The 62,903-nt window shown below is 40.5% G+C and overlaps 3 protein-coding genes across 7 annotated transcripts; all 3 read left to right on the plus strand.

Annotated features, from left to right (window-relative positions):
• Nucleotides 1-1,739: 1,739 nt before the first annotated feature.
• On the plus strand, nucleotides 1,740-8,770 carry ctsk (cathepsin K). Its single transcript, XM_010868690.4, has 8 exons — nucleotides 1,740-1,858; nucleotides 4,079-4,205; nucleotides 4,976-5,098; nucleotides 6,034-6,186; nucleotides 6,727-6,945; nucleotides 7,635-7,800; nucleotides 7,937-8,045; nucleotides 8,167-8,770. The coding sequence occupies exons 2-8, from the start codon at nucleotides 4,080-4,082 to the stop codon at nucleotides 8,264-8,266; spliced, it is 996 nt and encodes a 331-aa protein (XP_010866992.1). The 5' UTR covers nucleotides 1,740-1,858; nucleotide 4,079; the 3' UTR covers nucleotides 8,267-8,770.
• A 9,632-nt stretch (nucleotides 8,771-18,402) lies between these two features.
• On the plus strand, nucleotides 18,403-50,838 carry LOC114829684 (cathepsin S-like). 4 transcript variants are annotated; one of them, XM_034288758.1, is made up of 10 exons: nucleotides 18,403-18,462; nucleotides 18,559-18,625; nucleotides 19,537-19,664; nucleotides 21,497-21,619; nucleotides 21,993-22,145; nucleotides 23,295-23,519; nucleotides 24,153-24,318; nucleotides 30,392-30,494; nucleotides 30,899-31,349; nucleotides 50,565-50,838. In XM_034288758.1, exons 3-9 carry the CDS (start codon nucleotides 19,539-19,541, stop codon nucleotides 30,996-30,998), a joined length of 996 nt encoding a protein of 331 aa, XP_034144649.1. In that variant the 5' UTR covers nucleotides 18,403-18,462; nucleotides 18,559-18,625; nucleotides 19,537-19,538; the 3' UTR covers nucleotides 30,999-31,349; nucleotides 50,565-50,838. The 4 variants fall into 4 exon arrangements, with proteins under 4 accessions (XP_034144649.1, XP_034144650.1, XP_034144647.1 ...); XM_034288757.1 differs by lacking the exons at nucleotides 18,403-18,462; nucleotides 18,559-18,625 and adding exons at nucleotides 18,641-18,696; nucleotides 19,242-19,309; XM_034288759.1 differs by lacking the exon at nucleotides 18,403-18,462 and having other exon boundaries at nucleotides 18,488-18,625.
• On the plus strand, nucleotides 38,930-50,557 carry LOC105031251 (cathepsin S-like). Of its 2 annotated transcripts, XM_029115432.2 has the most exons (9): nucleotides 38,930-38,947; nucleotides 39,044-39,110; nucleotides 40,154-40,281; nucleotides 43,093-43,215; nucleotides 43,616-43,768; nucleotides 44,918-45,142; nucleotides 45,551-45,716; nucleotides 49,645-49,747; nucleotides 50,152-50,557. In XM_029115432.2, the coding sequence occupies exons 3-9, from the start codon at nucleotides 40,156-40,158 to the stop codon at nucleotides 50,249-50,251; spliced, it is 996 nt and encodes a 331-aa protein (XP_028971265.1). In that variant the 5' UTR covers nucleotides 38,930-38,947; nucleotides 39,044-39,110; nucleotides 40,154-40,155; the 3' UTR covers nucleotides 50,252-50,557. The 2 variants fall into 2 exon arrangements, with proteins under 2 accessions (XP_028971265.1, XP_028971264.1); XM_029115431.2 differs by lacking the exon at nucleotides 38,930-38,947 and having other exon boundaries at nucleotides 39,105-39,181.
• Nucleotides 50,839-62,903: the final 12,065 nt, after the last annotated feature.

A 62,903-nucleotide genomic window follows, 5' to 3' on the forward strand; every position in this document is an offset into this window, starting at 1 on the left:
GGTTGTGTTTGGACCCTAGCAAGAGTAGCCATTGTGTTTGCTGCTATAATTGGGGATCCCAATAAAATACCAAACAAAATGTTGTAGGAAGAGCTGGCCAATCACTGGTTTACTCACCTGTGTGTCTTCGTAAAAATATCAAGTAACCCCCCCAACACACGTGCATGTACACACACACACATCATCATCATGTTCTTACATTGGCTGATCGATAGAGACAGCCCTAGTCTAATTATCTAGATTGACGGACTATATTAATCAGCCTGATGTAGTTTTATTGAGTCTTGAAGGAGCTTAGCTGAGTCTTATTCCCCCGGTCAGTGAGTTCTGAAGGTGCCAAGGACTGATACTCTGTTGCCCCAGTTTACACCAGAGATCAAGCTGGCTGCTTTTTTACATGACAAGGTGTGAGTAATCAACATGCAGCTCAATGGGCTGTTCTCAGATCACAGGATTGGTTTTATTTTAGAGGACCATGTAGTCATGTCTGACTGTATTTACCTAAACATCATGAGACAGTCTTCTTACAGATGCAGTCCTGACACATTGGTTCAAAACCACCGGGGGTTGACTAACATAGGGAAGTAGGAGACGCTCAAAGAACAGAGCACAATAAGGGAGGAAATATCTAGACATTGTTGGCTTTCGCTACAGGCAATATGCGATATTCTATAGGGTATTCTGTATTGACATTTTTCTGGCCCTATTTAATCTAACAAACGTTGCAGTATTTACACGGAAGCTCTTTTTCCCATGGTCAAATTCATTTACACACTTGTCTTGAGTACTGAATAAATCCTCAGAAATGCAATTACTATCCCTGGCATGTACAGGTGTGTTCACTTTTCAAACTGAAATGTGCAGGTATGGGATGAATATTGTAAACCCTCCATGGGTTTGATTCCCACAGCGGTGAGTATGGAAATCGTGCAGCTGGGAAATGTACACAGTCACTTCTGTAAGGCACTCTGGATGACAATGTTTGCTGAATGACATACATTCAAATGTTTGAATCTTAAAGGTCTTAATCCTGATTTTAGACAATGGTTCTAAGTAAATGTCCATAATAATCCAAATGATATATCTTCAACCACCAAATATCACCCACCACCACTCTAACAATCAATCAATCAATGTATTTTATAAATCTCTTTTTATATCAGCAGTTGTCAGTGTTTTTACAGATAGCCTGCCAGAAACCCCAAAGAGCAAGCAACAGTTGTTTCTTTTTTGTTGTTGCACTAAACCATTCTGAATGTTCTAAGGACAATTACTGACAATCATTAAAAATACAAAATCTCAATAATAATAATAATATATATACAGCTCCAGAAAAAATTGAGACCACTGCATCCAAAAAAGTTGAAAAGGAACATTTTGAGCGAGGAAAAGAGGCTTTCAATTTGCAGTGGTCTCTTAATTTTAACCCTTCTGTTTCTCACTCAGAACCTTCCTTTCAACTTTTTTGGAAAGGAAAGAAAAAGGTGTAGTGATCTCTTATTTTTTTCCGGAGCTGTATATATATATATTTTATAAGGTCCTTATAAACCAAATCAGACAAAGCCAATTCAATATTAATGTTCAGAATGAGAAATACAAGCCCATCACAATGTACTTTCAAAATTTTCTTTGGAATTTCAAGTAAGAGACTCCTGAAATTTGACACCTGACATCATCTGCTTGACTCTTTGGGATTTGAGCAAATCCAGATGTAAACTCCCTCCTAAACTTAGAGCTCCCGTAGCACTTCCTCAAAGTACAGACTATATAACTGCTAACACAGCGACCTACTTCATCACAGGAAAACAACCGATCAAAGGACATCTTCTGACATCTACTCTCCAAGTTTGCAACTAAGGTAAATTTGTTCTCATCTTTTTGAAAAGGTTTAAAGTAGCTTATAGTTATTTCTTCACTATTTCTGAAATATGTTCAGAAGAGCTTTCAGTTTCACAAGGGGGTTTCCATGAAAACATTTGTAACATTTAATTCTTCAAGCCTTAGACATTAAACTGTGCAGAGCCCTGAGATATGAATGAATTTATACATGTTGTTAAATGTGTATATGCTTACATTCCATTTGCAACAAAGAAAGTACGTTAGTGAAAGTGTAGACTCTATTAAATATTAGTTCAATGACTATCCTCAAGTTACCTATGAAGACTTTGTAGCCGGTACAGCCTACACTGATTTATTGCCCCATACATAGGGCAGGGAGAATAATAGCCATTGAGCTATGAAGAATGTACATTGGTCATGATGTAGACTGTGGTAAACATGTATTCTGGAACCAATGCGAATATTAACCATTAAGTAAACACTGTGCAAAAAACACGAAGTTCCCAATATAAATGTTCTATTATATTGGGAATTTCATGTTACTTTAAATATTGTTTTACAGTAACATTAAATTCCCACTATAAATGTTCTGAGGAACATTTATATAGTAAACATTATATAGTTTCTATGTGGTTTGTCATGAATGTAATGAGGCAGAGACTTGTAAAAAGATGAACTGAAACCTAATGCACATCCTTTCTCTTATGATAGTTAGTTGCCGTTGTAACTGTCTGTACAGTTTACCATTAGGAGCTCAGATAACTTTTTATTTTGTATATTCTGTCATTAACAAATGTTCATGTACATTTATGCAGTTTTTGTCAATAATGTTTTTTTAATTATCGGCTAATAACAGACAGATTGGCTAGCTGTTAGTTCAGTGGGTTTTTATATACAAAGTATCATTCGTACCTTTATCTCATCCTGTTTGGACTATTGTTATCCTATTTGTGTTGGTGCATCTGCCAAGTGTTTAAGAAAGCTGCAATATGACATGTCTTCACCAGATACCTCTCCTACTCTGGGTAAAACCCACCAAGCCATCCACAATTGCACCCAAGGATCTGTGTGACCTCATTCTACCCTCTTACTCCACACGTACATTTCACTCCTCCTGGTCCATCTCCTTTCAGCAGCACCACAGAAGACTACTAAATAGTCTGGGTAATAGGGCTTTCAGTTTTGTGGCCCCTTGGCAGTGGAATATAATTCCAGTCACAGCCAGGAGAGCCTTGTTCAAGCCCCACCCACAGCTTATAACTGAGTTGTCAAGAGAAGCTTTCATGGACCTTTGTTCATAATGTTTTCCTGTTTACCCCATCTGACAGTATACAGCCTGGATTATTGTCTGGTTAAAACAATCCGTAGTTAGGATATTGTATTTATCATTATTATATACATTTCTTTAATATATATATATATATATACATATATATTATTATTAAGGGCTTTATTTAAATGTTACCACCTAACATCATGGTAATGTATATTAATGAACAGCAAGGCAAGTCGTAATGAAAGAGATTTTGTACAGTACCTTTAATTTTTATCTGCAAATTATCAGCATAATCTATTGAACAATTGATACATTTTTACTTAATTTGAATTGGGTAATTTATAAATGGCATTCCGCCATTGCAATAAATTAAAGGTTTTGATCAGCAACATAACAGTGACATTTGTTTTGCTCTGTATGCTCTGTATAGAGCATATCCTAAAATTTCTATTACAAATTTGTGGCTACAATTCAGTTAATGCTGCAATATAACTATATATTGCTACCAGATGGAAACAATTCTGGGATATTTGAAATGTTAATGGAATCCAAAACAGTTTCACAAAAGTTATCAACTATTAACAGCCTAACAAATTTCAGCCAATACATCAATGCATCTCTCAACAGGAAACATTGTTTGTTGTTTTTTCATTTAAATCATTTAACAGTCTTATCCAGAGTGATGTACTTTAGAGACTGAAAACACGTACACATATAGATTTTTTTATATATCAAAATACATTCATTGTTTTCCTGGCTCCTCGTGGGGATCGAACCCAACGCTCTAGCGTTCCAAGCCCCCATGCTTCATTTTTCATCCTATCCATATTAGCACCAAAACACTCCCACCCTGAAGCCTTGGTATGCACTAGCAACCTGCACAGGAGGAACTCCATTTGAAACTGCACTTAGCCATTAATGAATCGAGTTAATGAGAGAAGTTGCCCTTTTGTCTATTTCCAGAATGCTGCTCTGTGGTTGTGTGCTGCTGATCTTGGGCTCGGCCCTGTCCAATCCCCTGGATGATCTGTCATTGGATGCACACTGGGACTTATGGAAGACCACCCACATGAGAGAATACAATAGCTTGGTGAGTGTCCAATCTGACCAGTAAACAAAAGGTGACACATTGAATCTCTGGGTTGGTAAAGTAAACAATAGACAGACAACTATTGTTTACACATTTTGTTATTTTGAAACTTTTCACATTATCATGTGACAGTCTCAGTTGTTTAATGTATGCCATTTACTCCTCCAGAAATTAGAATTACAGAATGATTACCTTAAACTTAGATTATGAACTCTTGATTTTTATTATTTACTTTTTGACTATAGTCAAGAATGCTTTTTGATATCAAAGGCAGTCCATTATCAATTGTAATAGCATGCTGCTTAGTCAGGGAATGCTTATCTTTACTTCATTAGTACACAACCCACTCTGGGTAACTTCTGCATATCTTTCAAACAAGAAAAGCAGGAAATATCAGAAGTAAACCTTTGTTTGGAATTTCAACTTCCTTATAGTGAATAGTTATCAGTATTTCTCTTCTGTAATGATTAGACTACATTTAAGCTTATTGAAGTATCTGTAGTTATCTATTTCCTGCGGTCTCTAAGGTCAGAGGTCACTACTTGAAAACATATATGTGACCCACAGTTTGATGTCAGCTCTCAGCACATTCCTCAGGAATCTTTAAATCATAATTTTCTCACAAATGTTTTGAATAATCAAAGTCAGTATGCGTTATGTTTTTACATATTTTCCTAACTTGCAGAATTTAGCTTCAACATTTTGTGTCTCTATACACCAGTTCAGTGCCACCATAGTGACTGTGAACTCTGTCCCTGCTGTTGTGGTAGGGTGAGGAGGAAATCCGGAGGACCATTTGGGAGAAGAACATGCGTCTGATCAAAGCCCACAACGAGGAGGCTGCTCTGGGCCTTCACTCATACGAGCTTGGCATGAACCACCTGGGAGACATGGTGAGTTAATTAGTCCGTTTGCTGCTTCTGTGTTTTAACACGCATGGGGAAACACTTCTAGAAACAGTGAAGGCCTAAAAAGCGAAACTCCATGTGAAAACATGCTGGAATGTTATGTCTGAGGGAAACCATTTTGTGTTTGCTGTCCTCGATGATCCTTTCTAATCAGGGTTTACCTGCTATCCACAGGCTTATCGTTTTGGGGAATGTCCCTAAATACCCTAGGATTTACTTATGATTGTTTTCGGACTAAAAAGATCAAGCACAGGACAACGTAGTGGCTTTTAGCTGATGCAGAATATAGCCAGTGTTTTTAGTCATGGAGTGACACACTCACATCAGCTTTTCTCCTCACTGATTGGTCCACTGATTAAAAATGAGTCTGTTGACTTAATGACCTGTAAATGTATCTCTACTTGAGAAAAGCATCAGATCAGGTTTCATGTAGCCACACCTCCAAGCTTGAATGACCTTGAGGTCAGGCCATTCATTAGGAATGACTGTTAGCATGAGACTTGAACTCCCTGATGGCTATAAATAAAATCTGTAGGAAAAAACAACCAGTTATTACAGTAGCTACTTTTACAGCTCGGCTTTCAAACCCTCCTTAACGATTTGTTCATGTTTTAGGTATTGGACTTCCCTAAGATCAGTTCAAACTGAATATCAGTTGCACTTCTTTATTGAGATGCACAGTTAGAGACACATTTTAAAAGACAAGCTTTACCCTCCACATTTCACTAATCATGTACTCGTTTTAGGGCACCATGGGTTAGATTTTTCTTTTTCATGATTTTTGTCATAATCAGCGGTTTAATTTTTATGAGGACTGTTGGACAGTAATGGTTGCAACATATATGGTCCTTTTTAAAGAGGGTTCAAGGTTGCTCAGTGCTGTGGACACATCATTCTCTCATCCTTATCATTCTCCTCAGACTTCAGAGGAGATAGTTGAGAAGCTGACTGGCCTCCAGGTGCCCATGAACAGGGACCAAAGCAACACCTGGATCCCGGACAACAAGGTGGAGAAGCTCCCCAGGTCAATCGACTACCGCAAGAAGGGTATGGTGACCTCAGTGAAGGACCAGGTGAGAGAATGGACGGAAACACCAAAGAGCTGCCACTAAACCTGTGTTTTCCCTAGGCATATTTCTTATTTCGTAGATATATTGTACAAACATGATTACAAAAAGTTATTACTCGTTATAATCAAATTGTATGGTAACAGGTGCTCAGATGGTGAAGTACACAGGATGAAATATAGTGTACTGTATATCTAGGCTTCCAGGTTGCATGCTAAAACCTAGATTTATATAATTTAATCTGATATACATTAAGTTCGGTCAGCTCTAACAGTTTGCACTATCAACAAAAAGCTGTCTTGTTTAGTAGTTGTGTGATGGATAGTTTTCAGTTAGAGAAGTATGATTACCCTCTGCTGGTGAATAAGATAACTGAAGAAGTTCTGAGGGCATTTTTTTTTTTTGCTCAAACCCAATTCAATTTGTTTTTCAATCTCAGTCAGTGTGCACACCCTTGTGGACACATGGTAGAACACAGCTCCAACCATAATGTACATGCTCTATCTCTTTGCTTGATTCCTTCCTAAACATTGATCTCGACCACAGGGCTCTTGTGGTTCCTGCTGGGCCTTCAGCTCTGCTGGGGCCTTGGAGGGCCAGCTGATGAAGACCACTGGCAAGCTAATAGACCTCAGCCCCCAGAACCTGGTGGACTGTGTCACTGAGAACAATGGCTGTGGTGGAGGTTACATGACCAATGCCTTCAAATACGTGGAGGATAATGGAGGCATTGACTCAGAGGAGGCTTACCCATACCTTGGCCAGGTAGGGGCGTGGTTTGGCTAATGCAAACCAAATCTAACAGGTTCATTGAACAATGGTTTTAGTAGTGGTGAAATAAAAGTATTACATTTCCATACTTAAGTAAAAGTAAAGATACTGCATTGAATGTATTTAATGTTTTTTCCACTGTTCTACAATGAGTGACAGCAGTAATGTTTTTTAAAGTAAATGCATGCTAAGATCAGTCACTTTTGCTTGATATCAGGCTTGTACTGGCACACATGAAAATCCCACTATGCCATGAGGATAACTCATGAAATGTGGGGTAAAGTAAGTTTTGCTAGCTAGCATTCCACACACACAGATATATGCATTCCACACACACAGCTGGCCTTTATCAGAAACTTACAAAACAAGTAAAAATCTCATGAGCACTTATTTTATTGTTTTCCTTTTTTTCAATGACATACACTCACCCACTCTTTAAATAAATACTGCATTTATTTACAAATGCAGTATTTGTGATTAGTGTCACCACCTAACTACAAATAATAGAAATACTATGTTTACTGTCAATTCTTTCTATAACAATACAGTAGTTGTCTACATTGTCCTGTGATGAGTGTAGAGAACTCATCACCAATATGAATGCAATTTAACAGTTTCTTGGAACACAGCACCAAAACCAATACTCTCCATGACAACCAGACACTGTCTTCCACTGTGTACAGGATGAGCAGTGTGCGTACAACTCGTCTGGTATGGCAGCCCAGTGTCGTGGGTTCAAAGAGATCCCTGAGGGAGACGAGCGGGCACTGACCAAGGCTGTAGCCAAAGTGGGGCCTGTGTCTGTGGGCATCGATGCCACCCTCTCCACCTTCCAGTTCTACCAGAGAGGTAATTGAAGAGGAAACATGGATAGAAGGATCAAGTACTTGTAACAGGATAGATACCTGCCAGACCTGCCAGTAGGCTTCTAAAGTGTAGGTCTCTTAAAGGTTTCTAAAGCTCCTCCCTTTACTCCGTAATTCAGGTGTGTACTACGACCCTAATTGCAACAAGGATGACATCAACCACGCTGTGCTTGCAGTGGGCTACGGACAAACCGCCAAGGGACAGAAATTCTGGATCGTCAAGAACAGGTGGGTTGCAATGCTAATCAAGAACAGGTGGCATCAGCTAATGTTTCATACTTTTGTTGTTCAATGTCTAAATTACTATTTGTCATCTTTGCCCCCCCCCACACACACACACATCTAACAGCTGGAGCGAGAGCTGGGGCAACAAAGGCTACATCATGATGGCGCGCAACCACAGGAATGCCTGTGGCATTGCTAACCTGGCCAGTTTCCCCATCATGTGAGCACCAAGCAGCAAAGGTCAACATTGAAATAAAGGAACCATGTCCGAACCACATATCAACGACTACACCAATACAGAACATGATACTCTGTTTCTGGAATATCACATTTGAATAGTTTGGAGATTTGGGTATCACAGAGTTCTTTTATAAGCACTTTGAAAAGCCACATACTCAAACTAACAAACTTCAATCGTAGTCTGATCTACAGTGGAACAACTTCAGTTGTGATGAGGAATGTGTGCAGTGCACAGCACTTTACATAAGTTGTATTCATTGTGTCAGGGAACATTGCTGTGCAATGGGAGTTTTGTCTCACTTATCAACTCGAAAAAGGGCTTAAATGTAACAAATACTGGTCTGTGCGTCAAGATTTCTCCTGGTGGGTTTCTGTGTTCAGTGATTGTTTTTATGTCATTCAGTCCTTCTATACCAAATATTGCTGATTCAATTGTTACCTATTATTTAGTATTAACTTTAATAAAAGTTGATACATTTGGAAATCAAGTGTGTGTGTGCCTCTAAATGTCCCAACTTAAAAAAAACTGTGTTTGTGAAAGAGAGGGAAAAAGGATTACATTACATTTATTGAGTGTTTCAGCTATGTTGAGTATATCAATCACTCATGTTGACTTGCAGCTGAACAACACTGCTCAAAAAATCTAAGGGAACATGTAATCATCACAATATAACACCAAGTCAGTTACACTTCAGGGACATCAATCTGTACAGTTAGGAACCATAAGCGATTGTGAATCAATGTCACCTGTTTTGGTGCAAATGAAAGTGACAGCAGGTGCACTGGAGAAGCACCAGCAAGACAACCCCCAAAAAGGGAATGGTTTTGCAGGTGGTAGCCACATACAATTGCTGTCTTCTTTAACTTCCTGAATGATTGTTCTCAAGTTTTGTGTTTTACTGGTGTCCTTGTCTCAACTGGTAGCATGCAGCCCATTCAGGTTGCCCAGGTAGTCCAGCTCCTCCAAGATGGCACATCCATATTTGCTCTCACAAGAAGGTTTGCTGTGTCTCTCAGTACAATCTCAAGAGCATCAATCAATCAATCAAATGTATTTTTAAAGGCCTTTTGACATCAGCAGATATCACAAAGTGCTTTTACAAAACACCTGGCCTTAAACCCCATGGAGCAAACAACAGTAGTGTTGAATTTCAGTGGCTAGGAAAAACTCCCTAAGAATGACAAAATTTGGGTCCCCTCTGAACCTAGAGTGGACCCAGGCTCAGAGGGGTGACCAGTCATCTTCTGGCTGTGCCAGGTGAACATATTAAGATTACAATTGTAATAATTAATAAATGCATGTGGGCTGGAGTCTATTTCAACTTAGTTCTGGTCGGAAGCATGACCTGATGAACAAGGAAAGGGAGGGGGAGGTGTCAGCACAGTTGCAGCTGAAATCGTCAGGTATAGTCTCGATCTGCAACACAACAAGGATGACTTTGGACAGGGACAGCAACGGGTCCCCCAAGCCAGGTACTCCGCAGATGTGGGCCAGGACCTAAGTTCAAAACGGGAGGAGACTGGGAAAATTCAGAAAATGCATTCCTCATATCAACAAATATTTATAGTGGAGAAGGAGAACTTAATGGAGAAGGAGAACTGACCCTACTCCCCCAGCACAATAATATAGCAGCGTAAGACCTTGGGACTGAGTCGGGGGGGTCCAGCGACACTGTGGCCATATCTGGGGAGGCCCCGGACAGAGCCCAAAAGGCAGGAAATCAATCCACCCACATTGCCAGGCATCAACCAAAGGGACACCCACCAACCGCAACCACGCTGAATGAGGGCTGAGTATTGCCAGCAGAGTACAGCCCAATTGCACAAGTGCACAACAGAGAGACAACAAGTGACCAGTGACTCCGCCCCTGAGAGGCATTGTAGGGAGGGCATCCCAATGGCGATGAGAGCCCACCTGGCAAGACAGCAAGGGTGGACAGTATCAAGCCTTCTGGTCACCTTCACGCCCCTGGGGCAGGCAACACCTAATCATAAACCGTGCTGTAGAGATGAGTCTTTAGTAGACACTTGAAAGTTTGCACTGAGTTTGCATTTCTAACCTTAATTGGCAGATCATTCCACAGTAGTGGAGCTCTATGAGAAAAGGCCCTGCCTCCGGCTGTTTATTTAGAGATTCTAGGTACAATTAAAAGGCCTGCATCTTGCGATCGTATGTTACGTGTAGGTATGTATGGCTGGGTCATTTCAGCGAGGTAAGTAGGAGCAAGTCCATGTATTGATTTTTAGGTTAACAATAAAACCTTAAAATCTGTCCTAACCCTAACAGGCAGCCAATGTAAAGAAGCTAGTACTGGAGAAATGTGTTAAAAATGTTTTGTTCTAGTTAGGATTGTAGCAGCCGTGTGCAGCACTAATGGAAGTTTATTTATTGATTTGTCTGGGTAACCAGAAAGTAGAGCATTGCCGTAATCTAATCTAAAAGTAACAAAAGCATGGATACATTTTTCTGCATCAGTTTTTGATAAAAAGTTTCAGATTCTTTGCAATGTTTCGAAGATGAAAAAAAGCAAATTTAAGAGCAAGAAGTTCTCTGTCATCCACTTCCTAATATCTGAAACGCATGTTTCCAAAGTAGCTAATTTTGGGGCTTTTCCATGCTTCACTGTGTGTATAACTGTGTGTCATCAGCTTAATAGTGAAAGCTGACATTGTGATTCCGGATCACATCACCTAGAAGCAGCATATATAGTGAGAACAATAATGGACCCAGAACCGAGCCTTGAGGAATACCAAAACATACCTTTGACTTGTCAGTGGATATCCCATCCACACTAACAAACTGATATCTTTCAGATAAATAAGATTTAAACCAGGCTAGAACATGTCCACGTAGCCCAATATGGGTTTCCAGTCTCTCTAAGAGAAGGGAGTGATCAATAGTGTCAAAGGCAGTACTAAGATCAAGAAGCAAAAAAACAGATGCGGAACCTTTGTCTGAGGCCATTAGAATGTCATTTGTTACCTTCACGAGTGCAGTCTCAGTACTATGATGGAGTCAGACACCGGACTGGAGCTGGTTCGATATTGGCCTATAATTGTTTAATATGTCGGGATCCAGATTAGATTTTTTTTAGAAGAGGCTTCATTTCCACTATTTTTTGTGAGTTTGGTACACATCAGGAGGAAAGGGAGCAATTTATTATTTTCTAGCACAGGAAATAGCTCCTTAACTAATTTTGTTGGAATCGGCCCTAGCTGACAATTTGTGGGTTTAGAACTCATTACAAATTTTGTGAATGTGTCGAGCAATACGGTATGAAAAAATGTATGTGTCCCCATTGACACCTGGTCAGGGAGGTTCAGGACTATACATACTAGAGGAGTCAGTTATTTGTTTTCTAATGGTGATGATCTCTTCATCAAAGTAGTTCATGTATTCATTACAGCTAAAGTGAAGACCCACTTCACGTGTTGAGCGTTGCTTTTTTGTTAACTTTGCAACTGTATCGAAGAGAAATGTAGGATTTTTTTTGTTCGCCTAGATCAGGTTGGAGAAATAAGCTGATCGAGTAAATATGAGTGATTTTCGGTATTGTAGTGTACTGTCTATCCAGGCTAGTCAGAATACTTCCAACTTGGTGGAGCGCCACTTTCGCTCCAATTTTCTGGAGGCTTGCTTGAGTGTTCTAGTATTGTCTGTGTACCAGGGAGCAAGTTTCTTGTTCCGTGTTTCTTTTGTTTTTAGTGGTGCACCCGCTAAAGTATTTCTCAATGTTGAGTTTAGATTCTCGATTTGATCATTTGAGGATTTATTTACTCTGTTGTTGATGAGAGAACTTGTAAGAATATCAAGGTATCTATTTGTATTCCAAGAATTTATAGTGCAGCTTTTGAAACTCATTGTTTGCGGAGCAAGTGGATTTCTTTTTTTAACTTTAAATGTAATAAAACAGTGATCCGATATTCCAGGATTATGGGGGGAAATTATTAGATCTACAATATCTATTTCTCGTGATAGGACCAAATCTAAGGTGTGATTGTGGCAGTGTGTTGGACCTGAGACATGACTACAAGGTTAGACAAGAATTCTGGAAACTCATTGAGGAACATTGTTACTCCCGGGGGGCCTGTAAATAGTAGCTATGTAAAACGATTTATCAGCCTGGTTAACTTTCATGAGTAAAACTTCAAAAGAATGAAAATCAGTGATGTGTTTTTGGGTACATTTATATTTACTGTCATAAATATTAGCATGGGGTGCAGGAGGGATGTGATCACTATTATAGCCAGGAGGAGAGGCCTCATTTAGGGCAGTGAATTTCTCCGGCTTTAGACACGTTTCACACAAGCCAATAACATCTAGTTTATGATCAGAGATTAATTCATTCACTGCAACTGCCTTTGGAGCAAGGGATCTAACATTTAGGAGTCCCATTTTGAGATGCGAGGTGATACAGTCATTTTTATTTGTGACCGAGGTGGAGGAAAACGTTATCCTAATAAGGTTGCTATTGTTAGCACTACCTTGTTTAACTTTTCTCAGCCTGGAACTAGTCACAGTGGCAATAGGTAAAACTGTACTAACTACTCTGGCTATGCTATCGACAGACTCCACTATGCTAGGAGGCTGGATAACAGCCTGCAGCCTGACCTGCCCCTTATCTCATGGTGAGGCTAGGGTGCAGGTCAGGAGGAGATACCAGGAGACGGGTCGTGATAAACGTTATGCTCCCAGCAACATCATCCAGCATGACCAGTTTGGCGGTTGGTCAGTGATGGTCTTGGGAGGCATATCCTTGGAGTCCCACAAGTGACAGGCAGAGATTCTACCACTTGCCTTACAAATCATTTAGTGGTCATGAAAATTTACTCAGATTTAGCCTATTGATGAAGCATTCACCTAATAAATCATGACACACTGCTCCCCCCTAAATGAAAGTACATGAGGTGCTTGTAATAATAAAAATAATTGGTATTGATATCGGCGATTCTGGCCGTGTATTACTTGGTATTGGATCAAGCCCAAATGTTGCGGTATCGCACACCCCCACACTGTACCTTCATGATGTGCCACAGCTGAGGGCTGGGGTGCAGCGGATCAAACCATTGTGAGGCAAAGGGCGGCGGGGTGCTCTCTTTTGAAGCTTAAAAATGCACTAATGAGTGTCTGTAATCGGCCAAAGTGTGTTCATTGCGTGTCATTAATATTATTGATATTACATAGTTATGTTTACAGTGATATATTGTATCACCATAGTTTTTTTAACTTTGATTTTCAGTGTATGTTTGAATCCAGCCGTCAATCAGTTGGTGATTTTGGTTTCCATTGACTGTTGTTACGTCATTTTGTTTGAATTATACAATTACACAATGTAGGCTTACAGTAAAGATTTTGATCTTTAATTTATTTCATTCATCGAGACCCAATGTGCAATTAAAGTGTTCTCTTAATATTTGTGAGCAGTGAATAGAAATACAAAACTAAATGAATGCTACACGTGATCTGTGTTTGACCGGTACAACCATTCCTGAGGATGATGGTGATTATTCTGATGAGCACAATGTAGGTTAGAATCCTTCTTGAGATTCTAGCAGTAAAGGGACAATGCAACATAAAATATACAATGGCAAATGTCATACCAATAAAGTATTTCTGCCACAGATATACTCAAAAACACAGCCTTCCTGATCTTGAGATAAGAGGAAAGCTATTGTAGAGAACAAGTATTTGATTACACCTCCGATTTTCCAGGTTTTCCTACTTACAAAGCATGTAGAGGTCTGTAATTTTTATCATAGGTACACTTCAACTGTGAGAGACGAAAACAAAACTAAAACAAAAATCCAGAAAATCACATTGTATGATCTTTAAATAATTTATTAGCATTTTATTGCATGACATAAGTATTTGATCACCTACAAACCAGTAAGAATTCCGGCTCGCACAGACCTGTTCGTTTTTCTTTAAGAAGCCCTCCTGTTCTCCACTCATTACCTGTATTAACTGCACCTGTTTGAACCCGTTACCTGTTTAAAAGACACCTGTCCACACACTCAATCAAACAGACACCAACCTCTCCACAATGGCCAGGACCAGAGAGCTGTGTAAGGACATCAGGGATAAAATTGTAGACCTGCACAAGGCTGGGATGGGCTACAGGACAATAGGCAAGCAGCTTGGTGAGAAGGCAACAACTGTTGGCGCAATTATTAGAAAATGATGATGATGATGGTCAATCTCCCTCGGTCTGGGGCTCCATGCAAGATCTCACCTAGTGGGGCATCAGTGATCATGAGGAAGGTGATGAATCAGCCCAGAACTACACAGCAGGACCTGGTCAATGACCTGAAGAGAGCTGGGACTACAGACTCAAAGAAAACCATTAGTAATACACTACGCCGTCATGGATTAAAATCCTGCAGCACACGCAAGGTCCCCTGCTCAAGCCAGCGCATGTCCAGGCCTGTCTGAAGTTTGCCAATGACCATCTGGATGATCCAGAGGAGGAATGGGAGAAGGTCATGTGGTCTGATGAGTCAAAAATAGAGTTTTTTGGTCTAAACTCCACTCGCCGTGTTTGGAGGAAGAAGGATGAGTACAACACCAAAAACACCATCCCAACCGTGAAGCATGGAGGTGGAATCATCATTCTGCACCGTATTGAGGGGAGGGATGGGGCCATGTATTGCGAGATCTTGGCCAACAACCTCCTTCCCTCAGTAATAGCATTGAAGATGGGTCGTGGCTGGGTCTTCCAGCATGACAACGACCAGAAACACACAGCCAGAGCAACTAAGGAGTGGCTCCGTAAGAGGCATCTCAAGGTCCTGGAGTGGCCTAGCCAATCTCCAGACCTGAACCCAATAGAACATCTTTGGAGGGAGCTGAAAGTCCGTATTGCCCAGCAACAGCCTCGAAACCTGAAGGATCTGGAGAAGGTCTGTATGGAGGAGTGGGCCAAAATCTCTGCTGCAGTCTGTGCAAACCTGGTAAAGAACTACAGGAAACGTATGATCTCTGTAATTGCAAACAAAGGTTTTTGTACCAAATATTAAGTTCTGCTCTTCTGATTTATCAAATACTTATGTCATGCAATAAAATGCAAATTAATTATTTAAAAATCATACAATGTGATTTTCTGGATTTTTGTTTTAGATTCCTCACAGTTGAAGGGTACCTATGATAAAAATTAAAGACTTCTACATGCTTTGTAAGTGGGAAAACCTGCAAAATCGGCAGTGTGTCAAATACTTGTTCTCCCCACTGTATATGTGTATATATATACACTGACCAAATTATAAATGCAACACTTTAGTTTATTCCCATTGTTGTACAACTGAACTCCTCATTGAAGACATTTTCATTCATGTATTCATGTATTTTCATTCATTTATTTGTGTATCTACAGCTGAATTTGTTATCAACTCAACAGACAACCCATTTGTAGTTTTGATGTTAGTATTTATTTTAAATAAATACATTGCTAGAATAAAATGCAGTGCTTCCTTATGCAGTTAATGTTGATCTTTTTCACCAACATAAGAGTGTGTTTAGTTTGCTGTGTTAACTGTTTTGACAGCAGTTACATGAGATTTGAGAAATGTGTTAAATCAATTGGGAAAACCTGTAATAATTTTTAAAGATTGCTGGTGTCTGGGTTCTTGCTGGTCTGGAAGTGAAACAGGGAACCAGGTATTGGGAACAAGCAATAGCCACAGAGAAGCCCCAGACCCAAAGGTTAAACATCAACCCCATTACAGAGGAGAAATTGATGTGGTGCATGTTGCTGTGTTTTGTGTTTGCAAAGTTAAAGGCATTATAGTAAAGTTTAGCCTTTTTGAGCCATTCACAAGTGGTAATGCTCCAACCTCCATACACAAGTAGTAATGTTCCTGCCTCCATACACAAGTGGTAATGCTCCTGCCTCCATACACAAGTAGTAATGCTCCTGCCTCCATACACAAGTGGTAATGCTCTTGCCTCTGAAGGACCAAACACCTTTCTCCACCCTCAACTAATCTCCACTTACATAATATGGATATTTAATATCTAATGCAAATAGTACTGCCCAGCCTTGCAAGACATTAAAATAATTATTTTATGTTATAACCCTGTTTCCAAAAATGTCTTGACGCTACATAAAATGTAAATAAAAACAGAATGCAATCATGTGCAAATAATGTATGCCCATATTTTATAGACAATTGTACAGAGACAAAATATCAAATATTGGAACTGAGATATGTTATTGTTTTTGGAAAAATACAGGTACATTTTGAAGTCGATGCCAGCAACAAGTTTGAAAATACTCTTGTAAGCGTTTGGGAACTGAGGAGACCAATTGCTATCGTTTTTGAAAGTACAATATTGTCCTATTGTTGCTTGATATAGAATTTCAGCTGCTCAACAGTTCAGGGTTTCTCCTTTGTCGTTTTTATGGTTTTGTAATGCGCCAAATGTTTTCAGTGGGGGACAGGTCTGGACTGCAGGCAGGCCAGTTAAGCACCCATACTGTTTTACTACAGAGACATGCCTTTGTGACACATGCAGAATGTGATTTGGCATTGCTTTGCTGAAATAAGCAAGGCTTTCCCTGTTAAAGACGTTGTCTGGATGGCAGCATTATGTTGCTCTAAAACCTGTATATATTGTTCAGCATTAATGATGCCTTCACAGATGTGCAAGTCACCCATTCCTTGTGCACTAATGCACCCCCATACCATCACGGATGCTGGCTTTTAAATTGTGCACTGATAACAAGATGGATGGTCCCTCTCTTTTTTTCGGAGGACGCAGCATCCATGATTCCCAAAAATAATTTGTATTTGTGATACCACAGGACAGTTTTCCCTCATAAATGAGATTGGGCCCCGAGAAGGCACTGGCTTTTCTGGATATTGTTTATTTATGGTTGGTTCTTTGCATGGAGTTTTTAACTAGCATTTGTGGATGCTGCGACATATTGTGTTCACAGACCAAAATGGTTTTTGGAAGTGTTCCTGAGCCATTTAGTCCATACAGAATCATGTCTGTTTTTAATGCAGTGCCACATGAGGGCCCGAAGATCACAGCCATCCGATACTGGCGTTCCACCTTGTCCCTTGCGTACAGAGATTACTCCAGATTCTCTGAATCTTTTAATGATATTGTGTATCATAGATAGTGAGATCCCGAAACTCAATTTTACATTGTGATACTTTACTCTTGAATTGTGGCACTATTTGCCTGCGCAGTCTTTCAAAGAGGGGTGAACCCGTCCCCACTTCTGACAGGCCCATCCTCATGTTACAATCCTGTTGCCAATTTACCTAATTAGTTGTGTTATATTCCACTAGGTTAAAGTGAAAAAAATTACATTTATCAGGACCTGGTCAATGACCTGAAGAGAGCTGGGACTACAGACTCAAAGAAAACCATTAGTAACACACTACGCCGTCATGGATTAAAATTCCTGCAGCACACGCAAGGTCCCCTGCGATAATTAAAGGAATTACCTTTAATTATCTTTACCTCTTCTGCGCCTCACGTCCTTTCCCTCAACAGTGACAAGGACAGCTGTCCTTCAGGCTATATCAGTTGATTATTTCCATTTAGGTTTTATTTGATCCAAGCTATTGAGCATTTTTCATGGAAAAATGCTTTAAAACTATTGAGTCCAAGCTATTGAGCATTTCTGATGGAAAAATATTTTTAAAACTATTAATATTTTCCAAATTAGAAAGATTGTCAAACTAAAGGATGTTGATGGTAGCAGATGTCCCTTAAGATATTTTTGTTGGTTATTTGGATAAAGTTTTATTGGGTGTGAGCTATTGAACAATGAAAAATGGTTATGAAAAATGGTCTTAAAACTATTAATAATTTCCTACATTTTGAAAATTGTAAAACATAAAGATGTTGATGGTAGGGCAGTTGTCCCGGAAGCTATATTGATTGGTTATTTTGATACGAGTTATTAAAATGTACATAAGCAACTGACATTTTTCCTAAACATTACCAGATAATGATGCACTTTTAAGACGGTGCCCTAACACTCGCATCGTAGTAAAGTTATTTTTCAACGTTCTATTCGACTCGGAAAGTCCGGGAAATGAGACCCGATCTCGTGTTTCGAATATCCGATGAATATCCAATATCAAATATCCAACCAACTTTACCGGTGAAAAACAATGGTGACGTCATACTTCTTAGGGTCTGTGAGAAATGAAACAAGCATAAGTGAGTATTTGATACCGAGTTGTTACGAATTTGTAGACCTTTTTGCATGTTGCCTACGTTCCACCTACCAACCTCCTACATATTGTATTTGTACAGTAGGCCTATACGTGATTGTAAAGACAGAAAAAAAGATGACGAAAGCCGCTCCACGACCATGTGACAGGTAAGAAAATTAAGGAACAGTTCCCACAGAAATCAGTTAAGCCGCGCTCCTACTCAGAAGTCATCATAGAGGTAAATCTTATATATTTGCGTTTTTCTATCTAGAAAGAGACACTATTCAAAGGACATATACTGTTGTAGCTAGGTTGGTTTTTAATCAGGTGAATATTTGGAACTAGACCGTCTTAAAATGAGTTATTTATAATAAAGCATTCGTTTTACTTTCGTTTTTCCCGTGTCACTGTTCATGTTGGTCAGTTTACTACGTTTTAATATAAAATGTTTACCACTTTTTCAATACTGTTGTATAACATCAAGGGAGCCAGTTATATTGCTAATTAACTGAATAATTGGCCTACACAACAAGCACATTTGCCATCCTACCTTTTATTAAAATGTGTAATTTTAGTACTTTATACATGAGCTATTTGGGCTTTATTTTACGGAGATTAACTGAGGGTTAACATGTGCGTCAGACTAATCACTGAAGCCTATAATTTATATATTGTCTTGACTACTAGACATAAATATAAAGCTGAGTTTGATTCTGAATAATGTGTTTATTGTTTGGAACTGTTTTGAAAACTCAGTAGTTTCCTGTACATTCTTGGTTATAGGTCGGTTGCGCATCAGTTCCAATTCCCGTTAATGGTTTTGATCTTGTGACCAGCTGTGTTTTGTGAAGGTAGCCTGTAAATATTTCTGTAACAAAAAAAAATGTGGAACTAAAACTACATTGACTAATTTATATATTTGAGCATTTAATATTCCTGGAATTCAATAAATATCTTGTTCTTGATTACCACAAAATATTATACTTTTTTTTGCTTTCTTATTTTATTATCCAGTTGCATGTTGCATGTATTTTTTAAACAACAATCTTACATCTGTACTGGTTGATTATCTGTGCAGACATGATGTTGGGGAGTCTTTTTGTCGCTTTGCTGGTATGTGGCACTGCTTTCGCCTTGTTTGACGCAATGCTGGAACAGCACTGGCAGATGTGGAAGAAGACACATGGCAAAAACTACCAGACTGAGGTGAGATGAGCCACCAATACTACAACACATTTTAGGATTGAGACAAAGCTGCTTCTCTAATGGCTGTAGTTGTATGTTGCTGTATAGGTTGAATGTTTCACCATCTTCCCCAAATACATTTCTTACATGTACAGTGGATATAAAATGTCTACACACCCCTGTGAAAATGCCAGGTTTTTGTGATGTAAAAGAATAAGAAAAAGATAAATCATGTCAGAACTTATTCCACTTTTAATGTGACCTATAATGTGAACAATTCAATTGAAAAACAAACTGAAATCTTTGAGGGGAAACAATGAAAAATAATCCTTTCAATAAACTGGTTGCATAAGTCTGCACAACCTCTTATAACTGGGGATGTGGCTGTGTTCAGAATTAACCAATCACATTCAAACTCATGTTAAATAGAAGTCATTACACACCTGCCATAATTTAAAGTGACTCTGATTAATCACAAATAAAGTTCAGCTGTTCTAGTAGGATTTTCCTGACATTTTCTTAGTTACATCTCAGAGCAAAAGCCATGGTCCACAGAGAGCTTCCAAAGCATCAGAGGGATCTCATTGTTGAAAGATATCAGTCAAGAGAAGGGTACAAAATAATTTCCAAAGCATTAGATATACCATGGAACACAGTGAAGACAGTCATCATCAAGTGGAGAAAATATGGCACAACAGAGACATTGCCAAGAACTGGACATCCCTTCAAAATTGATGAAAAGATGAGAAGGAAACTGGTCAGGGAGGCTTCCAAGGTGCCTATATCAACATTAAAGGAACTGCAAGAATTTCTGGCAAGTACTGGCTGTGCTACATGTGACAACAATCTCCTTTATTCTTCACATGAATGGGCTATGAGGTAGGGTGGCAAAAACATTCTTACAAAAAAAACATCCAAGCCCGGCTGAAGTTTACAAAAACAAACATCTAGACCCCTAAAAGCACGTGGATTTTTTTTTTATGGTCTAATGCAACCAAGGTAGAACTTTTAGGCCGGAATTTTAAAAGTTATGTTTGGCGCATAAACAACACTGCACATCAACCAAAGAACACCATACCCACAGTGAAGCATGGTGGTGGCAGCATCATGCTTTGGGGCTGTTTTTCTTCAGCTGGAACCAGGGCCTGAGTCAAGGTGGAGGGAATTATGAACAGTTCCAAATACCAGGCAATTTTGGCACAAAACCTTCAGGCGTCCGTAAGAAAGCTGAAGATGAAGTTCACCTTTCAGCATGACAACAACCGAAAGCACACATCCAAATCCACAAAAGCATGGCTTCACCAGAAGAAGATTAACGTATTGGAATGGCCCAGCCAGAGCCCAGACCTGAATCCAATTGAACATTTGTGGGGTGATCTGAAGAGGGCTGTGCACAGGAGATGTCCTCGCAATTTGACAGATTTGGAGCGCTTTCACAAAGAAGACTGGGCCAATATTGCCACATCAAGATGTGCCTTGCTAATAGACTTCTACCCAAAAAGACTGAGTGCTGTAATAAAATCAGAAGGTGCTTCAACAAAATATAAGTTGAAGGGTGTGCACACTTATGCAAGCAGGTTATTGTGAGTTTTTTATTTTTCCCCCTCAAAGATTTCAGTTTGTTTTTCAATTGGAATGTTCACGTTATAGGTCACATTAAAGGTGGAAAAAGTTCTGACATGATTTATCTTTGTCTCATTCTTTTACATCACAAGAACCTGGCATTTTATCACAGGTGTGTATACTTTTTATTATCCACTGTAGCTAACTAAATAAATAAATAATCATTTTGCAAAGTGTATATTTGTAAAATGACAGACCAACGTATTTCAACCCCTCTGTGTGGACAATAGGTTGAGGAACTGGGCCGAAGGGAGATCTGGGAGAGGAATATTCAGCTGATCAGCCTCCACAACCTGGAAGCTTCCATGGGCATGCACACGTATGACCTGGGCATGAATCACATGGGGGATTTGGTGAGGTCCTCAGGGCACTGACAATGCCTTAGACCATTTTGGAACTCTGATATCTGAAGGTGTTATAGTGTTATGGCTATGGCTTGATTCTCTTTGTAGTCGTAACAAGCACAAATGCACGTACTGTACTTCCCTATGCCTCTAGTCTGAATGCAAGGTGGATCTATCTTTCCTCAGTACGTATTTGATTCATTTTATTGTAAATACACATGCAGAAGTAATGTAGCATTGCATGTTCTTGTCTCAACATTTATCTTTAATCTGTGGATGTAGCCTTGGGTTAATGGGTTGGGTATTTTATACTAATTACATTAAGAGCTCTTTAAATACTCACTTTGGTCAATGTGTTGCATAACTTGTCAACAATTTTCAGACCCAAGAGGAAGTTGCCCAGTCTTTTGCCTCTTTGCTTGTTCCTGCTGACCACAAGAGGGAGCCCTCTGCATTTTTGGGATCCTCTGGTGCCCCCATACCTGATACCCTTGACTGGAGAGAGAAGGGCTATGTCACTTCAGTCAAAATGCAGGTAATGTGTTCTCTAGACCAGGGATTGTCAGTGTGAGCAGCACCAACATTTAATTAACATTTCATTTGGCAGTTACCGTACCTTCCTTGTTTTTCTCAAATGATTTGTGCATATTTGTGTATTAATTACTTATCTAAAACTAGAAATACATCAGTGAGGATTTGGGAAACAGACAGTAAAATGCCAGAGAAATCATTGGGAGACCAGAGTTTGAATCAGGCCCAGCACCAGGATGAAGTGACAGAGAGGGCAGTTAAAAATGGCAAGGGGCTAATCTTTTTTTGGGTCATTTTTCTATAGGGTATTTAAAACTTACACTGGGGGGGCAGAAAATACAACTAAGGGGGTTATGCCCCTGTGTGGCATCGGGTCTGGTTTGAATCCTGCTTTCGGATTAGGCCTTGTGGGTGGGTGGTGTAATTGGTCAACACCGTCTGAGGTTATGGAGTTAATAATCAAATCAAGCAGTGTGATAAGGACCAGAATGGCATCCAGTGTGGTTTGGAAGACATATCAAAACTGTCTGTCCAGAGTCCGCTGGGAGTTGCTGCGATGAAGCAGGATCTTGATTACAAATGGGAAATCACAAAATTCAAGAGAGAAACAGGAATATTCACTTTTTTTCTCAAGGTAGTGAAGATGTGACTTGGATGCACATGGTAATATCTTTGATTTGTCTCTATGAAATTCAAAAGTTGAGCAACAACCTATTTTTCAGCCCAGGAGTTAATGAAATTGGACTACCTGCAAGTAATCTTATACAGTTTGTTACTGTCGCTATCAAGTAATCTGATCCCTTGTCATCTGAAAAAGTACATACACACCCTGGATGTATTTTTTTATTCAGACACATAATAGTACATATGGATATTTTTTAGATACATACTGACTAAATTAATTGATAAAGGTAACCAAATTTAACAAATCACAAAAAAAAAATGCTTTTGTAATCCACAAGCATTTATGCAATCCACAGTAATGAAATGGTCTCACTGTAAAATATAGTGCAACCAATAAGTCTCTAAGAGCCTTTTTAGACTATGAGCAAATGAGTAAACAAGTGATATGTGTGCCTTGTTTTACAAAATCATTCATACAACATTTCAGTTACATTCAGTTTAAAAGTCCCTAATGTTCTCTTGACCACAGGGCTCCTGTGGTTCCTGCTGGGCCTTCAGCGCTGTTGGGGCCCTGGAGGGCCAGCTGATGAAGACCACTGGCAAGCTAATAGACCTCAGCCCCCAGAACCTGGTGGACTGCTCCTCTAAATACGGCAACAAGGGATGTGATGGTGGCTTCATGACATGGGCCTTCCAGTATGTCATTGACAACAATGGCATTGATTCTGAACATTCGTACCCATACAGTGGAGTAGTGAGTATAAACTATTGTTCCTAGTGTTCAGTTGGGTCAGTTGCTTATATCTGCAGTAACTAGCTGGTAACGTCCTTCAGTAACTAACTATTAACGTCCTGCAGTAACAAGCTAGTAATGTCCTGCAGTAACTAGCTAGTAACGTCCTTCAGTAACTAGCTGGTAAAGTCCTGCAGTAACTAGCTGGTAACGTCCTGCAGTAACTAGCTGGTAACGTCCTGCAGTAACTAGCTGGTAAGGTCCTGCAGTAACTAGCTGGTAAGGTCCTGCAGTAACTAGCTGGTAATGTCCTGCAGTAACTAGCTGGTAACGTCCTGCATTAACTAGCTGGTAACGTCCTGCAGTAACTAGCTGGTAATGTCCTGCAGTAACTAGCTGGTAAAGTCCTGCAGTAACTAGCTGGTAACATCCTGCAGTAACTAGCTGGTAATGTCCTGCAGTAACTAGCTGGTAACATCTTGCAGTAACTAGCTAGTAATGTCCTTCAGTAACTAGCTGGTAATGTCCTGCAGTAACTAGCTGGTAATGTCCTGCAGTAACTAGCTGGTACCATCCTGCAGTAACTAGCTGCCCCACCATATGGTAAATAATCTTACCTCTGTAGTATCTGACTGTTATTTTGTCTCCTTTTAGCAACAACCATGCAAGTACAACCCTGCAGGGCGTGCTGCTAACTGTTCCAGATACAGCTTCTTGCCTGAGGGAGATGAGAATATGTTGAAGCAAGGAGTGGCCACCATCGGACCCATCTCTGTCGCCATTGATGCCACCCGACCTCATTTTGCTTTCTACCGGAGTGGTAAAGATAATTGTCATCATTATGAATTAAAAAACAACCTATGTCATGTTTTGTCATGACAGTTTGGGCATGACATACATGACCTACATTTGTTAAAGTAGTCAAGCTGTGAATCATGTGGCTGCATGTCAATGCATGTCAAGTTGTTGTTCAGCCAAACATTAGAATGGGGAAGAAGTGTGATATTAGGGACTGTGATTGTGGTATGATTATTGGTGCCAGAAATGTTGTTTCCAGAACATGGTGGTTATAAACATCCAGTGAGCAGCAGTTTTGTGAAACAAACTTGTTGAAGAGATAGGTCAGAGGAAAATAGCCAGACTTTTTCAAGCTGACAGAAAGGTACAAATATTGAAATAACCACTCTTTACAACAGTGATGTGCAGAAGGACATCTCTGAATGACCTACTGTAGGCATTGAACCTTGAAGCAGATGGAGGCCAAAGGGTCCTACACAATATCAGATCAGTGTACCAAAATTAAGTGCCCCATGAATGTACATATACAGTGCTGCTTCAATTTTGTGAATCCTACAAAGATGGTCTTTGTTTTTGTATAAACAAATACTCATAAAATCTTTATCTAAACCCCAATTTGTAAAAAATAGCTTCCAAATGAATGAAACAAACAAAAACATATGATAGATTTTCGATGTTTATTTAAACTAAAATGTTTTATTTAGCAGATATCAGATTTAATGTGTGCAAAAATATGTGAACCCCTTCATTCAATAGCTTGTGGCACCTCCATTAGCAGTGAAAACTTGGAGTGAACAGCTCCTTATCAAACTCATATGGTTAAGTGAGGTTTGAGGGGTGTCTGGCATATAATGCCCGCTTCAGTTCCTAATATACCACTGCATCACAATTGGATTGGTCAATCCAAAACCCAAATCTTCTGGATTTTGTTGTTGTTGATTTGCTTGAATGATTTGGGTTGTTGTCTTGTTGGAAGACATATTTTCGGCCCAGCTTGAGCTATTTGACTGATGGTATACCTCAGAATTTAGGGTTTCCTTAAAGATGTGCAGTCACCAAGGTCCAGGTGAGAAAAAGAAGCCAGAGATCTTTACATTCCCACCATGGTTGACTGTTGGGATAAGGATATTTTGGTTGTAGGCAGTGTTGGATTTTGGACAAATATGGTGGTTTTGATTGTGACCAAAAGGGTAAATGTGGGACTCATCTGTCCAGAGAATGGACTCCTAGAAACCTTCAGGTTTGTCCAGGTAATCTCTTAACAGCAGAGTTTTCATCCCAGCTACCCACCAAAGAATACCATTTCTGTTCAGTGTTCTACATATTGTATACACGGTAACCTGAGATTTAGCAAAGCCCCAGATGATATGTTTGGGTTGGGAGTTGCCCCCCAAATGTTTTTCTTGTGGGTCTCTGGGATATTTTGGAAGGGTGTACGATTCTAAATAGTCTAAGCTGCTGTCATGATAAATGCTCTCCATTTGTAAATGATTTGCCTCACAGTGGACTGAAGGAGGTCAAATCTAATTGAGGATGTTGTATAGCTTTCCCACACTGATGTGCTCTCACTGCACTCTACAGGATGGTTCATTTGGTACCAAATTATTCACCTGTGTTACGGGGAGAGCCGCGAGTGGGCCCAACCACAGCGGGTAGGCAGAGCAGGTGGCTGACAGGCGGGCAGGTGGAGGTGTTTGGAGGCTGGGTAAGGTGGACAAACAGGGTTAGTAGGAAGGAACAACTGAACCGGGTGCTCAAATTATGGTTTGGAGCGGCCGTGAACGTTACTACCTAGTAGTGAATAACAACGATCTACCGCCGGACAGACGGAAACAAGGGTATATATAGGCAGGCTGATGAGGGAATGAATAGCAGGTGTGGAGACTTGAGGGGCAGTGGGGAAAAGCCCCACATACATGGACAGACAGGAGAGAGAGAAAGCCTGGCCCGGACTCAGAGGAGGTTAATGCAGAGGGTGCGACAGCCTGATTCTACTTACAGACGCACCTTGGGGTTTGCTTACTTTTGCACCTGCACTTATTCCTTTTTAATTTTGTTTCTCTAAACCAAAATTTGGAATTGGTAACTGGAAACCTGATATGTGAAATAAAAAAACAATTTCTAATTAAATAAAGATTTAATGGTGAACACAAAAAAAAATCTATAATTATAAAATGGGTTCACATACTTTCAAGCAGCACTGCATATAAAAGTCAGTGCTTGACTTAGGCTAAGCCACTTTCCAGTGCACGGTAACAGCACTTACATTTTCACCGATCAGCCATAACATTATGACCACTGACAGGTGAAGTGAATCACACTGATACACACGATCAGCCATAACATTATGACCACTGACAGGTGAAGTGAATCACACTGATACACCGATCAGCCATAACATTATGACCACTGACAGATGAAGTGAATCACACTGATACACCGATCAGCCATAACATTATGACCACTGACAGGTGAAGTGAATCACACTGATACACCGATCAGCCATAACATTATGACCACTGACAGGTGAAGTGAATCACACTGATACACCGATCAGCCATAACATTATGACCACTGACAGGTGAAGTGAATCACACTGATACACCGATCAGCCATAACATTATGACCACTGACAGGTGAAGTGAATCACACTGATACACCGATCAGCCATAACATTATGACCACTGACAGGTGAAGTGAATCACACTGATAATCTTGTTATCATGGCACCTGTCGGGATATATTAGGCAGCAAGTGAACCTCAAAGTTGATGTGTTAGAAGTAGGAAAAATGGGCAAGTGTAAGTTTCTGGTACTGATAGAAAGCTGTCAGAACACACAGCGCGTCACAGTTTGTTGCGTATTGGCTGCGTAGCCGCAGACCAGTCAGGGTGCCCATGCTGACCCCTGTCCACGGCTGAAAGTGCCTACAATGGGCACGTGAGCATCAGAACTGGACCACAGAACAATGGAAGAAGGTGGTCTGGTTTGATCAATCATGTTTTCTCTTACATCATGTGGATGGCCAGGTGCATGTGCGTCGCTTACCTTGAGAACACATGGCACCAGGATGCACTGTGGGAAGGAGGCAAGCCAGCGGAGGCAGTGTGATGCTTTGTGCAATGTTCTGCTGGGAAACGTTGGGTCCTGCTATTCATGTGGATGTTACTTTGACACATACCACCTACCTAAGCATTGTTGCAGACCATGTGCACCCTTTCATGGCAACAGTATTCCCTGATGGCATTGGCCTCTTTCAGCAGGATAATGCGTCCAGCCACAAAGCAAAAATGGTTCAGGAATGGTTTGAGGAACACAACAATGAGTTCGGTGTGTTGATTTGGCCTCCAAATTCCCCAGATCTCAATCCAATTGAGCATCTGTGAGATGTGCTGGACAAACAAGTCCAATCAATGGAGGCCCCACCTTACAACTTACAGGACCTAAAGGATCTGCTGCTTAATTTGTCTTGTTTGCCAGATACCACAGCACACCTTCAGAGGTCTAGTGGAGTCTTTGTCTCAAAGGGTCAGGGCTGTTTTGGTAGCAAAAGGAGGACCTACACAATATTAGGCAGGTCAATCAATCAATCAAAATGTATTTATAAAGCGCTTTTTACAACAGCAGTTGTCACAAAGTGCTTTACAGAGACACCCGGCCTTAAACCCCAAGGAGCAAACAACAGTAGGGTTGAATTTCAGTGGCTAGGAAAAACTCCCAAAGAAGGCCGAATATTAGGAAGAAACCTAGAGAGGACCCAGGCTCAGAGGGGTGACCAGTCCTCTTCTGGCTGTGCCGGGTGAGATATTAAGAGTCCAATTGGAATAATAAATACATTTCTCTTGGCTAAATCCAGAGTATATTTGATTTTAGACTAGGTCAGAAGTATGACCAGGTGGACAAGGACAGGAACAGCAACGGTCCCCCCAAACCAGGTAATCCGCAGGTGTGGACCAGGACCTCATCTCCTTCTAAAATTTAAAATTGGAGGAAACTGAGAAAAGTTAGTAGTACATCCCTCATGTCCCCCAGCACAATAATATAGCAGCGTAACACCTTGGAAACTGAGACGGGGGGTCCGGTGACACTGTGGCCCTACCCGGGGGAGGCCCCGGACAGGGCCCAACAGGCAGGAAATCAATCCAACCACATTGCCAGGCATCAACCAAAGGGACACCCACCTACCGCAACCCCCCTGAATGAGGGCCGAGTATTGCTAGCAGCGTACAGCCCAACTGCACAAGTGCGCAATAGAGAGTCAACAACAAGCCAGTGACTCTTCCACCGAAGGGCATTGGAGGGAGGGCATCCCAGTGGCGACGAGAGCCCACCTGGCAAGACAGCAAGGGTGGACAGTATCAAGCCTACTGGTCACCTTCACGCCCCCGGGCCAGGCTACACCTAATTATAAACCGTGCTGTAGAGATGAGTTTTTAGTAGACACTTGAAAGTTTGCACTGAGTTTGCATTTCTAACCTTAATTGGCAGATCATTCCACAGGAGTGGAGCTCTATGAGAAAAGGCCCTGCCTCCAACTGTTTGTTTAGAAATTCTAGGTACAATTAAAAGGCCTGCGACTTGCGATCTAAGGTTACGTGTAGGTTTGTATGGCTGGATCATTTCAGCAAGGTAAGTAGGAGCAAGTCCATGTATTGATTTATAGGTTAAGAGTAAAACCTTAAAATCAGTCCTAACCCTAACAGGCAGCCAATGTAAGGATGCCAGGACAGGAGTAATGTGTTCAAATTTTTTTGTTCTAGTTAGGATTCTAGCAGCTGTGTGCAGCACTAATTGAAGTTTATTTATTAATTTGTCTGGATAACCAGAGAGAAGAGCATTGCAGTAATCTAATCTAGAAGTAACGAAAGCATGGATTAATTTTTCTGCATCAGTTTTTGATAGAAAGTTTCAAATTTTTGCGATGTTTCGAAGATGAAAATAAGCAACTCTTGAGACATATTTTATATGTTCTTCAAAGGAGAGGTCAGGGTCAAGGGTAACGCCAAGGTTTTTTACAGTTTTTTGGGATACGACCATGCAGCCGTCGAGGTTCACAGTGAGATCTGCTAACAACGCTCCTTGTTTTTTGGGTCCTAAAAGGAGCATTTCTGTTTTATTTGAGTTTAAGAGCAAGAAATTCTCTGTCATCCACTTCCTAATATCTGAAACGCATGCTTCCAAAATAGCTAATTTAGGGGCTTCTCCATGCTTCATTGAAATATATAACTGTGTGTCATCAGCATAACAGTGAAAGTTAACATTGTGATTTCGGATTACATCGCCCAGAGGGAGCATGTATAGTGAGAAAAGTAATGGGCCCAGAACCGAGCCTTGAGGAACTCCAAAGCATACCTTTGACTTGTCAGAGGATATGCCATCCACACTAACGAACTGATATCTTTCAGATAAATAAGATTTAAACCAGGCTAGAACATGTCCACGTAGCCCAATATTGGTTTCCAGTCTCTCTAAGAGAAGGGAGTGATCAATAGTGTCAAAAGCAGCACTAAGATCAAGAAGCAACAGGACGGATGCGGAACCTTTGTCTGAGGCCATTAGAAGGTCATTTGTTACGAGTGCAGTCTCAGTACTATGATGGGATCTAAAACCAGAATGGAATATTTCATAAATGTTTTCTGTCTTTAGGAAGGCATTCAGTTGTTGGGAAACACATTTTTCTAAGATTTTTGAGAGGAACGGGAGGTTCGATTTTGGCCTATAATTGTTTAATATGTCGGGATCTAGATTAGATTTTTTTAGAAGAGGCTTAATTTCCGCAATTTTTAGTGAGTTTGGTACGCATCCGGAGGAAAGGGAGCAATTTATTATGTTCAGCATTGGCTGACCTAGCACAGGAAATAACTCCTTAAGTAATTTTGTAGGAATCGGGTCTAGCTGAGAGTTTGTGGGTTTAGAACTCATTACAGGCGGTCATAATGTTATAACTGATCGGTGTATATTATTCTATTATAATCTATACTCCACTGTAGCTTTTATTGTGTTGTAAATTTTGACTTTATGGAGAATTTTTTTTGTCAAAATGTGTACTTGTATCTAGAAATGACTCTGCTATCTCCATACCATGTATTATTACAGGAATTTACAATGATCCAACTTGTACAAAGAAACCAAACCATGCTGTCCTTGCTGTGGGATATGGTACCATGGATGGGCAGGATTACTGGCTGGTAAAAAACAGGTAAGAGGGTTTTACTCAGTATCCCCATTCATATCTGCCTTCAGTATTTAATCCTTTTTGCTGATCTTGTCCTGATCTTATCACTTAAGAGATCTGATCACAATCAGAATTCAATGTGTGTATTTTATTAGTCTCCACTTCACAAGGTAGACAATCAGAATGTGTTAGATCTGGACAAAGGACATATATTTAGAACCAGGTGTAAATGTGTCTACTGTTTCCCATTTAAACCTCCATCTGCCCTTTTGTTATATGCTCACAAATGATTAAGAGTAAAATGGAAGTAAAAAGAGCATCTGAAACTGGGCCTTTAGACAGTTGGTAGTTTGGGATTTCATGAAATCCTTTATAGACTGTCAGTATTCTTTGAAAATATGTTTAAATTGTCCTCCCTTTCTTTTCAGCTGGAGCACATTTTGGGGGGATCAGGGATATGCACGAATGTCACGCAACAAAGACAACCAGTGTGGCATCGCCTTGTGGGCGTGCTACCCAATCATGTAACTCTGAATTAATTTGAATTTAATTGTTTTTTAGTGTTCTTCAGTGTTTGGGCTGGGATTTTGCCATAGCCGTGTTTATGTATTGTCTTTTATTTTTATTTTTTTTCAATATTCTTCCTTTGTCAACACATTTCTAATTCTGAAAGGTGAAAACACACCTGTGAAGGGGTTACACTGGAAGTAGTTGTACATTTTTATATAGTACCCATGACCATTCTGGTAGAAGTTATTGGTTTTTATATAATACCCATGACCATTCTGGTAGTAGTAGTAGGTTTTTAAATTGTACCCATGACCATTCTGGTAGTAGGTTTTTATATAGTATCCATGACCATTCTGGTAGTAGTTGTAGGTTTTTATATAGTAACCATGACCATCCTGGTAGTAGTTGTAGGTTTTTATATAGTACCCATGACCATTCTGGTAGTAGTAGTAGGTTTTAAATTGTACTCATGACCATTCTGGCAGTAGTTGTAGGTTTTTATATAGTACCCATGACCATTCTGGTAGTAGTTGTAGGTTTTTATATAGTACCCATGACCATTCTGGTAGTAGTAGTAGGTTTTTAAATTGTACTCATGACCATTCTGGCAGTAGTTGTAGGTTTTTATATAGTACCCATGACCATTCTGGTAGTAGTTGTAGGTTTTTATATAGTACCCATGACCATTCTGGTAGTAGTTGTAGGTTTTTATATAGTACCCATGACCATTCTGGTAGTATTGGTAGGTTTTTATATAGTACCCATGACCATTCTGGTAGTAGTTGTAGGTTTTTATATAGTACCCATGACCATTCTGGTAGGTGTTGTAGGTTTTTATATAGTACCCATGACCTTTCTGGTAGTAGTTGTAATAAGACAGTTAAATGTAATAAGACAGTGATCCGATATTCCAGGATTATGGGGGGAAATTATTAGATCTACAATATCTATTTCTCGTGATTGGACCAAATCTAAGGTGTGATTGTGGCAGTGTGTTGGACCTGAGACATGTTGAATAAAACACTTTGGACTTCTCCATATGAATATTGAAATCGCCAAAAATTTGAATACTATCTGCCATGACTACAAGGTTAGACAAGAATTCTGGAAACTCATTGAGGAACATTGTTACTCCCGGGGGGCCTGTAAATAGTAGCTATGTAAAACGATTTATCAGCCTGGTTAACTTTCATGAGTAAAACTTCAAAAGAATGAAAATCAGTGATGTGTTTTTGGGTACATTTATATTTACTGTCATAAATATTAGCATGGGGTGCAGGAGGGATGTGATCACTATTATAGCCAGGAGGAGAGGCCTCATTTAGTGCAGTGAATTTATCCGGCTTTAGACACGTTTCACACAAGCCAATAACATCTAGTTTATGATCAGAGATTAATTAATTCACTGCAACTGCCTTTGGAGCAAGGGATCTAACATTTAGGGGTCCCATTTTGAGATGGGAGGTGATACAGTCATTTTTATTTGTGACCGAGGTGGAGGAAAACGTTATCCTAATAAGGTTGCTATTGTTAGCACTACCTTGTTTAACTTTTCTCAGCCTGGAACTAGTCACAGTGGATATAGGTAAAACTGTACTAACTACTCTGGCTATGCTATCGACAGAATCCACTATGCTAGCAGGCTGGCTAACAGCCTGCAGCCTGACCTGCCCCTTATCTCATGGTGAGGCTAGGGTGCAGGTCAGGAGGAGATACCAGGAGACGGGTCATTACACAAGGAGAGCTAGACAGGGCCGTAGAAGGGCATCAACTCAGCAGCAGGACTGTATCTGCTCCTTTGTGCGAGGAACCGGAGGAGCACTGCCAAAGCCCTACAAAATGACCTCCATGAGGGTGGCATGAGGGCCGAACGTCCTTTGGGACCTGTGCACACAGCCCAGCACCATGAAGCTCCGCCATTGGTGCACAATTCTCTTCACAGATGAGAGCAGGTTCACACTGAGCACATGTGACAGACGTGAAAGAGTCTGGAGAGGTTGTGATAAACGTTATGCTCCCAGCAACATTATCCAGCATGACCGGTTTGGCGGTTGGTCAGTGATGGTCTTGGGAGGCATATCCTTGGAGGGTCACAAGTGACAGGCAGAGATTCTACCACTTGCCTTACAAATCATTTAGTGGTCATGAAAATGTACTCAGATTTAGCCTATTGATGAAGCATTCACCTAATAAATCATGACACACTGCTCTCCCCTAAATGAAAGTACATGAGCTGCTTGTAATAATAAAAATCATTGGTATTGATATCGTCGATTCTGGCCCTGTATTACTTGGTATCGGATCAAGCCCAAATGTTGCGGTATCGCACACCCCACTGTCACGTCCTGGCTGTGCCCCTAGCCATCTCTGCGCTGGGCTCGGGGCATAGCCAGGACAGGACAGGAGGTGGCCTTTAGCCACCTCTACTCCTTTTTGGTTTCCCCAATTGGAGGCAGGTGTTAGTCATTCCCTCCAATTGGGGACCCTATTTAAGTTTAGTTTGTAGGCCCCGGGGCGTGGTTCATTTTGGTTTTGTTATCCTCTGTAAGGAATGCCCACGTCACTGGTTGCTGCCTTTTGTTTTTGTTGGAGTCCTTCTGTCATTTGTATTAAACATGGATTACCCTTGTGACCTTCAGTCTGCGCCTGTGTCCTTCAACCACCACAGCCGTGACACCCACACTGTACCTTCATGATGTGCCACAGCTGAGGGCTGGGGTGCAGCGGATCAAACCATTTTGAGGCAAAGGGCGGCGGGGTGCTCTCTTTTGAAGCTTAAAAATGCACTAATGAGTGTCTGTAATCAACCAAAGTGTGTTCATTGCGTGTCATTAATATTATTGAAATTACATAGTTATGTTTACAGTGATATATTGTATCACCATCGTTTTTTTAACTTTGATTTTCAGTGTGTGTTTGAATCCAGCCGTCAATCAGTTGGTGATTTTGGTTTCAATTGACTGTTGTTACGTCATTTTGTTTGAATTATACAATTACACAATGTAGGCTTACAGTAAAGACTGTAAGCCTACATTGATCTTTAATTTATTTCATTCATCGAGACCCAATGTGCAATTAAAGTGTTCTCTTAATATTTGTGAGCAGTGAATAGAAATACAAAACTAAATGACACGTGATCTGTGTTTGACCGGTACAACCATTCCTGAGGATGATGGTGATTATTCTGATGAGCACAATATAGGTTAGAATCCTTCTTGAGATTCTAGCAGTAAAGGGACAATGCAACATAAAATATACAATTTCAAGTTTTGTACCAATAAAGTATTTCTGCCACAGATTTACTCAAAACACAGCCTTCCAGATCTTGAGATAAGAGGAAAGCTATTGTAGAGAACAAGTATTTGATTACACTGCCGATTTTCCAGGTTTTCCTACTTACAAAGCATGTAGAGGTCTGTAATTTTTATCATAGGTACACTTCAACTGTGAGAGACTAAAACAAAAATCCAGAAAATCACATTGTATGATTTTTATATAATTTATTAGCATTTTATTGCATGACATAAGTATTTGATCACCTACAAACCAGTAAGAATTACGGCTCTCACAGACCTGTTCGTTTTTCTTTAAGAAGCCCTCCTGTTCTCCACTCATTACCTGTTTTAACTGCACCTGTTTGAACCTGTTACCTGTTTAAAAGACACCTGTCCACACACTCAATCAAACAGACACCAACCTCTCCACAATGGCCAGGACCAGAGAGCTGTGTAAGGACATCAGGGATAAAATTGTAGACCTGCCCAAGGCTGGGCTGGGCTACATGACAATAGGCAAGCAGCTTGGTGAGAAGGCAACAACTGTTGGCGCAATTATTAGAAAATTATGATGATGATGGTCAATCTCCCTCGGTCTGGGGCTCCATGCAAGATCTCACCTTGTGGGGCATCAGTGATCATGAGGAAGGTGTGGGATCAGCCCAGAACTACACAGCAGGACCTGGTCAATGACCTGAAGAGAGCTGGGACTACAGACACAAAGAAAACCATTAGTAACACACTACGCCGTCATGGATTAAAATCCTGCAGCGCACGCAAGGTCCCCTGCTCAAGCCAGTGCATATCCAGGCCCGTTTGAAGCTCAAGCCAATTACCATCTGGATGATCCAGAGGAGGAATGGGAGAAGGTCATGTGGTCTGATGAGTCAAAAATAGATTTTTTTGGTCTAAACTCCACTTGCCGTGTTTGGAGGAAGAAGGATGAGTACAACACCAAAAACACCATCCCAACCGTGAAGCATGGAGGTGGAATTATCATTCTGCACCATATTGAGGGGAGGGATGGGGCCATGTATTGCGAGATCTTGGCCAACAACCTCCTTCCCTCAGTAATAGCATTGAAGATGGGTCGTGGCTGGGACTTCCAGCATGACAACGACCAGAAACACAGCCAGGGCAACTAAGGATTGGCTCCGTAAGAAGCATCTCAAGGTCCTGGAGTGGCCTAGCCAGTCTCCAGACCTGAACCCAATAGAACATCTTTGGAGGGAGCTGAAAGTCCGTATTGCCCAGCAACAGCCCCGAAACCTGAAGAATCTGGAGAAGGTCTGTATGGAGGAGTGGGCCAAAATCCCTGCTGCAGTGTGTTCAAACCTGGTCAAGAACTACAGGAAACATATGATCTCTGTAATTGCAAACAAAGGTTTTTGTACCAAATATTAAGTTCTGCTCTTCTGATGTATCAAATACTTATGTCATGCAATAAAATGCAAATTAATTACTTAGAAATCATACATTGAGATTTTCTGGATTTTTGTTTTAGATTCCTCACAGTTGAAGAGTACCTATGATAAAAATTAAAGACTTCTACATGCTTTGTAAGTGGGAAAACCTGCAAAATCGGCAGTGTGTCAAATACTTGATCTCCCCACTGTATATGTGTATGTATATATATATATATATATATATATATATATATATATATATATATATATATATATATATATATATATATACACAGACCAAATTATAAATGCAACACTTTAGTTTTTTCCCATTGTTATACAACTGAACTCCTCATTGAAGAAAATGTATTTTCGTTCATGTATTTTCATTCATTTATTTGTGTATCTACAGCTGAATTTGTTATCAACTCAACAGACAACCCATTTGTAGTTTTGATGTTAGTATTTATTTGAAGTAAATGCATTGCTAGAAAAAAATGCAGTGCTTCATTATGCAGTGAATGTTGACCTGTTTCGCCAACATAAGAGTGTGTTTAGTTTGCTGTGTTAACTGTTTTGACAGCAGTTATGTGAGATTTGAGAAATGTGTTAAATCGATTGGGAAAACCTGTAATAATTTTTAAAGATTGCTGGTGTCTGGGTTCTTGCTGGTCTGGAAGTGAAACAGGAAACCAGGTATTTGGAACAAGCAATAGCCACAGAGAAGCCCCAGACCCAAAGGTTAAACATCAACCCCATTACAGAGGAGAAATTTATGTGGTGCATGTTGCTGTGTTTTGTGTTTGCAAAGTTAAAGGCATTATAGTAAAGTTTAGCCATTTTGAGCCATTCACAAGTGGTAATGCTCCTGCCTACATACACAAGTAATAATGCTTCTGCCTCCATACATAAGTGGTAATGCTCCTGCCTCCATACACAAGTGGTAATGCTCCGGCCTCCATTCACAAGTGGTAATGATCTTGCCTCTGAAGGACCAAACACCCTGAACTAATCTCCACTTACATAACATGGATATTTAATATCTAATGCAAATAGTACTGCCCAGCCTTGCAAGATATTAAAATAATTCCTTTATATTATAACCCTGTTTCCAAAAATGTCTTGACGCTACATAAAATGTAAATAAAAACAGAATGCAATCATGTGCAAATAATGTGTGCCTGTATTTTATAGACAATTGTACAGAGACAAAATATCAAATATTGGAACTGAGATATGTTATTGTTTTTGGAAAAATACAGGCACATTTTGAAGTCGATGCCAGCAACAAGTTTAAAAATACTCTTGTAAGCGTTTGGGAACTGAGGAGACCAATTGCTGTCGTTTTTGAAAGTACAATATTGTCCTATTGTTGCTTGATATAGAATTTCAGCTGCTCAACAGTTCAGGGTTTCTCCTTTGTTGTTTTTATGGTTTTGTAATGCGCCAAATGTTTTCAGTGGGGGACAGGTCTGGACTGCAGGCAGGCCAGTTAAGCACCCATACTGTTTTACTACAGAGACATGCCTTTGTGACACATGCAGAATGTGATTTTGCATTGCTTTGCTAAAATAAGCAAGGCTTTCCCTGTTAAAGACGTCGTCTGGATGGCAGCATTATGTTGCTCTAAAACCTGTATATATTGTTCAGCATTAATGGTGCTTTCACAGATGTGCAAGTCACCCATTCCTTGTGCACTAATGCACCCCCATACCATCACGGATGCTGGCTTTTAAATTGTGCACTGATAACAAGACGGACGGTCCCTCTCTTTTTTTTTTGGAAATAATTTGTATTTGTGATACCACAGGACAGTTTTCCCTCATAAATGAGATTGGGCCCCGAGAAGGCACTGGTATTTCTGGATATTGTTTATTTATGGTTGGTTTTTTGCATGGAGTTTTTAACTAGCATTTGTGGATGCTGCGACATATTGTGTTCACAGACCAAAATGGTTTTTGGAAGTGTTCCTGAGCCATTTAGTCCATACAGAATCATGTCTGTTTTTAATGCAGTGCCACATGAGGGCCCGAAGATCACAGCCATCCGATACTGGCGTTCCACCTTGTCCCTTGCGTACAGAGATTACTCCAGATTCTCTGAATCTTTTAATGATATTGTGTATCATAGATAGTGAGATCCCGAAACTCAATTTTACATTGTGATACTTTACTCTTGAATTGTGGCACTATTTGCCTGCGCAGTCTTTCAAAGAGGGGTGAACCCGTCCCCACTTCTGACAGGCCCATCCTCATGTTACGATCCTTTTGCCAATTTACCTAATTATTTGTGTTATATTCCACTAGGTTACGTTTTTTAGCATTACACATTGTTTCTTGTCTTTTTGTGCCTCAGTCCCAGCTTCTTTTAAACGCATTGTTGGCATCAAAATTCAAAGTGAGCATGTGTTATCCACAAAAAAATTACATTTATCAGGACCTGGTCAATGACCTGAAGAGAATTGGGACTACAGACTCAAAGAAAACCATTAGTAACACACTACGCCGTCATGGATTAAAATCCTGCAGCGCACGCAAGGTCCCCTGCGATAATTAAAGGAATTAACTTTAATTATCTTTACCTCTTCTGCGCCTCACGTCCTTTCCCTTAACAGTGACAAGGACAGCTGTCCTTCAGGCTATATCAGTTGATTATTTCCATTTAGGTTTTATTTGATCCAAGCTATTGAGCATTTTTTATGGAAAAATGCTTTAAAACTATTGAGTCCAAGCTATTGAGCATTTCTTATGGAAAAATATTTTTTAAACTATTAATATTTTCCAAATTAGAAAGATTGTCAAACTAAAGGATGTTGATGGTAGCAGATGTCCCTTTAGATATTTTGTTGGTTATTTGGATAACGTTTTTATTGGGTGTGAGCTATTGAACAATGGAAAATGGTTATGAAAAATGGTTTTAAAACTATTAATAATTTCCTACATTTTGAAAATTGTAAAACTAAAATATGTTGATGGTAGGGCAGTTGTCCCGGAAGCTATATTGATTGGTTATTTTGATACGAGTTATTAAAATGTACATTAGCAACTGACATTTTTCCTAAACATTACCAGATAATGATGCACTTTTAAGACGGTGCCCTAACACTCGCATCGTAGTAAAGTTATTTTTCAACGTTCTATTCGACTCGGAAAGTCCGGGAAATGAGACCCGATCTCGTGTTTCGAATATCCGATGAATATCCAATATCAAATATCCAACCAACTTTACCGGTGAAAAACAATGGTGACGTCATACTTAGGGTCTGTGAGAAATGAAACAAGCATAAGTGAGTATTTGATACCGAGTTGTTACGAATTTGTAGACCTTTTTGCATGTTGCCTACGTTCCACCTACCAACCTCCTACATATTGTATTTGTACAGTAGGCCTATACGTGATTGTAAAGACAGAAAAAAAGATGACGAAAGCCGCTCCACGACCATGTGACAGGTAAGAAAATTAAGGAACAGTTCCCACAGAAATCAGTTAAGCCGCGCTCCTACTCAGAAGTCATCATAGAGGTAAATCTTATATATTTGCGTTTTTCTATCTAGAAAGAGACACTATTCAAAGGACATATACTGTTGTAGCTAGGTTGGTTTTTAATCAGGTGAATATTTGGAACTAGACCGTCTTAAAATGAGTTATTTATAATAAAGCATTCGTTTTACTTTCGTTTTTCCCGTGTCACTGTTCATGTTGGTCAGTTTACTACGTTTTAATATAAAATGTTTACCACTTTTTCAATACTGTTGTATAACATCAAGGGAGCCAGTTATATTGCTAATTAACTGAATAATTGGCCTACACAACAAGCACATTTGCCATCCTACCTTTTATTAAAATGTGTAATTTTAGTACTTTATGCATGGGCTATTTGGGCTTTATTTCACTGAGATTAACTGAGGGTTTACACTTGTGCGTCAGACTAATCACTGAAACCTACAATTTATATATTGTCTTGTCTATTAGGCATACATATAAAGCTGAGTTTGATTCTGAATAATGTGTTTATTGTTTGGATCTGTGTTGAAAACTCAGTAGTTTCCTGTAAATTCTTGGTCGGTTGCGCATCAGTTTCAATACCCGTTAATGGTTGTGATATAGTGACCAGCTGTGTTTTGTGAAGGTAGCCTTCAGTAGGGAGTTTTAGTTGCTGTAAATATTTCTTGACATTTCTGTAACCCAAAAAAATGTGGAACTAAAACTAAATTGACTAATTGGGTCTCACGCATCTAAAGGAGTCTTGATTTTGATGCACAAGTTACGCAAACCGCTTCTAATGCACAACATTGGTCAAAAAATGCACGTATTCATTCCCTATGTTATTTCATGCATGGCTGAGTCTTTCTTTGCTATATATTTTGAAATTAATATATTTTGATCATTACCACAAAATATTATACTTTCCTTTCTCCCTTTCTTATTTTATTATCCAGTTGCATGTATTTTCTCAAACAACAATCTTACATCTGTACCGGTTATCTGTGCAGACATGATGTTGGGGAGTCTTTTTGTCACTTTGCTGGTATGTGGCCCTGCTTTCGCCCGGTTTGACGCAATGCTGGAACAGCACTGGCAGATGTGGAAGAAGACACATGGCAAAAACTACCAGACTGAGGTGAGATGAGCCACCAATACTACAACACATTTTAGGAATGAGACAAAGCTGCTTCTCTAATGGCTATAGTTGTATGTTGCTGTATAGGTTGAATGTTTCACCATCTTCCCCAAATACATTTCTTACATGTACAGTGGATATAAAAAGGCTACACACCCCTGTGAAAATGCCAGGTTTTTGTGATGTAAAAGACAAAGATAAATCATGTCAGACTTTTTCCCCTTTTGTGACCTATAATGTGAACAATTCAATTGAAAAACATACTGAAATCTTTGAGGGGGAACAATGAAAAATAAAAACCTTACAATAAACTGGTTGCATAAGTGTGCACACCCTTTTATAACTAGGGATGTGGCTGTGTTCAGAATTAACCAATCACATTCAAACTCATGTTTAATAGAAGTCATTACATACCTGCCATCATTTAAAGTGACTGATTAATCACAAATAAAATTCAGTAGGATTTAGTAGGATTTTCCTGACATTTCCTTAGTTGCGTCTCAGAGCAAAAGCCATAGTCTGCAGAGAGCTTCCAAAGCATGAGAGGGATCTCATTGTTGAAATATATCAGTCAAGAGAAGGGTACAAACATTTTTCCTAAGCATTAGATATACCGTGGAACACAGTGAAGACAGTCATCATCAAGTGGAGAAAATATGGCAAAACAGAGACATTACCAAGAACTGGACTTCCCTCCAAAATTGATGAAAAGGCGAGAAGGAAACTAGTCATGGAGGCTTCCAAGGGGCCTATAGCAACATTAAAGGAACTTCTGGTAAGTACTGGCTGTGTGCTACATGTGACAACAATCTCCCTTATTCTTCATATGAATGGGCTATGAGGTAGGGTGGCAAAAACATTCACCCAGAGAACACCATACCCACAGTGAAGCATGGTGGTGGCAGCATCATGCTTTGGGGCTGTTTTTCTTCAGCTGGAACCAGGGCCTGAGTCAGGGTGGAGGGAATTATGAACAGTTCCAAATACCAGGCAATTTTGGCACAAAACCTTCAGGCGTCCATAAGAAAGCTGAAGATGAAGAGGAAGTTCACCTTTCAGCACGACAACAACCGAAAGCACACATCCTTCATTCATTCATCTTCTTCCGCTTCATCCGGGGCCGGGTCGCGGGGGCAGCAGTCTAAGCAGAGATGCCCAGACTTCCCTCTCCCCAGACACTTCCTCCAGCTCTTCCGGGGGCACACCGAGGCGTTCCCAGGCCAGCCGGGAGACATAGTCCCTCCAGCGTGTCCTAGGTCTTCCCCGGGGTCTCCTCCCGGTGGGACGGGACCAGAATACCTTCCCAGGAAGGCGTTCCGGAGGCATCCGAAACAGATGCCCAAGCCACCTCAGCTGACCCCTCTCGATGTGGAGGAGCAGCGGCTCTACTCTGAGCTCCTCCCGGGTGACCGAGCTTCTCACCCTATCTCTAAGGGATCGCCCAGCCACCCTGCGGAGAAAGCTCATTTCGGCCGCCTGTATCCAGGATCTTGTCCTTTCGGTCATGACCCAAAGCTCATGACCATAGCCTTGCGGCTCAGCTCTTTATTCACCACGACAGACCGATGCATCGACCGCATTACTGCAGAAGCTGCACCGATCCGTCCCAGCGCATGCTGAAGGTCCTGGTTTGAAGGGGCCAACACGACAACATTATCCGCAAAGAGCAAAGACGAAATCGTGTGGTCCCCAAACCTGACACCCTCCGGCCCCTGGCTGCGCCTAGAAATTCTGTCCATAAAAATTATGAACAGAACCGGCGACAAAGGGCAGCCCTGCCGGAGTCCAACATGCACTGGGAACAAGTCTGACTTACTGCTGGCAATGCGGGCCAAGCTCCTGCTTTGGTCGTATAGGGACCTGACAGCCCTTAGCAAAGGACCCAGGACCCCATATTCCCAAAGCACCCTCCACAGGACGCCGCGAGGGACACAGTCGAATGCCTTCTCCAAATCCACAAAACACATGTGGATTGGTTGGGCAAACTCCCATGAACCCTCCAACACCCCATAGAGGGTATAGAGCTGGTCCAGTGTTCCTCGGCCCGGACGAAAACCACACTGTTCCACCTGAATCCGAGGTTCTACTATCGGCCGTATTCTCCTCTCCAGAACCCTGGCATAGACTTTCCCGGGGAGGCTGAGAAGTGTGATCCCCCTATAGTTGGAACACACCCTCCGGTCCCCCTTCTTAAAAAGAGGGACCACCACCCCGGTCTGCCATCCCAAAGGCACTGTCCCCGACCGCACACATCCAAATCCACAAAAGCATGGCTTCACCAGAAGAAGATTAACGTATTCGAATGGCCCAGCCAGAGCCCAGACCTGAATCCAATTGAACATTTGTGGGGTGATCTGAAGAGGGCTGTGCACAGGAGATGTCCACGCAATCTGACAGATTTGGAGCGCTTTCGCAAAGAAGAGTGGGCAAATATTGCCACATCAAGATGTGCCATGCTAATAGACTGCTACCCAAAAAGACTGAGTGCTGTAATAAAATCAAAAGGTGCTTCAACAAAATATCGTTTAAGGCGTGTGCACACTTGTGCAAGCAGGTTATTGAGTTTTTTTTGTTAGTTTTTTCTCAACGATTTCAGTTTTTTTGTTTATCAATTGGATTGTTCACGTTATAGGTCAAAATTTCTGACATGATTTTTATTTGTCTCATTCTTTTACATCAAAAGAACCTGGCATTTTAACACGGGTGTGTAGACTTTTTATATCTACTGTAGATAACTAAATAATCATTTTGCAAAGTGTATATTTTATAATGACAGACTAACGTATTTCAACCCCTCTGTGTGGACAATAGGTTGAGGAACTGGGCCGAAGGGAGATCTGGGAGAGGAATATTCAGCTGATCAGCCTCCACAACCTGGAAGCTTCCATGGGCATGCACACCTATGACCTGGGCATGAATCATATGGGGGATTTGGTGAGGTCCTCAGAGCACTGACAATACCACAGACCAGTTTGGAACTCTGATATCTGAAGGTGTTATAGTATTAGTACCCACTATGGCTTGATTCTCTTTGTAGTCGCATCAAGCACAAATGCACATACTCTACTTCCCTATGCCTCTAGTCTGAATGAAAGGTGGATCTATCTTTCCTCAGTAGGTATTTGTTTCATTTTATTGTAAATACACAAGCAGAAGTAATGTAGCATTGCATGTATGTGTCTACATGAATTTTGTGATCTTGTCTTAACATTTATCTTTAATCTGTGGATGTAGCCTTGGGTTAATGGGTTGAGTCTTTTATACTAATTACAGTAAGAGCTCTTTAAATACTCACTTTGGTCAATGTGTTGCTTAACTTGTCAACAATTTTCAGACCCAAGAGGAAGTTGCCCAGTCTTTTGCCTCTTTGCGTGTTCCTGCTGACCACAAGAGGGAGCCCTCTGCATTTTTGGGATCCTCTGGTGCCCCCATACCTGATACCCTTGACTGGAGAGAGAAGGGCTATGTCACTTCAGTCAAAATGCAGGTAATGTGTTCTCTAGACCAGGGATTGTCAGTGTGAGCAGCACCAACATTTAATTAACATTTCATTTGGCAGTTGCTGTACCTTCCTTGTTTTTCTCAAATGATTTGTGCATATTTGTGTATTAATTGCTTATCTAAAACTAGAAATACATCAGTGAGGATTTGGGAAACAGACAGTAAAATGCCAGAGAAATCATTGGGAGACCAGAGTTTGAATCAGGCCCAGCACCAGGATGAAGTGACAGAGAGGGCAGTTAAAAATGGCAAGGGGCTAATCTTTTTTTGGGTTATTTTTCTATAGGGTATTTAAAACTTACACTGGGGGGGCAGAAAATACAACTAAGGGGGTTATGCCCCTGTGTGGCACCGGGTCTGGTTTGAATCCTGTTTTCGAATTAGGCCTTGTGGGTGGGTGGTGTAATTGGTCAACACCGTCTGAGGTTATGGAGTTATTAATCAAATCAAGCAGTGTGATAAGGACCAGAATGGCATCCAGTGTGGTTTGGAAGACATATCAAAACTGTCTGTCCAGAGTCCGCTGGGAGTTGCTGCGATGAAGCAGGATCTTGATTACAAATGGGAAATCACAAAATTCAAGAGAGAAACAGGGATATTCACTTTTTTTCTCAAGGTAGTGAAGATGTGACTTGGATGCACATGGTAATATCTTTGATTTGTCTCTATGAAATTCAAAAGCTGAGCAACAACCTATTTTTCAGCCCCGGAGTTAATGAAATTGGACTACCTGCAAGTAATCTTATACAGTTTGTTACTGTCGCTATCAAGTAATCTGATCCCTTGTCATCTGAAAAAGTACATACACACCCTGGATGTATTTTTTTATTTAGACACATAATAGCACATATGGATATTTTTTAGATACATACTGACTAAATTAATTGATAAAGGTAACCAAATTTAACAAATCACAAAAGAAAAATGCTTTTGTAATCCACAAGCATTTATGCAATCCACAGTAATGAAATGGTCTCACTGTAAAATATAGTGCAACCAATAAGTCTCTAAGAGCCTTTTTAGACTATGAGCAAATGAGTAAACAAGTGATATGTGAGCCTTGTTTTACAAAATCATTCATACAACATTTCAGTTACATTCAGTTTAAAAGTCCCTAATGTTCTCTTGACCACAGGGCTCCTGTGGTTCCTGCTGGGCCTTCAGCGCTGTTGGGGCCCTGGAGGGCCAGCTGATGAAGACCACTGGCAATCTAATAGACCTCAGCCCCCAGAACCTGGTGGACTGCTCCTCTAAATACGGCAACGAGGGATGTGATGGTGGCTTCATGACATGGGCCTTCCAGTATGTCATTGACAACAATGGCATTGATTCTGAACATTCGTACCCCTACAGTGGAGTAGTGAGTATAAACTAGTGTTCAGTTGGGTCAGTTGCTTATATCTGCAGTAACTAGCTGGTAACGTCCTTCAGTAACTAACTAGTAACATCCTGCAGTAACAAGCTAGTAATGTCCTGCAGTAACTAGCTAGTAATGTCCTTCAGTAACTAGCTGGTAAAGTCCTGCAGTAACTAGCTGGTAACATCCTGCAGTAACTAGCTGGTAATGTCCTGCAGTAACTAGCTGGTAACATCTTGCAGTAACTAGCTAGTAATGTCCTTCAGTAACTAGCTGGTAATGTCCTGCAGTAACTAGCTGGTAATGTCCTGCAGTAACTAGCTGGTACCATCCTGCAGTAACTAGCTGCCCCACCATATGGTAAATAATCTTACCTCTGTAGTATCTGACTGTTATTTTGTCTCCTTTTAGCAACAACCATGCAAGTACAACCCTGCAGGGCGTGCTGCTAACTGTTCCAGATACAGCTTCTTGCCTGAGGGAGATGAGAATATGTTGAAGCAAGGAGTGGCCACCATCGGACCCATCTCTGTCGCCATTGATGCCACCCGACCTCATTTTGCTTTCTACCGGAGTGGTAAAGATAATTGTCATCATTATGAATTACAAAACAACTTATGTCATGTTTTGTCATTTTAAGGACAGTTTGGGCATGACATACATGACCTACATTTGTTAAATGTCAATGCATGTCAAATTGTTGTTCAGCCAAACATTAGAATGGGGAAGAAGTGTGATATTAGGGACTGTGATTGTGGTATGATTATAGGTGCCAGAACATGGTGGTTTCAAACATCCAGTGAGCAGCAGTTTTGTGAAACAAACTTGTTAAAGAGAAAGGTCAGAGGAGAATAGCCAGACTTTTTCAAGCTGACAGAAAGGTACAAACACTCAAATAACCACTCTTTACAACAGTGATGTGCAGAAGGACATCTCTGAATGACCTACTTTAGGCATTGAACCTTGAAGCAGATGGAGGCCAAAGGGTCCTACACAATATCAGATCAGTGTACCAAAATTAAGTGCCCCATGAATGTACATATACAGTGTTGCTTCAATTTTGTGAATCCTACAAGGATGGTCTTTGTTTTTGTATAAACAAATACTCATAAAATCTTTATCTAAACCCCAATTTGTAAAAAATAGCTTCCAAACGAATGAAACAAACAAAAACATATGATAGATTTTCAATGTTTATTTAAACTAAAGTGTTTCATGTAACCAAATGTCAGATTCCATGTGTGGAAAAATATGTGAACCCCTTCATTCAATAGCTTGTGGCACCTCTATTAGCAGTGAAAACTTGGAGTAAACAGCTCCTTATCAAACTCATATGGTTAAGTGAGGTTTGAGGGGTGGCATATAAGTTCCTAATGTACCACTGCATCACAATTGGATTGGTCAATCCAAAACCCAAATCTTCTGAATTTTGCTGTTGTTGATTTGCTTGAATGATTTAGGTTGTTGTCTTGTTGGAAGACATATTTTCGGTCCAGCTGGAGCTATTTGACTGATGGACTAAATTTCTGTTCAAGAAAATTCTGGTATACCTCAGAATTTAGGGTTTCCTTAAAGATGTGCAGTCACCAAGGTCCAGGTGAGAAAAAGAAGCCAGAGATCTTTACATTCCCACCATGGTTGACTGTTGGGATAAGGATATTTTGGTTGTAGGCAGTGTTGGATTTTGGACAAATATGGTAGTTTTGATTGTGACCAAAAGGGTAAATGTGGGACTCATCTGTCCAGAGAATGGACTCCTAGAAACCTTCAGGTTTGTCCAGGTAATCTCTTAACAGCAGAGTTTTCATCCCAGCTACCCACCAAAGAATACCATTTTTGTTCAGTGTTCTACATATTGTAAACACGGTAACCTGAGATTTAGCAAGGGAGGACTGCAAAGCCCCAGATGATATGTTTGGGTTGGGATTTGCTCCCCAAATGTTTTTCTTGTGGGTCTCTGGGATATTTTGGAAGGGTGTACGATTCTAAATAGGCTAAGCTGCTGTCATGATAAATGCTCTCCATTTGTAAATGATTTGCCTCACAGTGGACTGAAGGAGGTCAAATCTAATTGAGGATGTTGTATAGCTTTCCCACACTGATGTGCTCTCACTGCACTCTACAGGATGGTTCATTTGGTACCAAATTATTCACCCACCTGTGTTACGGGGAGAGCCGCAAGTGGGCCCAACCACAGCGGGTAGGCAGAGCAGGTGGCTGACAGGCGGGCAGGTGGAGGTGTTTGGAGGCTGGGTAAGGTGGACAAACAGGTTTAGTAGGAAGGAACAACTAAACCGGGTGCTCAAATTAGGTTTGGAGCGGCCGTGAACGTTACTACATAGTAGTGAATAACAACAATGTACCGCCGGACTGACGGAAACAAGGGTATATATAGGCAGGCTGATGAGGGAATGAATAGCAGGTGTGGAGACTTGAGGGGCAGTGGGGAAAAGCCCCACATATATGGACAGACAGGAGAGAGAGAAAGCCTGGCCCGGACTCAGAGGAGGTTAATGCAGAGGGTGCGACAGCCTGATTCTACTTACAGACGCACCTTGGGGTTTGCTTATTTTTGCACCTGCACTTATTCCTTTTTAATTTTGTTTCTCTAAACCAAAAATTGGAATTGGTAACTGGAAACCTGATATTTAAAATAAAAAAACAATTTCTAATTAGATAAAGATTTAATGGTGAACACAAAAAAAAATCTATAATTATAAAATGGGTTCACATACTTTCAAGCAGCACTGCATATAAAAGTCAGTGCTTGACTTAGGCTAAGCCACTTTCCAGTGCACGGTACCAGCACTTACATTTTCACCGATCAGCCATAACATTATGACCACTGACAGGTGAAGTGATTCACACTGATACACACGATCAGCCATAACATTATGACCACTGACAGGTGAAGTGAATCACACTGATACACCGATCAGCCATAACATTATGACCACTGACAGGTGAAGTGAATCACACTGATACACCGATCAGCCATAACATTATGACCATTGACAGGTGAAGTGATTCACACTGATACACCGATCAGCCATAACATTATGACCACTGACAGGTGAAGTGAATCACACTGATACACCGATCAGCCATAACATTATGACCACTGACAGGTGAAGTGAATCACACTGATACACCGATCAGCCATAACATTATGACCACTGACAGGTGAAGTGATTCACACTGATACACCGATCAGCCATAACATTATGACCACTGACAGGTGAAGTGAATCACACTGATACACCGATCAGCCATAACATTATGACCACTGACAGGTGAAGTGAATCACACTGATACACCGATCAGCCATAACATTATGACCACTGACAGGTGAAGTGAATAACACTGATACACCGATCAGCCATAACATTATGACCACTGACAGGTGAAGTGAATCACACTGATACACCGATCAGCCATAACATTATGACCACTGACAGGTGAAGTGAATCACACTTATAATCTTGTTATCATGGCACCTGTCGGGATATATTAGGCAGCAAGTGAACCTCAAAGTTGATGTGTTAGAAGTAGGAAAAATGGGCAAGTGTAAGTTTCTGGTACTGATAGAAAGCTGTCAGAACACACAGTGCGTCACAGTTTGTTGCGTATTGGCTGCGTAGCCACAGACCAGTCAGGGTGCCCATGCTGACCCCTGTCCACGGCTGAAAGTGCCTACAATGGGCACGTGAGCATCAGAACTGGACCACAGAACAATGGAAGAAGGTGGTCTGGTTTGATCAATCATGTTTTCTCTTACATCATGTGGATGGCCAGGTGCATGTGCGTCGCTTACCTTGAGAACACATGGCACCAGGATGCACTGTGGGAAGGAGGCAAGCCGGCGGAGGCAGTGTGATGCTTTATGCAATGCTGGGAAACGTTGGGTCCTGCCATTCATGTGGATGTTACTTTGACACATACCACCTACCTAAGCATTGTTGCAGACCATGTGCACCCTTTCATGGCAACAGTATTCCCTGATGCCATTGGCCTCTTTCAGCAGGATAATGCGTCCAGCCACAAAGCAAAAATGGTTCAGGAATGGTTTGAGGAACACAACAATGAGTTCAAGGTGTTGATTTGGCATCCAAATTCCCCAGATCTCAATCCAATTGAGCATCTGTGAGATGTGCTGGACAAACAAGTCCAATCAATGGAGGCCCCACCTTGCAACTTACAGGACCTAAAGGATCTGCTACTAATTTGTCTTGGTGCCTGATACCACAGCACACCTTCAGAGGTCTAGTGGAGTCTATGTCTCAATGGGTCAGGGCTGTTTTGGTAGCAAAAGGAGGACCTACACAATATTAGGCAGGCGGTCATAATGTTATAGCTGATCGCTGTATATTATTCAATTATAATTTATACTCCACTGTAGCTTTTATTGTGTTGTAAATATTGACTTTATGGAGAAATGATTTTGTCAAAATGTGTACTTGTATCTAGAAATGACTCTGCTATCTTCATACCATGTATTATTACAGGAATTTACAATGATCCAACTTGTACAAAGGAACCAAACCATGCTGTCCTTGCTGTGGGATATGGTACCATGGATGGGCAGGATTACTGGCTGGTAAAAAACAGGTAAGAGGGTTTTACTCAGTATCCCCATTCATATCTGCCTTCAGTATTTAATCCTTTTTGCTGATCTTGTCCTGATCTTATCACTTACGAGATCTGATCACAATCAGAATTCAATGTGTGTATTTTATTAGTCTCCACTTCACAAGGTAGACAATCAGAATGTGTTAGATCTGGACAAAGGACATATATTTAGAACCAGGTGTAAATGTGTCTACTGTTTCCCATTTAAACCTCCATCTGCCCTTTTGTTATATGCTCACAAATGATTAAGAGTAAAATGGAAGTAAAAAGAGCATCTGAAACTGGGCCTTTAGACAGTTGGTAGTTTGGGATTTCATGAAATCCTTTATAGACTGTCAGTATTCTTTGAAAATATGTTTAAATTGTCCTCCCTTTCTTTTCAGCTGGAGCACATTTTGGGGGGATCAGGGATATGCACGAATGTCACGCAACAAAGACAACCAGTGTGGCATCGCCTTGTGGGCGTGCTACCCAATCATGTAACTCTGAATTAATTTGAATTTAATAGTTTTTTAGTGTTCTTCAATGTTTGGGCTGGGATTTTGCCATAGCCGTGTTTCATGTATTGTCTTTTTTTATTTAAATTTTTTACAATATTCTTCCTTTGTCAACACACTTCTAATTCTGAACGGTGAAAACACACCTGTGAAGGGGTTACACTGGAGTAGTAGTTGTACGTTTTATATAGGACCCATGACCATTCTGGTAGAAGTTATTGGTTTTTATATAGTACCCATGACCATTCTGGTAGTAGTAGTAGGTTTTTAAATTGTACCCATGACCATTCTGGTAGTAGGTTTTTATATAGTACCCATGACCATTCTGGTAGTAGTTGTAGGTTTTTATATAGTACCCATGACCATTCTGGTAGTAGTTGTAGGTTTTTATATAGTATCCATGACCATTCTGGTAGTAGTTGTAGGTTTTTATATAGTACCCATGACCATTCTGGTAGTAGTAGTCGGTTTTAAAATTTTACTCATGACCATTCTGGCAGTAGTTGTAGGTTTTTATATAGTACCCATGACCATTCTGGTAGTAGTTGTAGGTTTTTATATAGTACCCATGACCATTCTGGTAGTAGTTGTAGGTTTTTATATAGTACCCATGACCATTCTGGTAGTAGTTGTAGGTTTTTATATAGTACCCATGACCATTCTGGTAGTAGTTGTAGGTTTTTATATAGTACCCATGACCATTCTGGTAGTAGTTGTAGGTTTTTATATAGTACCCATGACCATTCTGGTAGTAGTTGTAGGTTTTTATATAGTACCCATGACCATTCTGGTAGTAGTTGTAGGTTTTTATATAGTACCCATGACCATTCTGGTAGTAGTTGTAGGTTTTTATATAGTACCCATGACCATTCTGGTAGTAGTTGTAGGTTTTTATATAGTACCCATGACCATTCTGGTAGTAGTTGTAGGTTTTTATATAGTACCCATGACCATTCTGGTAGTAGTTGTAGGTTTTTATATAGTACCCATGACCATTCTGGTAGTAGTTGTAGGTTTTTATATAGTACCCATGACCATTCTGGTAGTAGTTGTAGGTTTTTATATAGTACCCATGACCATTCTGGTAGTAGTTGTCGGTGGGGTAGCCAAGCAGAAATAAACTCTTGTAAACTTAGCTGAACTCTGATATATGGCCGAACACAATAGTGCATTGAATAGGGGATGATGTTATTTTCATAGTTAATATATTGTAATGTAATACATTTATTTAGTTCTGCTCTCTGAGCAGTTTAAAAGTACTTTACTGGGGAAAAAGAATAAATGTCCAATGATTATGTTGCCATTGGCTTGCTTATTATTACAATATGTTTATTTTGTTGTATGATGAATATCACATAATGAAAGGCAAATTATGGTGAGCATATATTATAACATTTACATCCAGGTCATTTAGCTCTTGCACTCATCCAGAGTGACAGTACAGAGGGTACTGAGTGCATAGAAAAAATGACAAATTTAAGCACAGAATAAGTGCTTTAAAATAAGGAGACAAAATTGCAAAAAGGCATATAAAATGTCCAGATTAGACCAGTTTTCTAACCACATCCACCGCTTGCATTCGGTTCATCAGATGCCGATTCAATAAATGAGTTCAGTATTTATTTTTTGTTATTTACAGTTGATTTCCTTGGCAAAGATAGAGGCAGTTCGGATTGGTTGAAATATTGTCTCTGACGTTCTGCTTTGGTCCATTCCACAACATTATGAATGCCCACTCAGAATATTAATCATTTCAGGTTTTTTAATTGTATTATTTTCTGTACTTCACCTGTTTAACTTACTTGTAGTCTGTATTGAGCTATCGCTAGCACACTAGGTATATAGTGCCACAACATGTATCGACTAATTCATGACCTTTCCTCTCGAAATGTGTGCCATTTTGCTCTTAACATGAATCAACAGCGTTTAGGGGAAGAAACTACTTCACTGTGTCATATACAGTGAGGAACTAGGCTATTGTCTGTAACAAAGGATGCAAAAATCTGTGTGAGGTGAAGACAAAGTTACTTTGAGAAGCTCAACTCATGATGATGGCCAGATGGTGGTCAGATAAAAAAATCTGAAAGAATATCCCCAATGTATCAGCTACAGGATTTTGATTGGATTGCTTTGATGGAGCATCTGTTAAGTGTGGTGGCACTGCTGTCTTCAACAGCACCTTGCAGAGGTCACTAGGACATAAGCCATTTATGCCCAGAGGAAACTGCTTACCCAGCTCATACTTAGTTTGTGTTGCTGCCGTAACTATGTTCCACTGGGTGATAGCAGCTGTAATTGTGACCACATTAATAGTGTATAATAAACAACTCCTAGTTTTCCATGTTTTTGATCCTCAGCGGTTTCTTGGGTTAAGCACTGGGCCTGATGTACACCATAGTACTGAATAAATGTATAGACCAGGGGTGCTCAACTCTTACACTACATCCTGGGCCTGCTGGTTTTCTGTTCTACTTTATCATTAATTGTACTCACCTGGCATCCGAGGTCTAAATATGTAGCTGATTGGAAGGTTGCAATAAAAAAAACATAGTGGAAATGGCTTCGAGGTCCAGAGTTGAGTTTGAGGGTTGTAGGCTATTACATCAGATTCTGAGGTAATAGCCAACACCCCTCAAACTCAACTCTGGACCTCAAAGCCAGTTCCACTATGTTTTTTTTATTGCAATCTATATGTATGACGTCAGATCTTTTTTCACAACTGAGGGCCCTAGCTCCAATTGTCACATTTCGAGATTATGGGTGGGGATTCGTTTTTTTGCACATGGGCCCTTCATTATATTACTGGATAAATACTAAGATACAGGTTTGAATTAATTAAGCTCTTAGTCTTGCTTTTACTCATTTATCTTTTGTTTATAGTTTTGTTAGTCGATATACTGATAAAAGGCAATATATTAGATAATGACTGCATCTTTAGAATATTTTGTTATTTACTGGAAAGGCTGATCCACCTTGAGGTGAAATAATGAATTTTTTCATGGAACTGATTAAATAAAAATTATATTTGACAACTGATTAAATAAATAAAAAATATTTGTCAATTGTTACTTTAAATTACTGTGTGTTTGCACGTCTTCAGGTGCAGTCGATATGGTACATATTCTCTCAATATATTATGTAGACCTATTGTACATCCTGTGATCAAATGTGTGTTTCCATGCAGCATGCAAAGGAAACACAAACCAAAAAATACCATTAGTGTACAAATGAGTCAGTTTAATATTTTAGTGCAACATAAAAAAATAATCTACTCTGTCATGATATGACTGTCAAACTGTATTTAAGAGAATAATTGTATGATGTGACCTTTTCGTATACACAATATGGCCAAAAGTATGTGGACACTGGACCGTCATACCTGTATGAGGTTTTTGGACATCCCATTCCAAAACCATGGGCATTAATATGGATTTGCCCTTTGTTGCTATAACAGCCGCCACTCTTCTGGGAAGGCTTTACACAAGATTTTCACAGCGGGCATTTGTGAGTATCAGGTACTGATGTTGGATGAGAAGGCCTGGCTTGCAATCACTGTTCCAATTCATCCCAAAGGACTGCCTTCTCCAAACTGTTGGCACAAGGTTTGAAGCAACGAATTGTCTAAAATGACTTTGTATCCTGCAGCAATAAGATGATCCTTCACTGGAACTAAGGGGCCTAGCCCACACCCTGAAACACAGCCCCAGACCATGTGGAACTAAGGGGCCTAGCCCACACCCTGAAACACAGCCCCAGACCATGTGGAACTAAGGGGCCTAGCCCACACCCTGAAACACAGCCTCAGACCATGTGGAACTAAGGGGCCTAGCCCACACCCTGAAACACAGCCCCAGACCATGTGGAACTAAGGGGCTGAGCCCACACCCTGAAACACAGCCTCAGACCATGTGGACCTAAGGGGCTGAGCCCACACCCTGAAACACAGCCTCAGACCATGTGGAACTAAGGGGCCTAGCCCACACCCTAAAACACAGCCCCAGACCATGTGGACCTAAGGGGCTGAGCCCACACCCTGAAACACAGCCCCAGACCATGTGGAACTAAGGGGCCTAGCCCACACCCTGAAACACAGCCCCAGACCATGTGGAACTAAGGGGCCTAGCCCACACCCTGAAACACAGCCCCTGACCATGTGGAACTAAGGGGCCTAGCCCACACCCTGAAACACAGCCTCAGACCATGTGGAACTAAGGGGCCTAGCCCACACCCTAAAACACAGCCCCAGACCATGTGGAACTAAGGGGCCGAGTCCACACCCTAAAACACAGCCCCAGACCATGTGGACCTAAGGGGCTGAGCCCACACCCTGAAACACAGCCCCAGACCATGTGGAACTAAGGGGCCAAGTCCACACCCTGTAACACAGCCCCAGACCATGTGGACCTAAGGGGCTGAGCCCACACCCTGAAACACAGCCCCAGACCATGTGGGACGCTGTGTAAAATGCAAGTAAAAACACAATGCAGTAATGTGCAAATCATTTATCCTTGAATTTAACTGAAAATAGTACAAAGACAAGATATTAAATATTGAAGCTGAGAAAAGTTATGTTCTTTGAAAAAATGCATGCTCATTTAGATTTTGATGCCAGCAACACATTTTAAAAAGTAGGGATGGGCATGTTTTGCATTACCTCTTCTTTTAACAAAACTCTGTGTTTGGGAACTGAGGAGACCAATTGCTGTAGATTTAAAAGTGAAATGTATTCCTATTCTTGCTTGATACAGGATTTCAGCTGATCAACAGTTCGGGGTCTCCTTTGTGGTATTATTCGTTTCAGAATCCGCCAGATGTTTGCAATGTGTGACAGGTCTGGACTGCAGGCAGGTCAGTTTAACACCCGGACTCTTTTACAGAGCCATGCTTTTGTTATATGTGCAGAATGTTGTTTGGCATTGTCCTGCCGAAATAAGCAAGGCTTTCCCTGAAAAATATGCTGTATGAATGGCAGCATGTGTTCCTCCAAAACCTGAATGTATTGTTCAGCGTTAATGGTGCCTTCACAGATGTGCAAGTCACCCATGCCAAGGGCACTAATGAACACCCATACCTTCATGGATGCTGGCTTTTGAATTGTGTGCTGATAAGAAGTTGGATGATCCCTCTCTTCTTTAGCCTGGAGGACGCGGCATCCATGATTCTCAAAAATGATTTTTGTCAGAAAATTTTGATTTGTCAGACCACAGGACTGTTTTCATTTCCCCTCAGTACATCTTAAATGAGCTCGGGCCCAGAGAAAGCGGCATTCTTTCTGGATATTGTTTATATATGGTTTCTTTTTTGAATGCTAACGTTTTAACTTGCATTTGTGACATACTATATTCACAGACAATGGTTTCTGGAAGTCTTCCTGAGCCCATGCGGTGATGTCTACTACAGAATTGTGTCTGTTTTTAATGCCTGAAGACCACAGCTATCCAATATTGGTGTTTGGCCTTGTCCCTTACGTACAGAGATTTCTCCAGATTCTCTGAATCTTTTAATTATATTATGTACCGTAGATGATGAGACCCCCAAACTCTGCAATTTAACATTGAGAAACATTATTCTTAAACTGTTGCACTATTTGCCCACACGGTTTTTCAAAGAGTGGTGAACCCCTCCCCAGCTTTAATTCTGAAAGACTCATCATCTCTTGGATGCACTTTTTATACCCAATCATCTTATTGACCTGTTGCCAATTAACCTAATTAGTTGTAAGATGTTCCACCTGGTTTTCTTTTTTAGAATTACACAAAATGTCCAGTCTTTAGTTGCCCTTGCCCCAACTCTTTTGAAGCATGTTGCTGGCATCAAATTCAAAGTGGGCATTTCTCAATTTGATATGTTGTCTTTGTACTATTTTCTGTTGAATATAGGGTTTAAATTATTTGCACACCATTGCATTCTGTTTTTCTTTACATTTTACAAAGCGTCCTAACCTTTTTGGGAAGGGGTTATATTATGGAGGGGCGGAGATCTAAACCTGTCACATTCGTAGACAGTTGCACTACCCATTAATACCCTGTTTGGAGGTGTAAATAGCAGCATTTCAATGGTCTTTCCAATATACAGCTCTGGAAAAAATAAAGAGACCACTGCAAAATTATCAGTTTCTCTGATTTTACTATTCATAGGTATGTGTTTGAGTGAAATGAACAGTTTTGTTTTATTCTATAAAATACCGACAGCATTACTCCCAAATTCCAAATAAAAATATAGTCATTTAGAGTATTTATTTGTAGAAAATAACAACTGGTCAAAATAACCAAAAATGTTTTTGGACCTAAAATAATGCGAAGAAAACAAATTCATATTCATTTTTCAACAACAAAATACTAACATTTTAACTTAGGAAGAGTTCAGAAATCTATATTTGCTGGAATAACCCTGATTTGTAATCACAGCTTTCAAGTGTCTTGGCATGGTCTCCACCAGTCTTGTCACACTGCTGTTGGGTGACTTTATGCCACTCATGGCACAAAAATTCCAGTAGCTCAGCTTTGTTTGATGGCTTGTGACCATCCATCTTCCTCTTGAGGTTACAGAGGTTTTCAATGGGGTTCAGGTCTGGAGATTGGACTGGCCATGACAGGGTCTTGAGCTGGTGGGCCTCCATCCACACCTTGATTGACCTGGCTGTGTGGCATGGAGCATTTTCCTGGTAGAAAAACCAATTCTCAGAGTTGGGGAACATTGTCAGAGTAGAAGGTAGCAGGTGTTCTTCCAGGATAACCTTGTACTTGGCTTGATTCATGTGTCTTTCACAAAGACAAATCTGCCCGATTCCAGCCTTGCTGAAGCATCCCCAGATCATCACAGATCCTCCACCAAATTTCTCAGTGGGTGCGAGACACTGTGGCTTGTAGGCCTCTCCAGGTCTCCATCTAACCATTAGATGACCAGATGTTGGGCAAAGCTGAAAATTTGACTCGTCAGAGAAGATTACCTTACTCCATTCCTCTACGGTCCAATCCTTATGGTCTTTTGCAAACTTCAGCCTGGCTCTTCTTTACTTGTCATTGATGAAGGGCTTTTTTCTAGCTTTGCATAATTTCAGCCCTGCCCCTAGGAGCCTGTTACGAACCGTCCTCGCCGTGACATTGGGGACAAGAAAGCTACAAGTATAAAAACCACAGTAGTGGTTTTTATACTTTTCCTTGTTAAATTAGATTTGGTTCAGGTAGTCACCTAATTAGTACCTCATTATGTAAAATGAGGTGTGCCTGTATTGGAATTTAACAGACACTGGAATGGAATGGCTGCCATACATGTAGAGATGCTGATTTAAGAAATATTGGGAGTGGTCTCTTAATATTTTCCAGAGCTGTATAAGACGTGAGACATTTGCCTTCAGTCAGCTATAGTAAATTGCCAATGAACAACTAATTACTTCTTCTGTTTCTAAATGCATTTTTCTGAATCGCTTTCAATACTTTTTAGTTATTACCTCTGAATAACATAATTAAATTAGTTATACTTTTAAAAACCCTATTCTCAGTGCCAGTATCTCCCCTTTCTCTGGACATCATACGTTGAAGACTTCAAACCCAAACAAACATGTTTCTGTGAATCACGCACGGTTTTGTTGCAGTGATCCATTGTTATGGAAGAAATTAGTATAGCAAAGTCACCTATTTACAAACTGGAGCTCACTTCAGATGAACGTGCCCTTGATGCTCTTTGAGGTGTACAAGAGGTGCAAGCACTTTAGATAATTACATGTATGCATTTCTCTACTCTAGCCACTAGAGGGTGACAAAGTGGAGTTGTCTATGAAGCTGCTACCACCTATGAAGCTGCTACCGTTTATGTTAAGGAATAAATATTCCTGTACTGCAAACACTGTGCGTGGTTCCTTCTTTTGTCCGGTCACCCTGACAGTGATTGTCTTGCTTTTTTGTGGCCTAACTATTAACAAGGAAAATATTTTACTCACTTCCTTTTAAACTATGCTGACATGCAGACAATTCTTTACCGATTCTGCAGTTGTCAGCATTGTCCTGTTACAGTTCAGAGAACTCAGTTGCCATTTGCCAGCATCAAATCACCAAGACCAGGTATGGTGACACTGTCACGCAAAAAGAAAAACTCCATGACGACTTGAAAATTTCTTCCACTGTGCACAGGATGAGCAGTGTGCCTAGAATTAACCTGTCTTAGCTACCCAATGTCTTGAGTTTAAGGAGGGCAAAATACTGGAGCTAGAATCTTAATAAAAATGAAAAGAAATTAACACATTACTCCAATACTAGCCACTCAACTTGCTGCCTTTCAAGGCTAGGACTTATTTTAAGGTTTTACTGTATGAACCATTATATGGACTTGCTCCTACTTATCTTTCTGAAAAGGTCCTGCCGTACATATCTATAGGTTTGTTATGGTCACAAAATGCAGACCTTACTGTAACTAGAAGTTCCAAACAAACTGCTAGAGGCCGGGCTTTTTCCAATAGACCTCCATTATTGTGTAATGACCTACTAATGAATGTGAGAGATTCAAACTCAGTCTCAGCCTTTTTATGGGCATCCTTTTTTTTAAGTACCCTTTTTATGGGTCTTCCGTATCAATCAATCAATCACATTTATTTATAAAGCCCTTTTTACAACAGCAGTTGTCACAAAGTGCTTTACAGAGACACCCGGCCTTAAACCCCAAGGAGCAAACAACAGTAGGGTTGAATTTCAGTGGCTAGGAAAAACTCCCAAAGAAGGCAGAATATTAGGAAGAAACCTAGAGAGGACCCAGGCTCAGAGGGGTGACCAGTCCTCTTCTGGCTGTGCCGGGTGAGATATTAAGAGTCCAATTGGAATAATTAATACATTTCTCTGGGCAAAATCCAGAGTCTATTAGATTTTAGACTAGGTCAAAAGTATGACCAGGTGGACAAGGACAGGGACAGCAACGGGCCCCCAAACTAGGTACTCTGCAGGTGTGGACCAGGACCTCATCACCTCCTAAAATGTAAAACTGGAGGAGACTGAGAAAAGTTAGAAAGTGCATTCCTCATATCTCCCAGCACAATAATATAGCAGCGTAACACCTTGGAATTGAGACGGGGGGGTCCGGCGACACTGTGGCCCTACCCGGGGGAGGCCCCGGACAGGGCCCAACAGGCAGGAAATCAATCCACCCACATTGCCAGGCATCAACCAAGGGGACAACCACCAACCGCAACCCCCCTGAATGAGGGCCGAGTATTGCCAGCAGCTTACAGCCCAATTGCACAAGTGAGTCAACAACAAGCCAGTGACTCTTCCCCGAAAGGCATTGGAGGGAGGGCATCCCAGTGGCGACGAGAGCCCACCTGGCAAGACAGCAAGGGTGGACAGTATCAAGCCTACTGGTCACCTTCACGCCCCCGGGCCAGGCTACACCTAATTATAAACCGTGCTTTTGAGATGAGTCTTTAGTAGACACTTGAAAGTTTGCACTGAGTTTGTATTTCTAATCTTAATTGGCAGATCATTCCACAGTAGTGGAGCTCAATGAGAGCTCTATGAGAGCCAGCTGTTTGTTTAAAAATTCTAGGTACAATTAAAAGGCCTGTATCTTGCGATCGTAGGTTACGTGTAGGTATGTATGGCTGGATCATTTCAGCAATGTAAGTAGGAGCAAGTCCATGTATTGATTTATAGGTTAAGAGTAAAACCTTAAGCCCTAACCCTAACAGGCAGCCAGTGCAAGGACACTAGGACAGGAGAAATGTGTTCAATTTTTTTTGAACACATTAAAAAATGTGATAAATTTTTCTGCATCAGTTTTTGATAGAAAGTTTCAAATTTTTCTATGTTTCCAAGATGAAAATAAGCAACTCTTGAGACATTTTTTATAGGTTCTTCAAAGGAGAGGTCAGGGTCAAGGGTAACATTTCTGTTTTTCTTGAGCAAGAGGTTCTCTGTCATCCATTTCTTAATATAAGAAACGCATGCTTCTGAAGTAGCAAATTTTGGGGCTTCTCTATGTTTCATCGAAATATACAACTGTGTGTCATCAGTACAAATGTGATTGACTTTGTGATACCGGATGACATCACCCAGGGGCAGCATATATAACGAAAACAATAATGGGCACAAAACCGAGCCTTGAGGAACACCAAATCATACCTTGAATTTGTCAGAGGATATGCCATCCACACATACAAACTGATATCTTTCAGATATATAAGATTTAAACCAGGCTAGAACATCTCCACGTAGCCCAATATGGGTTTCCAGTCTCTCTAAGAAAAGGGAGTGATCAATAGTGTCAAAGGCAGCACTAAGATCAAGAAACAACAGGATAGATGCGGAACCTTTGTCTGAGGCCATTAGAAGGTATTTTGTTACCTTCACGAGTGCAGTCTTAGTGCTATAATGGGGTCTGAAACCAGACTGGAACATTTCATAAATGTTATTTGTCTTCAGGAAGGCTTTCAGTTGTTGGGAAACACACTTTTATAAGATTTCTGAGAGGAACGGGAGGTTCGATATTAGCCTATAATTACCTATAATATGGCTTATAAATAAAATATATTGGTTTGGCTTCAGATGTTATATTAAACATGTTATAGTACATACACAATAATAAACCTCTAAGTATAAAGTAGATCAATCTGATACAGGATCTGATTGGCTGAGAAGAAACTAGATAGCCAAAAATAATTGCCTTGCATCAGTTTAGACCTTCTGACAAATAAAGATTATTAGTTAACCATTAAATAATATAGTTAGAGATGATGGTAGGTAGGCTTGGCATGAACAAAGTGAGTAATATACTTAGACTACAATTACTTGATCCTTCTATCCATGTTTCCACTTCAATTACCTCTCTGGTAGAACTGGAAGGTGGAGAGGGTGGCATCGATGCCCACAGACACAGGCCCCACTTTGGCTACAGCCTTGGTCAGTGCCCGCTCGTCTCCCTCAGGGATCGCCTTCAATCACTCAGTCAATAAACCGTTCTTACAAAGCCCCTTTCACATCAGCAGTTGTCACAAAGTGCTTTTACAGATACCCAGCCTAAAACCTCAGAGAGCAAGCTATATCAACAAGAAATTGATGCAGTGGCTAGGGAAAAATATATAGAAGGGTTGGAACCTGGCAAGAAACCTGACAGGTTGGCCACTCTTCTCTCTTCTGGTAAAATATATGATAATAGGAGTACTTTTTGTTCTCACACCAACAGTACTTAAGTAGTTTAAGAGTCGTTTGCCCTTCAGATCCACATTCCATGTGAACATTTCTTTAAGCCCAATTCCAGTAAGTTCCTTGAAGTGGACTACCATGCCACGTTTGCTGAACCAAAAAGGCCATTCTTCCAAGAGGCATTTTATATCTTCTCCCGACTGATTTGTTTACGCTGTGTGTAGAAACTCAACTTCATTAGATGTTTGACCTCCTCTGTATTTGCATCAGTTTGCTGAGACATCATCTTCAGTTTTACTTTCCTGCTGGCTCTCTGGGGTCTCTCAAAGGGGCAGGAATTTTAAATATTTTGCAACTTCTGCCGAATTATTTTAACTTGGGCAAGAACTTTTATGCATCATCTCAAAACCACAATCCAGACCATCTCTCTTCTCATTCCTGGACTTGGTCGTTTTCCTCTCTCCAATAACTTCATCAGTTCCTCTGGGAACATAACCCATGGTATCAGAAAGGTATTCACCCAGTCTGTATAAGGGCTTTGGGAGCTTTTGAAAGAGGTTGATTGTGAACTTCTGGGTGAAAGAGACTGCAAGGTTGTGGGAGGTCCTGGAGAGGCATCAACTGATGAGCTACTGGTTTCAGGAGTCTGGCATGCAAAAACACACAAAAATAATTATTATTAATAAAATGTGAATGTTTTTATATTTCCAACATTTCAGATGTTTTAGGCAGGCTACTTTGGGCACAGGTTGCATTCTGTACTGCAATACATGACTTACATCTCAGATTCCAAGCAGCAAGAACTTTTCGGGCTGGAATTGTGTATATTGGGTATATTTGGGTATATATACTTCTTTTGAGTATATATGTATGTATGTGTGTGAGGATTTAAACATTTTTGTTAAGTAAAAAAAAACTGCTGTTACTCTCATCTTCTTTAAACTGTATGTTATAATTTTTACTAAGCATACATGAGCATTTTTAGTATGGTTTCAGAATGATAGTCAGCTTTATGTACTTCCATCACAAAATAAACAACGGCATCATTTTTAATTAAAATAATGAGAAGTTCTCCAAACTCAGTGGACTCGTACTTTATTGACACAAGGAAATTACCCTTTTTATATGATGTATCTTTATAAATAATGTCTCTAGATACACTAGTATTAATTTCTGAAAAGCTCAACTCTCTCACTGCATGTTTAATTGTGTCACTGTAAAGGTTGGGGTAAAAAGTACAACGGTCTTTGACTTGCAGAAGCTGACTGCATTCTGGTCCAGCTGAAAAATATGCCTGAAACATCTGATGTCGTTCAGATAAAGTTCATAGGGACGAACCCCATTTTAAAAAACAATGGGGTTCATCCCTATGAACTCTACAATGTAGCACGTAACCTCTCAATGTCTCTAGTGTTTTGCTGCAAGAACGACAGGTTATAATTTTTTTAGCAAACTACTATAACATCCGAGTAGGGTGGATAATTGTTTTGCATCCTACTCGGATGAAACTGC

Source organism: Esox lucius, chromosome 20, assembly GCF_011004845.1.
Source record: "Esox lucius isolate fEsoLuc1 chromosome 20, fEsoLuc1.pri, whole genome shotgun sequence".
Taxonomy (NCBI): domain Eukaryota; kingdom Metazoa; phylum Chordata; class Actinopteri; order Esociformes; family Esocidae; genus Esox; species Esox lucius.

Excerpts from the sequence above, each read along its gene's own strand:
- ctsk (XM_010868690.4), top strand. The coding sequence starts at position 4,080 with ATGCTGCTCTGTGGTTGTGTGCTGCTGATCTTGGGCTCGGCCCTGTCC. Across the intron at positions 4,206-4,975 it reads TGAGAGAATACAATAGCTTG|GGTGAGGAGGAAATCCGGAG; the intron begins GTGAGTGTCCAA and ends CTGTTGTGGTAG. Across the intron at positions 5,099-6,033 it reads TGAACCACCTGGGAGACATG|ACTTCAGAGGAGATAGTTGA; the intron begins GTGAGTTAATTA and ends CATTCTCCTCAG.
- LOC114829684 (XM_034288758.1), top strand. The coding sequence starts at position 19,539 with ATGATGTTGGGGAGTCTTTTTGTCGCTTTGCTGGTATGTGGCACTGCT. Across the intron at positions 19,665-21,496 it reads GCAAAAACTACCAGACTGAG|GTTGAGGAACTGGGCCGAAG; the intron begins GTGAGATGAGCC and ends TGTGGACAATAG. Across the intron at positions 22,146-23,294 it reads TCACTTCAGTCAAAATGCAG|GGCTCCTGTGGTTCCTGCTG; the intron begins GTAATGTGTTCT and ends TCTTGACCACAG.
- LOC105031251 (XM_029115432.2), top strand. The coding sequence starts at position 40,156 with ATGATGTTGGGGAGTCTTTTTGTCACTTTGCTGGTATGTGGCCCTGCT. Across the intron at positions 40,282-43,092 it reads GCAAAAACTACCAGACTGAG|GTTGAGGAACTGGGCCGAAG; the intron begins GTGAGATGAGCC and ends TGTGGACAATAG. Across the intron at positions 43,769-44,917 it reads TCACTTCAGTCAAAATGCAG|GGCTCCTGTGGTTCCTGCTG; the intron begins GTAATGTGTTCT and ends TCTTGACCACAG.